General features: G+C 43.6%; 2 protein-coding genes across 3 annotated transcripts; one reads left to right on the top strand and one right to left on the bottom strand.

Annotated features, from left to right (window-relative positions):
- The first annotated feature begins 18,982 nt into the window (after positions 1–18,982).
- On the top strand, positions 18,983–20,859 carry CRH (corticotropin releasing hormone). The gene is made up of 2 exons (XM_083863896.1): positions 18,983–19,211; positions 19,665–20,859. The coding sequence occupies exon 2, from the start codon at positions 19,680–19,682 to the stop codon at positions 20,202–20,204; it is 525 nt and encodes a 174-aa protein (XP_083720022.1). The 5' UTR covers positions 18,983–19,211; positions 19,665–19,679; the 3' UTR covers positions 20,205–20,859.
- A 420-nt stretch (positions 20,860–21,279) lies between these two features.
- On the bottom strand, positions 21,280–56,794 carry TRIM55 (tripartite motif containing 55). 2 transcript variants are annotated; one of them, XM_083864676.1, is made up of 10 exons: positions 56,507–56,794; positions 55,932–56,104; positions 48,526–48,691; positions 46,720–46,815; positions 42,681–42,914; positions 41,585–41,607; positions 41,364–41,488; positions 40,333–40,556; positions 38,196–38,483; positions 21,280–22,849 (listed from the first exon to the last, which is right to left on the bottom strand). In XM_083864676.1, exons 1-10 carry the CDS (start codon positions 56,672–56,674, stop codon positions 22,730–22,732), a joined length of 1,617 nt encoding a protein of 538 aa, XP_083720802.1. In that variant the 5' UTR covers positions 56,675–56,794; the 3' UTR covers positions 21,280–22,729. The 2 variants fall into 2 exon arrangements, with proteins under 2 accessions (XP_083720802.1, XP_083720803.1); XM_083864677.1 differs by lacking the exon at positions 38,196–38,483.
- Between the last annotated feature and the right edge of the window lie 15,100 nt (positions 56,795–71,894).

Below are 71,894 nucleotides of genomic sequence, written 5' to 3'. Positions count from 1 at the left end.
AGAAAACATATAGCTGTCAGGCTCCTACTGCCTCTTAGCCAAAGTACTGGGACGTTGGGATGCAAAAAGTATGAAATCTCCCTTTTCTGCAGAACACAGAGGGAGTTAATCAAGAACAATAGAAGAAACTTGGCTCCAACAGACCTTTAATACTCTCTCAGGGGTGTTTCTCTTAAGCACTGTAGAGGAACTTGGTCTAGTGCAAATTTCTTTCTGGTAGTCTGTGGACTGAAAACCTACCAGAGGTGTGTTGCAAAATGGATGCTAACAACAGTTAAAAAGAAATGTGTACACACTCGTTTGCTGTGAATGTAACATGAGGAAGGACAAAAATGCTTTCACCTAGTTTTCACCACACCTAAATCTCATGTGGTGTCATTGCACAAGATGGCCCATGGATTTTTATTGTATTTTATTTTTCAGATGGGTTGACTGGTTCTTGTTAAATAAGTTTGAAGAAGATTGCTCTAAATGAAAATGCAACACAGACAGTGCAAATCTGGTTTTAAAAATCTTGTCCAGAGAGATGTTATGATTACCTTTCCAAATGAGGAGATGCATTCAAGGACTTATAACTTGGGCTTGATATTAAGCATTTCATTAGTGGTTTGGATGATGGAATAGAGAATATACCTGCTAAACCTGCATATGACTCCTATCTGGGAGGGGCAGCATGAACAACAAAGGACTGAATTGTTCTTAACAAAATTTTAACAAAAGCCCCACACTGGGCCAAAAAGCTACAGCTCAATAAGCAAAATTTTATTTTTAGGAAGAAAAATACACAAACTTAAAATGAGAGTCTTCAGTAGACGTATATCTACTGAAAGAAGCCTAGGAATTACAACAGATCTCTACAGAACTTGTGTGACCTTTTTTTGGATTAAAAAAAAAAAAGCAGGTAACATGCTGGGATATGTGACAGTGTGTTTTACTCACTCATGATAAGTCTTGTGTCCACCATCCTGCAAGAGAGATGTAGAGTCTAGAGAAGAATAATACGGGGGATGCAGTCCTAGCAAACAAAGCGTCTGTGGGTAGATGAAAGCAACCTAGAGGGGTTAATACAAAGAAGTCCAAATGAAACACAGTCACAGTCTGCAGGTAATGTTTTGATAGGAAGAAAACTCATGGGCTGTGTTGATGTTGTGGTTAGGTCTTAGGAAACCTTGGTGATGGTTAGGAAAGATTAATGTGAGAGGCTGCAGAGTTTCTGATCCTTCCTTGATGCAAGACAATGGTGTGGTGTTTCTCTGCCAGGACCATCAGACAGGTGAGGCTGTGTGGATGCACAGCTGCCAGCAGCAGAGGTGTCCTACCCACCTTCTGCTCCACCACAGTCCACAAGAAATAATTTGTGGTGTATTTTGTATATTCTACCCTCCATTTTCACTTGGGTTGAGCTTCCAATATCCAAGGCACTGAGTTTTCCATCTCACACTTCCACTGCTTACCTCTATTTTAACTGCTAATAATTTGTTTAAGAACACTTTTCTTTACAAGTTCTTTACAGTTTCATATCAAATAAGAGTTTTTAACTCAGTTTCTGAGGCTGAATTAGTAGCAGCAGCAAGGAAAAAGAATTCTATCTTTCACCATATGGATTAGAAAGCACAGAAGGAGAAGTCCTCCACCATTCAGATAAGAGAGAGCATAGTAAACACCACTGCGAAAACTGTGGTTCACAGTGCCTGTAATGCAGGTAGGGCTGCTGAGTGTGTAGGAATCAATAATGGAGCCAAGTTGCACTATGCAAAAAGTGGCAGTTAAGAGTAGTCCCTTGAGATAAGGGCATTTATGGTGTAAGCCAGGTCTGGCTGAGGGGAAAAACAGGCCTGAAGAAACTTGACTCACATTATCATAACTGCAGCCCCAATGGTCTTCAGCTTCTCACACTGATATTGATTAAACTCTTGTCACACGAAATATTGATTGCAACTGAATTATTTCTGTTCAGACAATACGAAGGAAGTGATCTGTCTCTATGAGTGTAGAAGGTCTGTGTGTCCTCCAGAAAATATATAGATGTAGCCTGTCCTTCCAGCATTGATTATTGTTTCAATACATGCAGGAACAGGAAAGCATTATGCATGTGCATTTCCCAATGGCTAGTTTCAGCACTAAAGGGAGAAGTAACATTTGCATTCCTTAAAGAACTGATTGAGATTCTAAAAACAGATTGGAAACTTAATGGTAAGAAAGGCACAGCTTGAAAGTCTTTACTTTTTGGCATGAAAGTGTGGACCAGATTGACACAATCTGTGACGTAGTTTCTAATGAAGCATTTGTAATGAGACATTTAAAGCAACTCAAGAGGCCTCTCTATCCTGTTAGGGAAAGAACACAAGGAGCACATATTTGAAATTCATTCAGCAGTGAATACATAAGCTGATCTTGACATGAATTTAGAGTAGTATTCAATCATAGATAGGTGCTTGGGGAAGAAGTTGCATGTAGAAAAAAAAAAGGGGAAGAAAAGAGAGAGAGAGATATAAATTAAGAGCTAAAACAGTTGGAGGAAACTCTTGGGAAAATTACCAAGAAAGAGAGAGAGAGGGGTTTCTGCTTATTGAACTGTTGAATCATGGAAGTGATTTCAGTTGGAAAACTTTGTGCTGAAATTTCATGCAAAGACAAATTTGGTTTTCTTAGTAGGTAGGTGGGAAGGGTGAGACCTTCTGATTTCTGTTTCTCATTCACATCTTGTTTATCCCAGGCAGGGAAGTGTTTTTCATGCTCACTAACACACTGTAACAAGCCCTTTTTAAATTTCTGATATAGCTGGGGTGAGTATGAGATACAGATTTCTTTCCTTGGTGTTTAAATGTTTATTAATTAGGAAACTCAAAGCATCTCCCTAGGTCTGACCTTGACCCACTAACATCTGTTAAAATCATAGCTTACCTTATTTCCCTGCTGAAAAACACCTGTTTCCCTACAGAACATCAAAAGAAATGAATGGCTGTGCTCTAGTGATCTGACCTTGATTCTGTAGCTCTGTTCTCTGATCCTAAAGTATTGTTATTCCTTGCTTCCTCTGCTAATTAGTTAGCAATTAATTTTCCATCTAATCTGCTTCTGTAGCTTTTTGAATATAAAGTGTTTATTAGTGCCTAATATTGCTGTTACTGCTGATCAGGTTATTAGGTAATAATCAGTAGCTGAAATAGGACTTCCCAGAATGAGAAGCAGGCATGGCACTCTTCCATCTCCTCTCCCATCTGCGGAACAGCTGAATCGCTCTGAAGCACCCACACAACACTCTTGTGAACACCTTGCTGAGGTGTCTATGGCTAAGTGACACACATTAATTCACAGATGCATTTTAATACCCCATCACAAAATTAACTTTTGGATGCAGTAGCAGCTCTGGCTTTCAGTGATATGAGTCACATGTGCCACTCCACAGCTGTCCTTTAGGACCATAGTCCAGACACGTAAGAACCCGAAAAGACTAATACTTTGGTTCACATGACCTGACTTTTGACCCAGTTTCTAATATTTCCTCTTGGCTGGCCGTAGGCCTTCAGAGGTGCTAATTGAAAACACCAGGCAGGAGGAATTAGGTGGAAGCTGGGCTGAGTGAACCTGGGCACGGGCTGTCTCCTGCAGCATGTGAACGTCAGAGAAATGTCTAATTACAAAAGCTTCCTCAGAAGTGATGGGCTGACAGCTAGTATGGGCACAAGGGAAATTCTAGTTCTGAATACACTTTTGGATTGATTTTGCTGTCAGGATCTAAGTCAGGAAGGCATTCCCAACTCTACCCTGCAAGACTGGGTCTGCAGTGTCTTTTATGTCTGGGCTGATGTTACTCTGCTGAGCTGTGTGAGAGAAGGAGCTGGCTTTATGTTGTCAAGTGTAATAAACCCAAATGTTAGGATGAATTTGCTAACAAATGAAGGTAATTGGGCTCTTTAGGAGGGAATGAGATGACAGCTTTTACTGTACTTCAAATATCAGTCCCAATTACTGTAAATATGATCATGATGCAAAACATTAATTAGGAAAATCTGAACTGTTTGAAAAGTAGAGTCCCATATGAATGATTAACTACATGCAAAATATTGTGCCTGATTAGAGGCATTCTACTGAGACATCCATCTGTGAGCTCAGAAAAACCTGGTAGAAGGCAAGGAGAGATCACAGTGCTGAGGGACTGGCACAGCTGAGACGACCTGGGAAGGGAGAGTGCCACGTGTATCTCACATGGGGTCATAGGGTTTCTGGGACAGAAACATCTATTTAGCCTCTATTCTTCACTTAAATATCTTCAGAAAGAATATTTCAGGTTTAAATAAGTCAGGCATCAAAACAGTACGTGGCTTGCTCACAGCCACTGAGGGCAACAGGACCAGAGAGGAAATGAGCATGGATATTCTAAGTCTAAGCCTTAATCTAGTTCTTATTCCTTACACAAGAGTGGAAGTGGCTGTCCACAAAAAGGTGGGAAATAAAACTTCTCCAAAAACACAATGGTGAGCAGAAAGCCCAGGAATTACAAAATTTTCCCTAGGTCACCCGAAGTGCTCTTTCTGTAGCTGGTGGTTCTTGTGATCCTGCATTAGCAAGCATGCATTAATTGCTAGGTAAGAACTCACCTAAAAACTCTAGCTCAGGTATTTCTGAGAGAATAAACACATCCACCAGTTGCCTCCACTCAGTCATGGGCGAACCCTAAATGGTAAGGACATTCTACTGTAACAATACCTATTTTTATATATATATATATGTATTTATATGGGTTTTTTTGGCATAACTCAGTAGCAGAATTAATTTAGGCAAAAAAAGAGAAATAAATAAATTCCTAATCCTGTGCCTTAGTTTTATTCATGAGTTCTTTGGCAGAGAGAGGGATCATGAGAGCTCAAAACACTTTATCTGTTGTTTTGTGTCTTATTTGAAATGCACTGGTCTTCTCAGTTAATTAAAAATACTAAATAACTATGCTATTGCTGTTTTATTATGAAACTTGGGTATATGTTGCCAAAGGGGCTATTTTAAGCAAAATATTCTGTTGTAGTCTAAATGTACTATTGTTCCCCATTTGGACAAGTGTCCATAGCAAATGAAAGATAAAAGCTGATAAAATGGTGTTTCTTTTTCAAAACCTTGGTGAAAGAATAAAATGACAAAGGATAATTGTTCGTACTTAGGACTCCTTTTTCAGGCAGTTCTCAGTCTGAAAGCCCCCTCTCTTTTTTTGGTGGTGATGCCACATTCATTGCTGGTAGAACTGCTCACCACCAGATCACCCACTGATCCAGCTGGAGCATGAATATACGCTCCCATTTCTGTCAAATTACTCACATCACGTGCCTTGGTATTTATACTGCCTCCATCTTCCGTGCCAGCTTTTGGGGGAACAGATGATACCCAGAGCAGCACAAACCCCGCTGGTACAAAATTAACTTGCTTTTGAAGAATTTTGATCCAGCAGCACTTTGCACCAGGTGGCTGCAGCACTTTTGATCCAATACTGGCAGGCGCCAGGTCAGATTTGCAGTTCTTGGAGCCGTGTGCCCTGAGCGTGCTCTGATCGTGGCATGAGCTTTTCTGCTTTTCTTTCTGAGCAGCTTTAGTCTTCTCAGCCTCTTTCAGAAAGATAGCCTTCCAAAACCAATGTCCAATAAACCTCCCCTGCTTGTTATACTGGTATATGGCATTATTGGTGAACATTTTGGGGACAGAAAAATGCTTATTGTCTGATTCCCTAGAGTACTACAATTGGTCCTTACATTTATCCCAAAATGGAAGGTGGCCATTTGTCCCAAAGGAAATGGGTCTAGTGCATAACAATGCAATATTGCACAAATGATATAAGACTATAACAATGACAGACTATGTAATGTCTTAGCATTTGAATTTGTTGTCTCAGTATGCTTTTTCAATGATGAAATGAAACCAGGCTTATTCATGACAAGCTTATGGAAATTCTGCTTCAAGTGTTCTATCAGCTAATTGTTTAGGAGCTCTTGAAGAAATTCCCTAACCATTGACCATGGTACTACATTTTATTAGCTACGTCTGGTTGATTCAGAATGAATAGTCTTTCATGGTCTATTTTCATAGATTAAAGTTGATGAAGGAGGTGCAATTGCCCGGACTTTAATGGAGTTTAATATGGAAAACACACTGCAAGCTGCAAGAGGAGTGTTCTTTTGGAGGCCTTTTAAAATCAGTTGCTAAACGGTGGTGCAGGTAACAAGTCATAAGTCGTCTTAGTTGATCATGAAAATGACTATTCATCTGCTCTTGTGGTCTCTCTTCGTTCTTTGATTTGGAGAGGTCTGTGCTGCAAACCTGACAATGAAACTTCATTCTGGGTTTCTCTCAGCCAAGATGTACCTGCTTTTCCTATCATTGCTCAAATTTCCACTGCAGCGTGGAAGTTTCCCTTTGAGGATGGTGCATAGAGGGAACAACACCAAGAGGATTGATTTCTCAGTTCAGCCATTCACCAGCAGGTCAAGAAAAGCCTCAGCTATGGCAGATGCTTCTGTCAGTGGTGCTGTAATTCACTCTGGCATTGTTTTTCCTGTCTTACTCAAGATCCTTAACCTGAAATACAAAGCAACTCACTGTCACTGAAAGAGCCTCTGGTACTTCATCCCTGAAGCAGGACATTGTCACTGATGAAAGGCATGGTGTTAGTTTTAAGCATTATTTGACTCATACGTATTTGGTAGTGTGTGGCTCTAGTGCTCAGCTTAGGGACTGTGAGATGAGATTAACTCATGAATATTTTCACTTGAGGCAGTTGTTCTCATTATATTGATAATGAGTGCTTCTGTATGTACAGTTTCAAGAACTTTAAGAAATGAGCAGGAGGAGTTGAGCATGGTTGCTTTCCAGAATAGCTAGCCCCTAAAACTACAAAACAGGTTTTAGTCTTCCTAAAGGCACAGAGAGCTGAGAGAGAGCAAAGCACAAGGAGTGCAGCCATCTTTTACCTGAAAACCAAATGGAATCGATGTTTGTTGGGTACAAGACAGCTGAGTTCTAGCACCACCTCTTGGCTCCCACCTGTAGGTATGGGAAGATTCCAGCCAAATAAATGAATAATGGGAAATCACAAAGCTTGGCTTTTTTTTTTTTTTTTTTTTTTTTTTTTTTTTTGATAAAAATCTTTCCATTCTTCTCTTTTTGGAGAGATGTTATTTCCTTAGCTAGGGGCACAAAGCAAATAACCTGCCAGCCTTGCAAAACACTGTTGAAATTTCTGGTATTTCCACTGGAAATCTGAGCTGTCGATGACTGCCTGTATTGTTTATGTTGTGGAAGAATCAAGGTTTCTACAGTCAATTATAAAATGAATTCTTTCTTTTTTCAGTGTAAGGGCAGCAATGTCAGATGCAAAGATATCTTTCCTAGGAGAAAAGGGATCTTGCCAGTCTTACAGATGGGTTGTATAGCTGCAGTTCTCTTTTTCCTATCACAGTCATGTACATGTTAGGATCTGTTAAGGGGCTTGTTTATTTTTAATGCAGATGTCATTCACAGACAGAGCACTTCTCAATCAATCTTTGTCCAGACAGGGTCACAAAATAAAATTCCATACTATGCTATTAAAATTCTATTGTATCAATCACAAAACCTGTCTCTGGATTGCCAAGTCCCTAAGCCACAGACTGTTTGCCATCAGAGCCCCTGAGCACAGAGCTGCATGATCAGGCCCTGGGACATGGAGTAGGAGGCAGAGGGAGATGTTTGATGGAAGGCTCTGGCAAGTGAATGACAGACCTGTGCTGTATTTGTGAGATAGGGCAAGCACTGTAGAAGTTGTTGTTTCTTTAGCTCTCAGAAGCATGGTACAATTGAAGGCACATCTAGTTTATGGCTAGTAACTGAAGCATCTGCTAGTTCCTGAGGGAAAATCCAGTTGGGGGAGACAGTCTGAGATTGGTGTCCTTGGTAGCGAGGAGCATGATACTGATGCTGTGCTGGGCAAATTGGAGAAGGTTATTTAGAGTCTAAAATACGTGTGTGCCTCATCTGAAACTGTGCTATCAAAACATTTCTTTATTGCTCGAAAACCACTGGTTTCCTTTATTTCTCGAAAACTACATGTCATGATATCACAGCATTTATTGTCAAAAGGGAAAAGCCACTGGAAGATTTACTTCAGTTTAGATTCTGGAAAACATCTTAGTCTGTCTCAAACTACACCCTAGCCATAACTGGAGGCTGAAGGATAAGTAGACAATTTGTTTTTGTTATTGATCAGAGACAGCTGATCAGCAGGTGTCAATAGGCATGAAGAAATTCACCAGACTGTTGTCTGCAACTCCTCTGCAGTTGGCATCATTGATGTCCAGATCTTGGAGGATTGAAATCAAACTGAACAGAACCTCTGGGATGCTGTGGTGGAAGTTTATGCAGATAGGAAACTTATTTCTTGTGGCTTCAGTCATAATGACAGATAGCGTGTAAAGATATTTAAGCTATGGCATTCATTCTTTGGAGCATGAGGCAGCTCTGCCTCAAGCTCTGTGTGTTATCTCAAGCAGAGTCTTGTAGAGAGACAAGGTTGCACTTCAGGATGGTGTTCAAGATTTAAAATCTGGCCTTGATCCCAAACTGGGACTTCGTTTTCATTCTCTACAAAAGAGAAGTCAGATAACCCCTTGTTTTCCATCAGCAGATTTGACTCTGTTTGGTGTTGACTTTAATGGATTTATTGAGGGATTATCATGTATCTCATTTTTTTGAAATGAAGACCTGTTTTGAGGGCACAAAACTGGGATACCTACACCTTAGCTAGGTATGTAGGACGTTTTTTATTAGAAATTTGTCCCCACATGTCACTAAACAGCTGAAGGAGGGAGGATATGTGTCTGCAGCAAGAGACACAGTACCCAGTTACACCAAAAGCCCCTCATGTGGCACAATTCCTACTGTCTCAGACTGGATAAGCACCTTCTTCCCTTGCTCCCTGGAGGACCTCCTTGAGTGTTTCCTGGGTCTAAATAGAGCTCTGCTGGAAATGTTGGTTGGTTGTGAGTCTTTCCATTTCTTCTTGTTCCTTTCTTTAATTTGAGATTTATTTGTTAATAGAAATAGCAAAAGGATCCAGAGACAAATCCTGCCTTTTAGGCACAGCCACTGTAGTGGTAAAATTGGATGGTATCTTGAGTCACAGATATGTGCCTACTGCATTGTTCCTGCTGACATGATAAAGACATGATGGTGCAGTTCAATCACCTGTTGCCATTTAGAAGAAGCCAGTTCATTTACTGATGTCCTTATTTTCCAGATCACCAGTTTCTTCTTATTGGCATCTCCTTCCCATTGCTATTCTGCACAAGTCAGCCAGCCTCCATCACACAGCTCTGCCAAAAGATCTGCCAAGACAAATAGGAGGAGAGCGTGTGCTTTTCACTTCAAGGCCAAAAAAAGTTTAATTACAGTCAGTGTCAAACCCCTAGATTTCAGGATGCAAAATTTCATCCCCCTCTAAGTCAAAACCAGTACCTTTTCCCATTCAGGATCATGAATACAGATAGGACAAACAAAGAACTGAGATGTACTCCATACACTATACCCAGGGATCCTGTTCCTTCCCTAGCAGCAGAGAGACCCTTCTCACTCTCATACCTTAGAGCAATCCTGACTAAGCTCCAAGTGCTTTTGTGACAAAAATTTGGGTGTGTTTCCAGGTCCCTTGGAGTCCAAGTCTCATGGCAGAGGCATTGCTGAGCCTTTGTCCTGAGGTGGCATCCCTTGGAGATTCACATGAGCTGTTTGGCTGAGCCACAATTTTTTAAAATCTTCCCTAAGGACAAGATACTCGTAGAAAACTGAAGAGAGACAACCTTAGGGAGTTTATTATTATTATTCACACTGCTGTCTTACAGCAACACTCAAAGGTCAATTGCACTCACTGTTAACACCTTAAATTTGGCTCCTCTAAAATTATTTTTCACACAGCTTTCACTGAAGGAACTGGAAAAGCCTTATAGGGACATTCCCAACCTTTGTATGCCTATATATGTGGCTGACTCAAAAGATACACTATCAAATCAAGTATTGCCTAAAATTAGATTTTATTTACTGATTACAGTTCTGATGTTATTTTTTAAGTTTTAAAAAAGCTTTGGCTCCTCTGGTAGCAGCTATCTTCTCCTGTTTGAAAGCATCCTAGGAGGAGCTGTGGACTTGAGGCCAACTGTTGTTGAAGAGGCAACTGTGACTCTCCACTTCAGTAACTAACTCAAATATTTCATCCTTTCTCTGTCCTTTACAATGAACTAGGTTGTATCAAAGATGGATGTTGAAAAGCTCTTGGCATTTACCCAGATAGTTTTAGCCAAGTTTCAGTTTTACTGGTGACCCCAAGGCACGTACAGCAGCGCACAGTGACAGAGTGCTGAGCCTCTGCTGCTCCAAACCCATGTACTTGCTCTTGCACAGAGTTGTGAGGAGCCACCAGCATCCAGCAAGACTCTTATATGAGGTGTAACTGCATTGTCAGAGCAGTGTGAAACAAATTTGGATTGTCCAAGCATCTCTGAGCCCATTACCTGGGCTAGGCTTGCCTGTAACACCCCCATCCTGCAGCCTTGCTCTGATACAGCATTCAAATGTGTCCTGGTGCTGTTTTAGCCCAGTCTGTGGGCCTTGATTCTGGGTAGTGCTGGACTATCTCAGTACAGAAAGCATTTCAGTGCTAAACAAAATCAGTTGTATATGGCTATACATTAACTTCAGTGGTAGTATTTGCAGAGCAGCGTGAGATCTGCCTCATATCAAGTGGCCTGGTATCAAACCTGATGTCAGGCCACTGGCACCACCATATTCTGGTGAAGAAGAAGCCAAAAACATAGTGCTTAGGAATATTAATAATCTATATTATTTGATTTTCATATCCACAAGGATAGAAAAGAAGGGTTTTTCATGACATCCTCAGGCCAAATATACCTGCTTCTAACCTTCTTGGAAAGTACTAGCAGTAAAGAGGCAACTAAAATACCTCATTGCTACATGCCTTTGCTCTTCCAGTATCAGGAGTTAAGAATAAAGTCAGTATTTTCCTTCAGACTAAAATTTTCCTATGATACTGACAAAATAATACAGAGTGATGTGTGTGTGGCAGTGCCATTCATAGCCCCTGTCATGACATCTGTAATGATGAAAAAGCAGAAGAGAGAAGAAGGAAACCACCCAGTCAATCAGCTAATGAAGTGCATGCTTTGCAATTACAGCAACCTACATTGATATAGGGAATGACTGAGAAATATTGGTATTTTGTCTGGTGGAGACTCATAAATTCTTCATTTATGGCAAGATTTGCATTTTTATTCTGTACTTTGATTCCTTCACCCAGTCTTTCATCTTGGCTGTATCAAAACCTACTCCAGACACTGCAGCCCTGAATTAGGAGGACCAGACGAAAAGTCCTGCCAAAATTCTAAGGGTAAACTGTAGTTTTGTATTAGCATTGTCTCCTCACAAAAATGAAGCGTTTTCAAATAAAACGCCATTTGCCTCTGGCTTAGAGAAGTGTTTGTTGATCCTCTACACCAGAGATGCTGATGAACACCAACTTCATGTTCCCAGCTAATTTAACACTACTACTTGAATTGCAGTAGCACTTAGGATTCCTAGTCACAGACTAGGGCATTGCTGTGCTAAACACCAGGCAGGCATGGTACAAAAAAGAAAGTTCCTTCCCTAAAGAATTTGCAGTCCCTGGGATAAGTATGGCCATTACAAAGACAACAATCCTTTTTTCCAAGAAATGTCTCATCTAGTTCATTATCCCTTGCAATTAGTCTCATGGGGGTCCACTTCCAGCAACATGCACCTGTTAAGTGCAGCCTAGTTGGAGCTTAGAGAGATTTTGATTCTTCTATTTTTTAATGAACAACAAATGCTGCATTAGAGATGTTTGCTACTTCAAATATTCAGACATCTGAATTTCTAATTGTTTAGCATTAGTCATAACTTAAGTAGGACAGAGCAGGTTCTATATATAGCTCGTTGCCCAGCCATTCAAGATAGATAGTGTGTTTGTATTTCTTCCCATATTTCCTCACTTGAAAAGAGTGAGAAGGCAGTTGCAACATCTCAAGTCCTCCAAATTGTTCTGCCCTTATCTCCTTTCCCCCCAGATATTGAGACTGTTTTCAAAATCATAAGATTTTTAAATAAGATTATTTCTCAGTTCTTATGGGGGTTTATTTGGGGTTCTCAGTTCTTTATCTGGGGTTTCTCAACTCTGATGATATATCTAGATGATGTCTTTAAGCTTGAAAATTAATTTTATTTTTTTAAGCAACAGTTGAAATCATAACAAGATTCCAGGAGCAGGAGTTGCCCTTGGTATCACAGAAGTCCTTTAATTTCACTGATCACTTTCCCCCTCTAGTCAGTTTTCATTTTTCAGTCTCATTCCCGTGTTGTATATACTCTCATATGTGAATATGTGAATATATCATGTGTTTTACATTACTGCATCTAGCTCTGGGGTCCTCAGCACAGGAAAGACATGGACCTGTTGGAGTGAGTCCAGAGGAGGACCACTAAGATGATCAAGGAGCTGGAGCACCCCTCCTATGAGGAAAGGCTGAGAGAGTTGGGGGTGTTCAGCCTGGAGAAGAGAAGGCTCTGAGGAAACCTCAGGGTGCCTTCCAGTACCTAAAGAGGGCTGGTGAGAAAGATGGGAAAAAACTTCTTAGCAGGGCCTGTTGCAATAGGATGAGGGATAATGGTTTTAAATTAAAAGAGTGTTGATTTAGTTTAGACACAAGGAAGAATTTTTTTTATGATGAGGGTGGTAAAACTGGCACAGGTTTCCCTGAGAGGCAACAGATGCCCCCTCCCTGGAAACCTTCAAGATCAGTTTGGATGGGGCTCTGCTTGCATGAAAGGTGTCCCTGCTTATTGCAAGGGGGTTGAACTAGATGACTTCTAAAGGTCCCTTCCAACCCAAACTAATTCTGTGATTCTATGATTATGAAGGAAATCCTGGCTCACAACAAGCACACATGGTGGATGTATTGCAACTGAATGAGGATTTCACTTCCTGAAAATTCAAACTCCAGCATTTATTCCATCACCTTCTTCTCCAACAGAAAAACAGTGGGTTTGCCATTGAAGAGAACATAGATCCAAAAGTTTGCCCAAATCTCCTCTGCCTGGATGCTGGAAAACGCCAGAACAGCTCAGTTGTGTTCAAATATTTCACTTGAATTTTCTTGTAGTGCTCAGATCCATTACCTGGGCTGCCTGGTTTCCCCATGTTTGTGACATGGCTACAATGTCAGAGCAGAATGCACTAAATCTTGCTGATGGCAGGCCTGGTGCTGCACATGATAAGATCAAGGCAGGGTCCCTGGTGTCAGTGGTTTGTTTGAAGGCTGAAGCCATCACTGGCCCAGTGGTCTTTCCCATGGGGACATCCTAGCTGGGCAGACAGGCTCTCATCTGCTCCTGGCCTTTTGTGGACAGTTCTTCACAGATTTCCTGGAACAATCCTGCCAACAGCCATCCATAATATGGTTACAGCATTGTGGGCTCCCCTCTGTGCCTCTCTCCCAGCCCCAAGTTAAGGGTCAATTCTGGGCTCTAACCTCCTGGGACAGAGATGTTCCTGGGGAGAGGCACTGTGGAATTCCCTCCCTGCCCTTCCCTGAAGGTCCATCCTGGTTTCCTCTGCTTCCCCTTGGCCAGTGGTTGTGGCCAGTGGTGTGCCCAGTGCCTGCCCTCCCCTGTTTTGCTCCCTGCTGTCCCTTGTGTCTGTGCCTGTCCATATCCCTGCCACTCTGAACTGAACCTGGCTATCTTGGTGGCTTGTTCCAGATGCAAACCCACATCCTTGGCCTTGCCTCATCCTGCACCAAGGACAGACAGACAAATTGGGTACTCAGCTAACCGGCAAAATTTCTTTCATGGCCAAAAGCATCCAGACACCAAGACAACCAGGAATATCAGTTGTCTGGCACTCCTGGGTCATGCCTGTTTGATGGACTTCCTTGTTGCTACCAAGAACTGTGAGATTAGTTCCCACAGCATTATCATTAAGAGCATAGAGGGCTCACACATGTGCCTGTGCAGCCTTCTCCAGCCCTTGTTTGAGAACAAGAATAGCAGCTGACAAGTCTTGTGAGGTAAATATAAAGGTCAGCTGTTGTCTCCTTGGATGAGGGCTGTCAGGAGGAGAGAGGGGCAGCACTTTCCTGCCTGAACATTTCTCACAGCGTCTGCAAGTCCTTTCCCTGCTCAGAAGAAGAGAGCAATGCTGTGAGGCCTCCAGAAATGCTTTCTGGTGATGTCCAAGAGGAACAGGAGCAGCTCCTCCCTGTGTTACCCTCTCTGGTGGGAATATCCCCCTGAACAGGCAGGGCTTTGGGCAAAGGGAAGGCTCTGGCTGGGGCAGGAGGCCCATGCTTGGGATTCCTGAGCAGTGCACACTGCCCCTACTCAGCTGGGGGTCAGGCCATCCCTGCAAATCCACCCATGTGTGAGCTGCTGGGAACGGCTGTGCTCCTCCCAGACATGGTGGAACCAAGAGGATATTCCTGAGGAATTTTCCCTTCTGCTGGGATCCCCAAACCCATAATATTGTGTCTTGTGAGCTGACATCTAGGATCAAGAGTATGAATATGAATTCGTGGATGAAAATAGTCCTCTGGTTGAGCTAATGAACTTAGTCTCAGATAATGCAAGATTCACTCCTGCTTTTTACACCATTCCTGGACAGATACCTGATAAATTTCTTCACCCTCTAATGCTGTTTTTCCCACTGGAAATTCTGGGAAATTAAGGTGCTTTCCTCTCTCTCTCACAGGACTGTAGGAAAATCTGATACAAATTATAGGTGGAGCTCTGCTGTAAGATTGAAGTGCACCACAGAAAATCTCTGTGACAGGAGCAGGTGACTTCCTTCCTGGAGCAAGGTGATTGAAAAATGAAAGAAAAATTAAAAGTGAAGGACAGAATTTTGAAGACTTCTGGGGTCAGAAGCAAGGGCAGATAGCTGAAATCCTTATCAGTTTCATTCTTCATCCTGATCTACAGCATACCTCTTTGTATTTAATTAATTTATTTTGATTGATTTTTATAACTCACTTTAATTGAGGTTATTCTAACAAATTCAGTCTGCTGAGGAATAATAGGCAAATGTATTTTGTTCTTAAAGTAACTTACCACCTTCAGGCATAGTAAGATACTCTGAATTTTTCTTTTCTTTTTCTCTCAGTTGTCCTAGAATCCATAATATTTATAACTATCAGATATAGATTTCTTTGTATCAAGACTAGCAAAAGGTGAAATGGAAGTGTGATATATACTCGTGTCAGTGCATGATTGCTGGCATCTCAGAGTGGGTGAGATGAGCTGAGTTCACCTGAAATAGTCAGATCTGTGTCTGATCACAGGGATCAAGAATGATGGGGATCACATGAAGGGGCACTGTGAGATGTGGAAATGTTTGCTGAACTCAGCAATGCAAAAAATCCTCATTGCCTTCTGACAAAGCGGTAATGAAATATTGCACTGTGGTAGAAAGCTGATCTACATCTAGTGGGTGTCCTTCCATGTTTGTAGCTGGACATCTTCAAAAATACCTGGGGTGAGAGCCATACCCTCAGTTTAACATCATCCCCTCTGTATGACCATATTTAGAACTCTGTGGTCTCTCTGCTATGGTCACTCAGTGAGGAGGGATTCTTCTGGCCTCATATTGCTGTCCAAGAATTCAATGACCAGGCAAAGGTGGTTGTCTGCACTCCCTTTATAGACAAGGGAACAAGGTGAATGTCTCCAGAAACTTGAAGGTGCTCTATTGCAGTGGGGTGCATCATGCTCTGGGCATGCTTTTGCTTTCCCTTAGCTACATCAGAGTAGCTGTAATTGCTTTTCAGTAGGTGCCTGAGTTTGAGATCACCAAGGCTAAAGGGAAAGAGCACTCAACCCAAGTCAGAGGAGAGGAAATGGGCCTCAATAGTGCTTTTTATTTCTAGACAATGTTATTTTGTGATTCACTAAAATTTCTGTTTGCTCCTGATGTTTGCAGAGTGAGTCAAATATGAACACTTTTCTTACAAAGGGTATGCTAATCTCAAACTATATCACTAAACAAAAATCTCTAATCCAGTTATACCTGATATCCTCCTTGTCTTGCTTTTTCACCCCTCTGGTGAGAAGCCAAGATTTCTTCTGTTGCAATCTCCTTCAGGAGTGACAGCTGACATTTCACTCAGAAACTAGTGGCTCTGGAGAAAGGACTTTCATATTCCTAGGCAGTCAGCTCTGCATTTGAAGTGCTGAGGGAAGTACTTTTTTGGTTTATGTATCTGTGATATTTTATATTCCTCATTATCAAGGCATCCGACTGTCTCACAGTGTTCCCTGCATTGCTGCAAGCCCTCTCACACATCACTCAGGATCTATGAGGAAAGTGGGGTAATAAGACCATGCTGGCTTAGAAACAAGCTTTTGTGAGATGCTGCAGACCACGCTCAGAGCCAGGGGTGAGGGAAAAAATGGAGGAGAAGGAACTGGCAGGTTGTACAGCTCTTGTGAAACTTGAGGACCCCAGCCTGCTTCTATGTTACATTTGCTATACCTGGATTTTTTCAAGGGACTGTCTGCCTAAAGAGACCTAAGTAATATTGTAAATTATTAAAAATATAACATAACCTGTGCCATTTCTCACTGGATTCAATCTTTTGGAGAAATGCAGCTCTGTCTTATCCAGATCTCACCCCTAACACCAAAGGAATATATTATTTGGATCAAAAACCTTTCTTTACATTTACGATCACATTATTTTAAGAGGTTTTTGTGTTTTTAAAGAGTATGTTAAACCTAAAAATGGAGACACTGTGATAAAACCCACCCCAGAGCGCATCTGATGGGTTTGAGTTTAATAAGTACCTCTTACATTTTCCATCAATTGATTGAGCTTAGCTCCTGTTTCTTTGAACCTCTTGTTATCACTGAATGCTGTGGTGACACGCTTTAAAAGCATACAAATAACTGCTGCTGTGACTTGCTACACAATATATTCTCTTCTGTAATACACATTTCAGTTCATGAATGCCTGAGCAAAAAGTGGTAACGAAGAGCTAAATCTCTGGTACTACTACTTGTTTTTCCATTTGTTTCTTCATAATGCACTTTACTGAGGCTGGAGCTAGGTCTAACTAAAATTGAAGTTTAGAGCATCCCTAAGAAGGTGCTCAGAATTGGGCTGCAGCCAGCCTCATAGATTATGTGGTTTTAACTTTGTTATTTTATTAAGGAAATGGAGTTGAAATTTATCACTTATTTCTCATCAATAGCGTGTGAGCGCCTGTTCTGTCCCAAATCCTCCCCACAATGGGAGACACTCGAGTGAGTTTATTGTCTGGGCAAGATAAAAGCAGTAGGTTTTCTGTAAAGTTCTCCAATTTAAAAGGAAGGATATGACTGATGTTTCAACTGAGGCAGTGGAGAAGGAGCACTGAGAGGCATTGGCAAAGATGATGGGATGCAAGAATGGAAGAACACACATTACACATGGAATGGATGTTGGGCAGAAGCTGTTTCTATAGGCAGCACTTGCTCTTGAAGAGATTAGAGAGCAAGAAACCCTGGTGGAGACATTGATGTAATACGGTCTGGAGCCTGAAGACATACTGGTCATGGGAGAACACTTGGAAAAAACTCCAGGTGGGATTAGGACAGGCTGGAGGGGAGGGTTTAGCTAAGGAGGACAAACAGGGAAAGCACACTGCCATGGATGGGCTTGAAGAGGTGGGGAAGATCAGCTAGTGGAGTCAAGAAGGGGGGAAAAAGAGCAGTTGTTGCCTCCACTGCCTCCACTGCCAGCAGTGGGAAGCAATGGAGCGATGCAGGGGCAGGACTGAAGAGATGCAGGGGCAGGACTGGAGAGATGCAGGGGCAGGAATGGAGAGATGCAGGGGCAGGAATGGAGAGATGCAGGGGCAGGACTGGAGAGATGCAGGGGCAGGAATGGAGAGATGCAGGGGCAGGAATGGAGAGATGCAGGGGCAGGAATGGAGAGATGCAGGGGCAGGAATGGAGAGATGCAGGGGCAGGAATGGAGGGATGCAGGGGCAGGACTGGAGAGATGCAGGGGCAGGACTGGAGAGATGCAGGGGCGGGAATGGAGAGATGCAGGGGCAGGAATGGAGAGATGCAGGGGCAGGACTGGAGAGATGCAGGGGCAGGACTGGAGAGATGCAGGGGCAGGAATGGAGGGATGCAGGGGCAGGACTGGAGAGATGCAGGGGCAGGACTGGAGAGATGCAGGGGCAGGACTGGAGAGATGCAGGGGCAGGAATGGAGGGATGCAGGGGCAGGACTGGAGAGATGCAGGGGCAGGACTGGAGAGATGCAGGGGCAGGAATGGAGAGATGCAGGGGCAGGAATGGAGAGATGCAGGGCGGTGACAGCGCGGGGCCGGGGCCGGGCCGGGCAGAGGGAGCCGAGCGCCCCCCGGGCGACTCTCCCTGCCCCGGCAGAAGCTCCCGGGCGGCCCTGGCGGCTGTCTCGGCCTTCAGCCCCTCTCCCCCCGGCGGGGTCCCTGGCAGCTCCGGCCCCGGCCCCTGCTGTGCCCCTTCCCTTCCCGGCCAGGGGGGCAAAGACGGGATCCCCCAAAGCGCGGAGCCTCCCGCGCCGACCCGCCAGAGCCGCCCCGTGCGGGGCTGGGAGCAGCGGGGCACGGCTGGGATAGACCGGGGATGGAGGAGGAGATTGCCCGGGATGGCAGCCCGGCTCGGGCCCCTTCCCGCGGGCCGGCCCGCCAGTGGAAAGTTTCCCCGGAGTGACCTCTGATAGTACGCGCCCGCGAGGAAATCTCATTCAAGTATTTTTGTCAATGGGGTGGGGGGGGCATCCTGCTCCCCGGCCCCCGGCCCGGCTGACGTCACTGCAGAGGCGATAAATATCTGTTGATATAATTGGACGTGAGATTTGGGGTTGCGATAGCGAAACTCGGCCCATCGCCGCTCCGACGGGCCCCCATGATTTATTCAGCAGTGGATCGGGGCACGCAATCCGGCTGTCAGGAGAGCGTCAGCTTATTAGGCAAGTTCTGCGTGATTCCAGGAGAGGGTCTAAGCTATAAAAATCCCTCGCCCCGGCTCTGATTAGTACCAAATCTGATCCCAAGTTCGCCAGGAGCCGGCTCCGAGGGAGGGAGAGCGAGAGGAAGGGACGCCGGGCACCGCCGAGTCCCCCCGCCGCCGCCGCCGCCCCAGGTAGGTGCGGGGCCCGTGGGATTCGGGGAATGTCCTGGCCGGGCAGGGAGCGGGGAGGTGGGGAACCCCAGAGTTGGTGGGGAGAGCCTCCCCGCCACAGGCACCCCGCGTTTCCCCTGGCCCCGGGGGGATGGAGAGGCGCGGGGCGCGGATACACGGGCACCTTCCGCAGGGCATCAGCCCAGCCCGGCCCCGGAGCTGCGGGATGTTCCGCGGGGCTGTTCTGTGCCGAGCGGCCGCCCCGACGGGCCGGGCTGAGCTCAGCCCGGGGCGGTGTGCGGGGCGCGGAGGGGCGCGGAGAGGCGCCTTTCAGCACCGGGACAGCGGCGGCGGGGACGCCCCTTCCCATCCCGGCCGCCCCTGCCCTCCGCTCCCCGGCCGAGCTCTTCCTCCCCCGGCCGCCTCTGCCCTCCCCGCTTTGTAACCCACCCCCGTCCCCCTCTGCCCCCGCAGGTTTGGGCCCCGATCATGAAGATCCCGCTGCTGGTCTCCACGGGAATCCTGCTGGTGGCCCTCCTGCCCTGCCAGGAGTGCAGAGCTCTCAGCAAGAGCCCGGCGGGCGCCCCCGGGGCTCTGCACCAGCCAGAGTTCTTCCCGCAGCAGCAGCAGCAGCAGCAGCAAACTCTGCCCGTCCTGCTCCGCATGGGAGAAGAGTATTTCCTGCGCCTGGGCAACCTTCACAAGAGACCCGTTGGCTCTTTCTCCGCCTCCTCCGGCAGCAGCAGCCACCTACAGCCCGAAGCCTCCGCCAGCAACTTTTTCCGGGCGGCGGTTCCACAGCTGCAGCAGCTGCCCGAGCGCTCGCCGGGGAACCGAGAGGACGGCCAAGCCCAGGGTGAGGCCGTGGAGAGGGAGAAGCGATCCGAGGAGCCCCCTATTTCTCTGGATCTGACTTTCCACCTCCTGCGAGAAGTGTTGGAGATGGCCCGAGCCGAGCAGTTGGCGCAGCAAGCTCACAGCAACAGGAAACTGATGGAGATAATCGGGAAGTGAAGCGGCCCCTCCCCGCCTTGCCAAAGAGATTCCGCAGTTAGCACAAGAATAATTACACCGTCCGATGTACCATAGTGCTGCTCTGATGTCATCTCTTTATTTTTATATAGCTTTAAACCTAGAAGGGTGTGCTCCGACCAGCCTCTGTCCCTTGACTCGCATGCACAACCGTGTACCAAGTGCAGAAACACCAGTGTCCTTCCTAACCCCCTCTACCTTTATTTATTTCTCCATTCCCCAGTTATTCTAGTGCCATCGCTACGTAGGGATGTGTGAGCATCGGAAGAAATGGTGCCAAGAAGACAGAAAACTTTTCTGCTGGGGGCAGGGAGGTGGGAGGGGGAATCTCTGTAAGCTACTTTCGATCCACTTTTTTTTTTTTTTTTTCCTGTAAACATTTTCACAATAAACCATCTTTTCAGCGCTCGGTCGATTTGGTTGTGTAAGAGAATGTTTAATATTTATATTTTTAATAAAAGCTGCAAAGTAAAGATGACTTGATAGACTTTCTTGCCTGGGACGCCTGGGGGATGCTCCGCCTCGCTCAGCGCGCACCGGGGCGGGGGGACAACACCCTGGGCCGGGGACAACCAGAGCTGTGTGTCCCCCGGGGGTGTTTTCCCCGCTGTCCCGGAGCCCTGTGTGTCCCCCGGGGGTGTTTTCCCCGCCGCCCTGGAGCCCTGTGTGTCCCCCGGGGGTGTTTCCTCTCCCAAGGCGCGCCCCGACGCCGCCGGCCCCGCATCGGGGCGGCTCCCGGGAACGGGGCATCGAGGGCAAATCGCTGCCGAATCCCACCTCTGCCATCCCCCAAAGAGGCTCCCTGGCTCCTGCCGCTGTGGCCGGGATGAGGCAGCCTCCTCCCGCCGGGGAACAGCGATGGGAAAGAGACGAGGCGCTCCCGCATCTCTTTCGCGTTTTGGCATCCTCCCCGCAGCCCAAAAGGTGCATCCTCCCGGGGGCTTATTGGGAGGCGGTACTGGGTGCGGAGAAACTTCCCACGAGGAGCTGGGGGAAATTTCCAGGACGACTGGGAGAGAATAGTAAATCCCTCATCCCGAACTAAACCCCAAAGAAAAGCCGCTCCAGCAGCCGGAGGCGATGCGGTGGCGGTGCTGGGCGGCGCTCATTCTGGGCTCAGCGAGTTCCAAAGCTTTGCGCGGAGCTTTGCCTGTGCAGCCCTCCGAAACTCTTGCAGGAGAAATTTCCAGGGAAAACAGATACCAGCGAGGGTTGGTGTCACTGGGGTCGGTAGCAAGGGGTGTCCAGGACAGGGGCTGATCCCACCCAGCCTGCTAAGCAGTCTGCACTGCCAGCTCACCAGTCCTGCTGGGGCACAGCGCAGCCTTATGGCCCCACACAGGCCCCTGCCAAAACAGTTCACTGAGAGCCTGGCTCGGGGATTTGGGAAAGATCCACACGTAACCCTAGTGCAGAGTTTGACACCTGGTCCCCTATGGCACCAAGCACTCCCGGCAGCCTGCCAAGCTCTGAAACACTGCTGAGTGTTGACACCCTTCTCCCAGTGACAAGAATCACTGAGTGTTGCCTTTGGTACAACTTGTAGAGCCTCTTTTAAGACACAAATTTGGTTTCATTTGATGGCTCAACATCTGCAATGCACACAGAACAGGACAGTCAGCATCTGCCTTTTCCACAGCACAGTACAGGGGCTTTGAATTAAACCTTGAGTGAGTACCTTATTGTACTCTGGTTTTATGTAAGAACATGTCCCCTTTGATACACACACACCGCTGGCTGAGAAGATATGGACACAGGTTATGGCTGGACAGACTGGGCAGCATTTCAGCAACTGCCCCACATACTGAGAGCTGTGTGGGGTCTTGGCAAGTGCTTTTGATGTGTACATCTTCCTCATTCCTGCCACTGGGAATCTTCCTTACAAATAATGAGTTTCTGCAAGCATCATCTGCTGCGGTTTAGTAGGAAGAGCAAGTGCAAAGGAAGAAATGGCAGCTTCCTTCTTCCCTCCCATGTTCAGCCTCCGCAGCCTGGGAGGCATCAGTACTGCCAGACACAACCCTGACATGGGGCTGCCAAGGACATGATAGTGTCACTGAAGTCACCAGCACTGACAAGCAGGGACACAGGAGGATACTGAGGAGAAACACTGTTTTGGCAAAGGATGCTACTAGAGAATATCATACCAGCATTTTAGCTAAGAACATTGGTGAAGTGTTTACACCTACATGGGGACGTGCCACCAAATGAGTTACAAAACTAGCAGTGCTCAGACTAAAGCTGTAGTGATGCTTCTTCCCCCTTGGAAGCAAGACATTATTGGAAAAAACTCTGACTACAACACATATAAGTAATCTGTCCCCATGCTCCGCTCCCTCTCTGTCTGTCAATTCAAGGGTGTGATGTGGAGGTCAGCTGAGTTCCTGGGAATGAAACCTGCTCGGATGCCCCTTCCCAGGCCAGTTTCTTTGCTGGTTGCAGCCTGGCTGCCTGCGCTCATGGTCCTTCTGAGGAGAAGCACACCAGAAGCCAGCCAGAGTGAGTCATCATTCATTCAGTGAGTTCAACCAGGAGAAGGAGAAGACATGACGAGCCGGCTCGTCACCCCTCTCACTGCTCACGGGAGCTTCTTCCACTCGTCCTTGAGGGCATGGCTCAGAACCAGCCTGCAAAGGAAGGAAAGGCTGATAAATGGAAGAGGAAAATATGAATTGCATTCAAATCCATAAGATTTCACAACGTGCAGGGAAAAGAAAAGAAGTGGGAAAGAAGGGAAAAGGCAGGGAGCGTGGAAATTTGGGAAGCTAACACAAGACTTCTAACACCAAAGAAGTCAGAGGGACTGTTGCCATCACCAGCATCTGAGGAAGGATGATGCTGGATGAGCGTGTTGCATCTGTGCAAAGGGCTTAGTCCTGATTTGGACCTCTGGAATACTATTGCACTGAAGGTGATAAATGCCTGTTCAGAAATGATCCTGAGCCAGCTTGGCTTGTGTAGCTGGGCCTCCAGATTGATGTGAACCAGAGCCAAATGTTATTGCCAGTGCATTGCCACTCAAAATGATACTTGTTCTGCTGTTTCTGCTGTTATGAAATCTGCCTTGGAAGTGTATTCTTTTTTTTTTTTTTCTTTTCTTTGAAACCTTCTAATGTTTATTTCACTTCAATTTAACTCAGATGAGGAACAGGAAATAAATAATAGATATAAATACAAATATAAAGATTTAAACTTCAATTTACAGTCTCTTTTATTTGCATAGGTATCCTACACTTACAGTAGAAAAAGGAATCTGGACATGTATACTGTAGCTGCTAATAAAAGGAATTTCTAAGATTAGTTGAATATTTAACAGACCAGTGTAATAGGCAGAAATATTTTACTAGTTCCAGATCCCTTTGGGAACTAATGAAGACTGCTTTGTGATAGTATCAGAAATCCTATTAAAGATAAAATATATAAAAATGGGTGATTTGCTAGCTAAGGAAAGTCTTGTGTCCCCATCATTAAAACCACAATTTAACTTGCAATATACAGGATTTTTTTGCCCTTTGTATTCCTAGATGCACACATATGTTATTGCACATTCCCAAAATTAAACCAGCCATGCTGCCAGTCTTCTCTGTGGTGGGTTTTAGCTTACTTTGGAAACCTTAACATGGTCTCAGATGAACAATTTGATGTCAACATACTACTCAATAGAGGGCAAGTGACAAAGTAGTATCCTCTGAATTCCAACATCTCAGTCATTAATAGAATTGTCCTAAAACAGAAAGTTACTAAAGCAGTGCTGCTCATAGACACATCCAGGAACAAACACTGAAGCAGGGATGCTTGTGAGGAACTGAAGCATGGGATGGATAATTTTCTTAAGCATTTCTGTAAGTACTTACTGTTAAAGTGTACTACAAGAATAAGTAAGAACTTGTGGTGTGTTAAGTACAAATTGGCTATTGGGCTTCATTCCAGTTACTATCTATTTAAATGTCACCAACAAACAAGAGAGTATGAAGGTATGAAAAGAAATACGTCCCTGTTTCTTTCTTTATATCTAATTAGGGTTAACAGTGCCATTTTTATCAAGATCCTTGATTGCTCTAAATTGAAACAGAGAAAATTAATTGCTCTAATAATTTCAATGAAATATTTTCTGAGAAACTGCTTTACTGTTTGAAATGTGGACCAATCTTTGACTTAGATTCATATTTTCAAAGCAAGGCACTCATTGCAACTTACTGCAAAACCCAAACAAGGATCTTGCAGATGAAAACAGCTTTTGCTTGCTAATTTTATAATGTGTTTTATTGAGCCCCCAAGCATGGTGAAAACATGGGAGAAACAGCTGCCTACTTGAATGCAAAAGCCCATTTCCAGTAATGCTGGTGAGAAGGGTGGTCTCCCAGGGTCAGGCAAAAGTATGGTAAAGAATTGGGCCCAGGGGGCCAGACCTTCAGGTGAAAGGCAGGTAGCTAATTGAAGCCTGATTATAGAAGATCTGCCTCTCAGCCCTGGAAAGTGCTGACTGCAAATCTTTCAACCTGATTACACTAAATACATGGCTAGACTTTCTGTGTTATAAGGCATTTGGCACTCTCTTGATCTTGGTAGATGGAGGAGCGTAGGTGGTTTATTAGTCTTCTGTGATGCTGAAAATTTTGCCTTTATTTTTGGAAGGACAGTCAGAGTGCCTGGACTAGCTAAAAGTAATTTTGAAACTGGTTTTACCATATTGTGCACCAAGCCCTCAGCAGTGTGTGTATGCAGGAATGGGACAACCCTCCTCACTTCTCACCCTATAAAGGAACAAGACTGGCAAGAGGTTTAAAACACAATTCCTGGGGTTTTTTTATTTTTATTTTTTTTACTTTAACCCACACTGGTACCTTGCCATTTCTCTTCCTGTGCAAGGAAGGTTTCCTAATTTAGCACTTCCACTTGCTATTCTAACCAGCCGCTATCCAAAAATTTACATTAAATCAAGATTAACTTCAAAGCAAAGAGCTATATATGTGTTTGAAATTGCGCTGACTGTTGCATAGGATTAGAACCCAAAATATAAGAAGAAAGAAAGAAAGAAAGCACAATGCAATGACAGACTGGCAAGCTGACTGCATTACCCTGTTAACCACTGCTGCTGCTACATTTCAAGCAAAACAGTCTTTGTCTGCATCACTGCCAAAACTGTATTTCATAATGTGTTAACTCCTTCATATTTTGCTGTGATGACATCTTCCTGTGTCAGCAAAACAATGTTGGAACTCCAACACATTCCCACTGGGTTTGGCTGGATGAGGCATTTGCTCCCTGTGCCTTGCCGCACTCAGCAGGCTGCTAGTCTGCAATACCTTGATGTGCCTTTCCAAGACCAATCATTTTCCATCACACCCAGCCAGGAGTGAAGCAAGCACAAAACTGACAGTAGGGCCATTACTTGGCTTTTAGGCTTGTGTTTTCACACCTGTGACACTTCAGTGTTTTTCTCTGAATCATACAGTGACTGAGGTATGCTCTCTTCAAGTAAGACAAGAAACCGTCCAAAGGTGCCAGCAGCAACTTTGTCCGTGTAATTAAGTCCATTCTTCCCTACACAACTCAGAGTTATACAGAGTGCTGGGATTGTCCAAGACAAAGATTTCTGCTGTAGATTTTACAGAAAAAGACCTGTTTTGAACCAGGCTGTAATTGTGAAAGACAGAATGCAGAAGCAGGTCACTGGGATTAAGGCATTTGACTGCTCTGTAAATCTTTGTAATCTCATGCTGGATTATCTTGCTTTCCCTGTTACTGCAACCCTACTCTGCTCCCAGAGGAAAGCCCTTGCCACATGCCTTGAAGACAGTCCAGATTCAACACTTCATCGTGTCTATCCATTGCTATTAGGTAACTTGTCAAGCTTCTACCTGAGCTTTATCTTTGCCTTGGAGATCTCATGGGTAAGACTTGTTTTTCACATTACCTAGATTAACAAGTCCCAACCCTTTGGGTCCCTAAAAGTAATAAGGAATAACTGAAGTGTTTACCTCAGATTACATTAATCACATTAGGCCAATGCTGAGAGAGTGCTGAATATTTACACTTTGATTTATGTTTTCCCCTGTGGTGTCGAGTGACATCAGATGGTGCTTTCAATAAGCACCAGGAATTCTCACCAGGCCAGCTCATGAAGTGGGGAGAGAAGTACAGCATGCATGACTGATGGTTGGTTTTGTTCCTCCCATAAGCAAAGTCTAGGCTGGAGTTTACATGCCAGTTCTATGGAGGTGCTGAGCAACCACAACTCCCACTGAGCAGCCATTCAGCACTCCTCAGCATCTGGCACGCTAGAATTTGCATGAATAAACAGTAAAAGGATCTCAGAGTTGAGCCTGATGAGTCATTTCAAAGATGCAAATATTCAGCATCTTTCAGTATTTGCTTCCTTAAGCAGGGCTCTACTTAAATCTATGTAAGGTTCTTGTAAAAGGGTGTGGAGATGAGGAAAGAGGTCAGTGGGATGGTTTGTCATAGCATTTTCATTTATTAGGTCCCAGCATTTATGCTATTTATGCTAGGAAAAAATATGTAGACTAGGCCTTTTAGATACTGAAATACAATGAAGTCTACACATTGTTATCTGCTTTACCAGCCCTAACCTTTGTAGCCTTTAGGTACAAAAGCTGAGATCTGCATTGACAAATTTTAGTCTTCCAGAAACAAGATACTCACTTAAGCAAACTTCATTCATCCCCTCTAATGGGAGTGATTAGAGAAATGCACAACCAGAGGGTGATTTTTCCTATCCTCAAAGAAGTGGTTTGCCCTCTGGAGGTACCTGTTTCTTCCTGCTGACTCTACAGACACTCTGGGTGACTGGGTTAGACTAGATCTGGCTTTTAAGCAATTATACAAGAAAGAATCCAGCCAAGTATTTCGGGATATCAAAAAGCTCTTTGATAGGAATTCAGAACTTTGACTGCAGTATTGTTTTACAAGACCACAAACTCTTAACTTTAGGAAGTGGGGAGGAAAGGCGAAGGGCTGAACATGGCTTCATAATCTATTTTAATGCAGGTGGATGAGGTGGTTGGTTACAACCCATATGAAGGCTTTCTGGAGCAACAATGCTAACCAGAGCAGGTTCTGCCCCTTGGGTCCCCATTCACCTCTTCCTGTTTGAGTTCCATGGTTCACTGCCCATTTGCATTGCCGCAGCTCTTTGAAGGGCTGTGCTAAGAATGGGAATGTCACTGGAACGACATCATTTTTTTTTTTTTTTTGAGATGAAGGAAGATATTTTTAAACCTGGATCATTTGGATGACTTGATTTCAGCACAGCTCAACAAACAGCTGCCTCAATACAAATGCCCTGTAAGTGGTGGCATCTGGGCAGCAATAAGAGGCAGGGCCATTTGGTAAAAAAAGTCCTGAACCACCTTTGCTGCCAGAGGGAAAAATGGATCCACACCCCTAGAGGCACATGAACTATCCAGTGCCGTTGCTGCCTCCTCTTGATCAGCACGAGAGCAAGGGTGTGAATTTGTTAGAAAGTGTGGGTCTTGGAGAGAGTGAAAATACAGGTTTCTTCCAGGGTTTCTGTAACCTCAGAAAATGAGCTAGAAATTAAATTTAATTCCCATTTTTAGCTGGCTTGTTTAGAAACAACCCCTGGTGTTGACAAGAACAGGCATGATTAAAAAATGCTAGCTGGTTGCAAAGCAATCACAGAATCTGTAGGCTATGTTTGTCTGCCTCAAATGTCAAGTGTTACACTTCTGGCACTCAACACTGCCAGGCAGCGGAAACAAAGGGAGCACAACAGGTTATTTTTAAATAGTTTAAACTTTAGTTCAAGTATTTTGTTTTCATATTTTTATGCAGTCTACCTCCTTCAGCATAACACCTGGCAGCTGTCACAACAATATTGTTTCAAAGCTAAGAGGCTGCTTATTTTGCATGGATTTTTTTTATCAGTAGGAATCAACAGAGCATTCTACAAAATATTTGCTACAATTACCTGTCACAGAAATATATAAGGTAGCAGACAAAATTATATGCACAGACAAGCTCCATCAGATACAGTCATATCACTCTCTTAATAGTGGTCAGAAATGAATTTTAAAAGTCCATTGGGAGGGAATGCCTTTCTTCAGCAGATCATCACTATATTACAATTAACATTATGTGGACCATGTCTAATGTAGAATCTCTTACATAATGATCTCAAAGTGATACAATATATTTCAGAGGAAAACAGCCCAACTGGCTTATTTTGGTGTAAGTTCCATGCATCTCCCACAGGACATGGAGGTCCAGACACTTGAACCTGTGGTGGAAACTGCATTAGAGCATGGTGTGGGAGAGCAGTTTTCTTCTCAGCATTAATTGGGACAAATGAAATACAGTTCCCTTACATAAGTCACCTATTTTTTTTTTATGACTCAAAGAAGAAAAGACAGAAATAACATACTTGTGTAATGTTTGACCAATAGCTGCACACCATTGATACAACTTTTTATCAAGAGTAACTAAATACATATTTACATGAAACCTAGTCCTGCTACTGTCCAGGAAAATGAAGGAAACCCAAGAGGAGAATCTTAAAACCATGTGAATATTAAGGCTGCATGATCGGAACAGTCTGTCCTGCATCTATCCACATAATTCTTTGCTCCTCTCGGAGTGAAGGTTTTTCAGGCCCCTCCTGATCAATCAGCCTTTTACCATTTCTGCTCACTTCCAGTGAGTAGTGGTCACGTAGTACATGCTGGTCACCAGTGCCAGGAAACTACTCATCAGTACCAGCTCTTCCCTCTTCCTCCTACTGCTGCTTTGTCACACAAATAGGTATGAGTTCAGATTAACAAGTTAAATATAATGTAAAGACCTTCCAAGAACTTCTCCGTGGCAGTGATCAATCTAATCCACGTTGTCAAAACTTTGCTATTAGCTTTGAAGGAGGGGTAGCAAAAATAGTAATGGTTTAATGTCCTGTCTGTCTCTGTCAGGCAGTCTTTCCTTTGACTAATATGGACTTTTGTATATCAAAGCTTTCTCTTCCTCTGCAAATGGCACTTCTGGAAATCTAATGAATGACACAGAGTGATAGTTCAGACTGTGATTCACCCTGGAGCCCCATTCATGGGATCAGATAACAGAGCCAGCATAGCTTTGAGGTGTGTAGACATACACATCCCATGCTTGGAGGCTCATCTCGTGCTGCTCACATTGTGAGTGACTGACTGACCTGGGCTCTTGTAAGCATGCAGGGGGTGAGAGTGGTGTATGTGAGCTGTGGACACAGCACAGCTTCTCTGAGAGACAAGACCAGTGGAGGTGCAGGACAAAAAGCCACACTGTCAACTAAAGGAACTTGTTGCCATTCCTTAAAGCCACCACATAACAGAAAAAGAAAGTCTTGGCCATAGTTACATTTTTTTCCCTCATCAGCTGTTGCTGCTACCACTTTTTCTTTGTGTGCTCATTTCCTTGTCTCCAGTTGCCTGAATCTGCTCCTTACTGCAACCACAGCAACTGAAGCTGTTATCCAAGCTATGACTCTGCTCCAAAATTGCTCAGTGAGTAGCACTGTGATCACCCAGATGGATGTCTGTCATGTCAAATCTCACACTGTAATCTCTGCTTTCCCGTTAGCAATGCTGACCTGCTTGCACAGCACTCAGCCAAGTGATGAGCAAGATATTAAATCAAGCTTCCTTCTGTCCATCTCCCACTGTTATCAGGGGAAGTCCAAGGAAGCTGAGATAAATTGTGCTCTTAGAGCTTTGGATTCAGTCACAGTTATTGACCAGGTATTGGCAGGGTATATCGAGTACAGATCACAGTCACTGTCACCAAAGGCAAGCTTGGAACTGACCTGCATCTGGGCAGGCACCAGCTCAATTTTTTTAAAAAAAGAAATTTATTTATTTTACAAAATTAAATTTTGAAATTGTGCATAAATATAAAAGTGAATGTATTTTAAAAACAAATCTTTTGCCAGATGTTGAAGAGGCTCATCACCACTAATGTGGGAAATGACAGCTAAATTTTCTCGGTAAGGCATTTTGTAATAGAATAAGTCATACAGCAAGTGTTTCATAATGAACAAAAACCACTTCTGTGTACAGAAGTGCTGAGCTAGGAGTGGTCTGAGTGACTGATCTGTATTTCGATCACCACCTTCAGTGGCTGAGATAGACTCAGGCAGATTTTATAGGGTGCTCTCTAAATTGAAAAGAGCAATGAGAAATTCAGATCACTTATCCTCCAGGACTGTGAGATCCTCATTTTCTGTTCAGTCAAAGGCATGAGGTCTGTGTTTGGCATCTGTAGCATGGTTTGAACATTGCAGCACCTTTTGGCAGGCAGCCAGGGATAACAAGTTTTTTTTAATTAGTCACTGGTCTCTTACTTAATGACCTGAAGATTATTGCAAAGATGCCAGGAATATATATCACCTGAAAAGAAATATATCACCTGAAAAGAGACACCAGACTGAATCATCACTGTTTGATATGTCTGTCTCCCTGTTTTCCATTTATTTTTGGCTGCAGATGCAGCCCCTCCTGGTCTTTATCTCCATTTTGAATGCATGGTAGGTGGGCACTGCAGGGTGCTGCAGTCCAGCCCCTCACCTGCTCAAAAGCTGGGAAACCCTGCAAGTGGAATGATACTCTATCCAAACATTGGGGATTAGGCCAAGGTAACTAATTACTAACAGTGGGCTTTTCAATCACGTAGGCTGATTTAAGGGCATTTAAATATTGATCCATCTCTAATGGTAACAGGACTACCAGCGCTGCTTTCCAGAGGTGAGTGAATGGCTGCACTGAAAGCTTGGGCTGCCTCAAGGCAGTAAGATAACTAACCAAATATTCCACAAGCAGATGGTTTGTGTAGTTGTGACATACATCTACCATAATGTGATGTAAACTAGCAACAGTTCAGCTGTCATTAAGAAACATTTTTTGTTTACATTCTATTTTCCTTTCCAAACTCCTTAACAATGAGCAGAATGACTGATGCTTGGAGGAGGAGGCTGAATGGAGGTAGAATCAGTATTGAAATGAACTAGTCACAGAAAGACAATGTCTACGTGAGCCTGGATTTGTATTAATTTCAACAGGAAAAATTATTTTGTCCAAACTGTCATTGTGGAGATCTTTTACTAGTAATAGACTGAAAAAAAATGAAATATCCATAAATCAGATGGTATCTATGACTCACCAGACAAACAGCAGAGCAGACTACTTGAGGGAAAACTTCAGGTGAAGTATTTGCCACTCATACTAATTATGAGAAACTGTTGTCTGAAATCTGGTCTTAATGCATTGCCCTCACGACTCATCACTGCTGCCTCTGAATCACCCAGATAATTCTCAAAATTAAGGGAGAGGGAGGTGTTAAAAGAGGAACAATCAAGACTTTCCTGATTTCCTCTGCAGGTATTGCCAAACTGAGGGGAAAAAAATTCACCTGAAGCACAAAGTCAAGATACAAAATGGAAATTTACAGGCAAAATTTGCCACCAACTGAACATCAGCCGGAGTTGCCACAGACATAGCTTCTATCACTGAGTCCCAACTCACTGAGTCAAACTACAGGGTAGCAAAGGCAGAATTTCTTGACTGCTGAGTTTCTTGCATCTAGTGTTTGTCCTATAGTTCAGGTAACAGGCTGAACGCTTTTCCTCCTCCCTCCTTACCACCTTCCTGTGTGAAATTAAAGAGATGTTTAGGAAGAAGATTGAAACAGAGTTTGAATTGGGTTTCTATACCAGCTGATTCAAGGTTCTTCTACAAAAATCTCAGCTTCATGGAGGACAGATGACTCATTTTCATTCATTCAAACCTTGCAGATTTTTAATGGTACAGGAATAAACTCATCAATTTTCTACCTAAGGAAAGGTAAAATACAGGTATACCAAGATCTAGATTGCAAATATCAAGTTGATTTTTGCTGTCTGTATTCCTGGATCTTTCATTAGCACAAAACACACTTCTTGCAGGTAGCAGAGAGCCTTTGGAGCAGCAGCTGTTGTCTTGGAAGAGAGCTACCTGGGCTATGTGTGTGACTGATGCTAACAAATTACTTGCTCTGCTCTGGGGGAAACTGTGGGAAGGCTGTGTTGGATGGGCAAGGGGGAATGGAGACCCTTTCTTAGCACCATTCCTGGAAGATCCAGCCTTGCAAGGTTTCTTCTGAGCAAGAAATCCCTCTTGGAACAGCTGGCTTAAAGGAGGCACGTGTCTTCCTTACCTGAGCAGATTGGCAAGACTGAGTTTCCAATTTGGGGAATAGAACATTTATTATTTGTGTGTTTTGCTGCCATGCTTGTGCAAATTTTCCAGAACAGCGCTGTGCTAAAATGTGGGACCTGATGGAAAAGTGGAGGTATGTGAGCAAAGAGTACAGCGTAATCTCTTGGCCATTTTTTGTTTTCAATGATCTTATTTTGTCCATGTTGTCTGCATATTGACATGACAACCAATCAGCTAAAATACTGGCTAAATACTGACCTCTCTGATGTGATTTAAAGCTGTCTCACAGAAAAAAAATTGAAGGATCACTAGCTGAAATTGAAATACTCAGCAGCGGGGCAAAGAGAACTACAGTACATGAATACAGAGAGGACTGTCCTTATGGTAATCCTGGCAGATGGCATAAGGTTGCAAGTAAGTAATAGAAAATTTTAAAACTAATGAAACAAGATTAGCATAGGCCATTCCATTAGTATTTTTTCCTTCCAAACAGTTCAGTCCTGATTATATTTTATATCCTCATGGAATTAAAGCACTGTACTTGCTGGCTGCAAAAGGAAATTAGATCAGGCTACTGTTTGTGGATGATTAACTTAAATTCCTTTCAGATTAAATGTATATGCTGGAGTTCTTTGGAGCCACAGACAGACCCTTTTCTTATGGGGCATTTGAGCAACAGAATGCAGGGTCCAGTACTTCATCTTAGGTGAAATAAACTGGGTAACCACAGACACAGATAAATCAAGATTTTCATGAATGGTTACAAATTTATATGGTTTCACTGCATGAGAAATGTTGCTGACAAAATATGATTGGGGAAAGTTGTGGGACTCTAAGATCTGTTTCACCCGTGCACTGGAAAGGGCTGCTTGCTAATGTCTGTGTCACCTGCCACTAATATATCCCTCCCCATGGTGGCAAGGCAGTTCACTGATGCTATTCCTGTTCCCCATGTTGTAATCATTTGCTGCTGGTTGTCATCTCCAGAGGCTCAGATCCTCCCAGCTTTAGGCACTGATCAGAGGCAGCTGGGTTGGGAGCAATGTCACCTCCTGCTCAGCAGGCAGGTGGAAGAGGTGCCAAGTGAGAGGCAGCAGCTGCTGCTGAACTCTCTCTTACTGGAGATGCCTCTCTTTCTCCGTCAGAGGCAGAAGCAGCCCGTGGTGACCACACTGCTGACTTAGGCACTCCCTGAAGAAGGATAAAGCTGTCTGATGCAGAGTTATCTATTTTGTTCATGCTGAATAATCTTCTTTTGGGCCTTCTTACACCAAGCAATCTGTACACCTGTGGGCTGCAACTCTTGCTGCCTTATTGCTGCTGCTACACTCTCTCACACTCTGGAGGAAATTTATAGACGCATCAATACAATTTCTTAGAGTGAAACAACCCTTAAATAAAGGAAATAAACCCTTAAATGTTGGAAATTAATAGGGGAACTGCTCTCTTTTTGCTGCTGAAAAACAATGAAAACCCTATTGGTGCATTCTTTTAAAAGAACCTGAAAATAAATTATATGCTGCTCTTATGATGATGGTCATGCAGACTTATATTATTATTATAAATAATTATACAGTTATTCAAAGTAATTTTGTTATTTGGCTTTCAGGGGCTTATCACACAAAGGAGCAAGGGCAATGACCTGATCTTTCATATGAAAGATAAAGACACATAAACTGTCTAACCAGCCACTTCACTACGCATGGAGAATAAAACCATTTTTATGCAAATAGAATCTGAGACCAAAATGTCTTTTTCCTTCACCTCCTTTCTACTTCATTATTAAATAAATCATAAAGATGTCACTGGGGACCACACAGAAAGAGGTCTCAAATGGTAGAAATAAGAGCCTTCTGCATTTGTCTGTTTTTAATTTCAAAAGGTATTCTGAATTAAAAAAAGAAAGAGGGGGGAAAGAAAGCATAGTGCTCTTCACATGCCTGATTTCCCAGGAGTAAAAACAACCTTTATGTCTTTTAGTAATAATACAAAAAAATTTCAAAAACAAATGCAAGTAAATGAAGATTAAACTATGATCCATGAACTTAATTGAGATTCGCATTGTCCAATGCTCTTCAATTTCAAATTACTACCAGACAGTGAATCTTTTTGGTTAATTTATGAGACTAAAGTTGGTTACGAAACTAAAGATAATAACTTCTTCCCTCTCCCTTTTTATTTTTTTTAAGGGAGAGAAATTCTTCAGTCATAGTGCTGGAAGTTCTGCTCACAAAAGCTGAATAATAATATGTCATTTTTCATAGACGCTCCATATCATGTACAGTGCTGAGGGAACAGTGCAGAAAGTGAGCAGGGAAAACCAGTCATCTTTGTGTTGAAGAATAGACCAACACTGAATTTTTCTGTCATTTGAGCAAGTACCCAGAAGTAACTATAGTCGTTTTGAGTCAGAGGTTTTTGGTCTTCAGTAAATAACATTAAATATCCCAGTCATAATACAGAATTCTCTGTAGATCAGTCATATCACACTGAAAATTGAACACACATGTATGTCTTACCTAAGAGGGGCATGAATTTGGAGCTGGAAGAAATAAGTCATGGATATTGTCTACCAAAAAAGGGATTACTCCAGAAGAGATGTTACAGAATAGTTAAGGTTAGATTACAGAGTTTGTATTTGGGACAACTTCACTTGGTAGTGAATTCTTAGTCCTTGCTCTTGTGGATATTTCAGCTCCTTATGTGACCTAAGGAAAAAAAGCCTTTGTCTATATTGGGTGGGATTCCTGCAAATGCTGCATTTCAGGGCCATGACTGCTACTCCATGCTCACTGGGAGTGTGGGAGAGATAGCTTTGTACACCTCTGGTGGGACCTGAAGGGAATGTGGGGTGTGCTGTGTGAGCTGGGATGTGAGGGGACCTTTTCCACTATTCCCATGGGGACCTCTGGAGACTGGGGCTCGAGCCATCCACCCAAAGGAGCACAGGTGATTTGCTTGCCATGGTAATCCTGGCAGCAAGATTTTTCTGTGCATTTGTTTTCCTGGCCTTAACCCCTCTGATGGCAATCATTACTCTCCAACTCTTCCTCCCCTATTTGTTGGACTGAACAAGCTTGGTGTTCTTCACATCTGTCAACCAACAGGTTCTCCATCTTGCTGGTCATCTGAACAGCAACTGAAATACAAGCCCATATATCTGCAAGAGCAAGTGTCTCTTTTAATTTTTAACCAGGGAGATGCAATGTTTAACCATGCAGGAGTAAGCTGAAGGGTGGCATTTGTGAGGAGGAAGAAATGATTTAAGCAGCTTGTATTGTGAACTAGCATGATGTTTTTGGATGGGAAGAAAGGGAAAAAAATCCTTTAAAGCTATGTGGGAACATCACCAGATACACTATTTGAACTGTTAGTTAATGGTAAAATGAAATATTTCCTACCCAAGAAAGTACAAATCATGTATTGAATCAGATTCCAAAGACGATGTAGTATGATAAGAAATGCCAAAAGTGTTATGCAGAATGCTAACTCCTGTGAGAAAATAAGAAGAGTGCTTCACCAGTGTTGTCATCACATGAACTAGTCATTATCACTATGTTTCGTGAAAAAGCTCTGTTTCCACAGCACTTTTCCAAGATACATTTTAATTAGAGGAAGGGAGTAAATACAGTGGTGTGAAGAACATCAGCTGGGGTTTTAAAAAAAATAAGGGAATATAGCATTTCAGAGTGGGTTGTGTAAAACCACATGCAGGAAAGATACAAAGTTGAAATTCACATACTTGAAAATTATCACTGCCCCACAACAGCAGTCATTTCCTTTGTAACATAGGCACATCTCAGCTCAGATCCTTGAATCTGACCACAGCATCATCTCATGGCATCACCCTCACTTGATCACTCTGCTTTTTCTATTCTTCTGTGCTTTTCTGCATCTTGTGCTTTCCTATCTGTTGTTCTGTCTCCAGCTCATTGGCAATCCCATCCTCAGCTGTTTCCCCTGCTCCTTTCTCCCACATCACCAGAACCATCAGCTACTCTTCTCAACATCTTCCTCCTTCTTCCAAAATGCCAGTGTCACCTGTAATCTGGGAAAATATCAAGATACAGCACCCCCAAACTCACATGACAGCAGGAACTGACATCTTTCCTATGTCCTGTTTTTGCTCCTGGTACTCAATGAGGGAAATTTGGTACCAGGCTGCTGTTGTTTCTCAGACAGCTGCCCACATCAAACACAAGTTTTGTTCCTTTTCTTGTTGTTGGGGCTGAGGGACACAGACCACACTTAGGCAACCTCCTAGTACAATTCTAGTACAGAATTTACCTACCTATGGTGAGGTTAGGTTGCCTGGTCATCAGTGTAACTGATAGGATGAAACAGCCCCAGTAAATTTCACTGTGAATTTACTTTTTGCCAGCTCATTTCAAATATACTTAAGAAGACAATGTCATAGTAGATTTGATAATTTTAAGGTACTTTTGTTTTTAATTCCACTCAAATATTCTCAAATCAAGCCCTGACTTGAAAAATAGCCACCGAAATTTAGTAGTCAAATATTGCTTTTGTTAAGAAAGTCAGCAAAGTGAGCCACCAAATTCAAGTGCCACCAACTGAAACCTCTAGCAGAAGATAAGTGCCCCTTTTATCAAATCTCTGTGAATTCCTTCTCCTAACTTTTTGCCTGACCGATGATTGTTTATTATTGTCATACAGTCTGTAATTGTTGACAATATAGCTGCTTATGTATGCCATATAGTCATCTCCAGACTTAAGGGAAACAGCATCAAATACTTAATACCCACTTCTGCTTTCTCTCTCTCTCTCACACACACAATCTCCTCTCATCGCACACAGGTAATTGCTTTGTTAAAACAAGCAGCTAGAACCTGTAAATTATGATGGTTTGATTTACAGAGTGCTGCTCATGGGCTGGACAACCAGACACTGGAGCAGACCCGGTGCAGTGTGCAAATCCTTGCACAGCTCCCTCAACTCTGTTCCTTGTATCTTTGGCCCATGTGGAGTTTATATACATGTGCTGATGGAGGATTATTCAAATTCATGTTACACCAACTCCAATATAGCCATTTTAAGGAAAACATCCTCCTGTACTCAACACATCAGTATCTGTTATCCCATCATGCTGCTGAGTGTCTAACACTGAACTGAAATGTATTATCTTCATGCTCTCTTTTAATCAAGTCTCAAGAATCCTTGGAGCAAACCCTCTGCCACAGATCTGAACCCAGGAGATCACACTCTGTACTGAGAGGCAATCAAACACAAGAAGGCTCTGGGTGTTTGCATAGCTTCATGTTCACGTGGGGAAGCACTCCAGGTGCAGCCACAGAGCTGCAGAAGGCAAAGCCAAGCCATAACTACGCAACCAGTCATGGCAGGAAAGCACATACACAGACTGCCAGCAGGTGATGAGACTATTCTCATGCACAGGATTTCTCTGCCACTAACACATGCAAATATCTGATGTGCAGAGGCATCACTGGCCTCTCTGATGGCTCCTGTGTGTGAGTGACTTGGATAACAGCTGGCACAAGCAAGGTGCACTGGCAGGTAAGCACAAGCAACCACCAGCATGCTGCTTTGAAGCTATAGTCGGCCTGTCACATATTGAAACCATCTATAAATCCAGTGGATTTGCTGAAGCAACAATTTATGCTGGTTTCATATTTTTGAGATTGTTCTTATTCTTTAGCATGCAGAGGAAAATGAAGTCACATTTTCCTTAACAATTGCTGTTTCCGCCCCGCTGCACGTCACAGCCCTCTGGGGTGACATCGGAAGCACTGACCTTGGACATCGCTGCAGTGGCATTACTTTCCTTACCACTCCCTGGGGCACTCTCCTCGATTGTTGCTGCTGTCGGGCCTTCTGCCTTCTTTGCACTTGTTTCCAGAGAAACAGGAGTCCCTACTTTCCCCAGCCCACTCACCGGGGTTGAGCTTGGGCTGCTGGGTTGCCGTGACTGGGACTTATACCAGCTAGGGTAAAACAAGGGGTCGGTGGTTTCTGCTGTGGCCGGCACTTGAGTGTCAGACTCAGGAGTCTGCTGAGAACCACTTGGTGTCACAACAACATCCTTAATCAGGACAGATAAAGAGAAGAACAAGCAGAGTGCACCATGTTACCTTCCTGCTGTACTCACGTTGTTCTACATATTGTGTTTGTTAGATATCACTGCAAGGCATAGATTTGTCCTACTAATATGATCTGGAAAAATTGCAGTCAAAATGCGAAGCAAAAGCAACTATATTGAATAACACAGACAAGAGAAAGAAAATAAATGAACCCAAAAATAGAACAGGAGGGTAGAACTACCTGGGAAAAGGGTGCTAACTGAGAATGGAGTAAGAAAGGTGTTCCTTAATTCAGATGAACCCTCAATTAAATTCTAAAAACTTAAGAAATTCTGCATAAGAGCCTCATATATCCACACCAGCCATGAATGACAGGGGTAGGTACTTTCAAATGGCTTGTTGGGTTTCAGGCTAAGACTAACACTTTTGCCAATGAGTCTGTTGATATGAGCAGTCAGAATAAAGGGAATAGTGGAGAGAAGCATTTGCCCATGAGCCTTGCCATCCATGTTGTAAGCCAAGCACTGTTGCTCTGCCAGGAAGAGGAGCAGCCAGATGAACTGCACCTCTCCACCTGCATGAAGCTCTTGGGGCTTCTGCACACACAGTCTGCTATCACCACTGAATTTCTGCTTTGCCTTTTTACACCAGAAGGCAAAAGCTCAAATACAGGTATCCCCCACACCACAACACCCACATACTATGTCTGACTCCACACCTGACTATCTCCTAACAGCATTTTACAATTTCTAGAGCAGCATGCTGTACCCTTCTCACTTTAGCTTAGGAATTAGAGAATTCATGTTTGTGGGCAGAATTGCTTACATCTAATTCTTGTTTGCATAAAACCCTTCATCAGTTACGGAACACAAGTTTCGGGAAGTTAGTGCAAATCTTGAAATTTTGATTAAACCAGTAAAGCCTGATTTAAGGAGCATCTTCACAAGACTGATGAAAACATACATTTTTAGATCAAAGAAAGAATGAATCTATAGTATTTATTTTCACTTGTTTTATGTGGGGAGCTTGATATAATCAAAGATCCTTTGTGTGCTTTCTTATTTTCACATGGGCCTCCTCAAATATATTCACAGTAGCCTTTACCCCCTCAGCAACTTCACAGAGTAAACTGCGTAAGGAGAATTTGCTAAGTTAATGGTATGTAAGGCAAACTAAACTAGCATATGAAGTATATATTTTAATGTACATCTTTTAGAATATGCAGCAATTATGGTCTCAGTCTAATCAAATTCCCTAAGAAAAGTGTTGGCCTAAAATATTCACACCCTGAACCTGTTTGCTGTTAGGTTGTAAGAGGCAGTTTCTTCTCCTGTTTGGTGTATGATATTCCTGCACCTAAACATATCCCAAGGATGATCAGAGCAGAAGGCAGTAAGTGCCGTTCACAGAAAACAGATTAGAATTATAATCTAAAAATTGGTGGCGGAAAGCGTCCTAAATCCAGAGGGAATGCCAAATTCCCTTAGTATAAAAATTTCAACAATCATCTCGTTTATAACAGTTAGTCTGAGTTAAATCACAGCAAGCAGAACATTCGTTTCAATGCACTTAAGTCCCAAATGGAGTCTTTTTTATTTATAACTGATGTATCCCATATATATCTTAATTTATCTAGCAGCTAATTTTTTGCTTATCAAGTGATACATGCACAGGTCAAAGTAAAGTTGCATATATGTGTACAAGGGCCATAAATAATTTTGTCCTCCAGTGCATTGACTCCCTTAGCCCTGCTCCTGACTTATGGTGCCCACAGGACACGGGAGCATTTCCTGGCTGTCCCAAGTGCACTCAGCATAGCTGGCAGGGCAGTGGGGCAGCAGAGACATTTACCTGACCAGCTGGGGCAGCCAGCACTGCTGCTGGAGTGGATTCAGCTAGGGGCTCTCCCACTGCACTCTGTGCTTCAGGGTCCTGCTGAGGTCCCTGTGGTGCTCTCTCCGCCCCTTCCTCTTCCACCTCTTCCTCTTCTTCTTCCTCTCCTGATGACTCTGTGCGGACTTCACCCAAGCCTTCACCATCCTCTGTCTCCTCCTCTTCTTCTTCTCCTTCCTCCTCTGATAGGACACGTGTAAAAGGACAGGTTGAGCACCATGTGAAGATGGCTTCAGTCTAAAAGCCATCTGCAATTGCACAGCAAAGACACTGACAATCTTTTGTCTGGCAGACAGGGTGTTAGTGAGGAGCCTGCTCCCACCAGCCTGGACTGGGCACTGCCATAGAGCTGCCAGCAGGAGTTTTGGGGCAGGGAAGACACTGAACACACATGCTGGTTAATATCTTAAGCTGGCCCTTTCCATGGGAAGGAGGACAGAAATTCCTGTCAATGCAGTTATCCTCATGAGGGACGTGGAGCACAGACTTGCACATTTTGGGGAGAGGCTACCTGGGATCTGGCACAATCTGTCATGAAAAACTTCTTCCAATTCCAGGTATATGTTTGTTTCAATGCCATCGAAGATGTGCTCATAATTCTTTACCAGGTCAGGGCTTTGCAATGCATGCCTGGAGGTTTGAGATACCAACATGCCTAAACTAGACTGTCAAACTTGGTCAAAACATTGCTTTTGTGCCATCTGACATGCCCTGTGGTCTGCAGTCGTGGCTTAGGTTGTTTCCAGGGGGAGGCCTCTAGCACTGGATTTTCTTTAGTATAATCACACTAGCTATCCTAAAAATGTGCAGGGCCATTCTAGCACTTCAGAGAAATAAATCTAGATTTGATTATAATTGATACATAATGCTGTGATTACATTTTGGCCTAGAGAGAAATATCTGATTTGAGGTTTCCTACTCAATATCATCATGTGAATCACACACAGCTGCTATATAAGAAAGAAATTTTGGTGAAATAAATTACATACCTCTGTCAAAATCAATTTCTCGTATGATTTTTTCTTCTCTACTGAGGTTCACTGTGAATTGGTTCATATTTTCATACCCATCCTCTATTTTTTCCATTTGAAATCCTTTAGAAGCTTCAGTAATTCTAAAATAGAGATTGGTTATTGGCATTGGCTTTGAAGAGAAATTTATAAGTTTTAAGTGATTATAAAGAAAAAGCATCTCAAGTTTAAATACTTACTTTTGTAGCAACGTTTTGGCATTCTGTGGAAACAAAAAAGAAATAACTGACTTCTCAAATGATTCAAAATTTTTCAGAGATTTTATACATTGAGAAATAATTCTTACACTGGCAGCTTTTAAAGGCAATAATAAGGATTTCATAACTGACAGCCATGACATCTAGGAGTGAGATGGAATTTGGATGGTAATTAGTATACAGCTGAACAAACCTTTTAGTTCTTCAAAGATGTTTTAATTGAAATGTGAATATGATGGGAAATATGCACAGTTGGTATAAAAATAAAACCTGAATGGAAATATTTTTCCTTTTTTTTTTTGGTTGTGTTTGTGGTGGAAAGCATTTGCTCTGCCATCCCCTTTAATCACAGTAATTACATCCTTGACTACCCATGAGGACATCCTTTTGGAGAGACAACATTCTTTTTGTCTCAGGAGAATATTGTGCTCTTCAAAGGCAATACTTTGATGAAAGTAAGTTGGTTGTTTTATTTTTGTTTGGTTTTGTTCTGTTTGGTAGAAAATGCCCTTCCAGCCTCTAATACAGAGGAATTGTAAACTTGTAAGACAGAAATTCTACACCAATGAATTAATTGGACAGGCTGCTAATGGTTCCCTACTCATCTCTCTTAAGTTTATAGTAAGAAAACAGAAGAAAAAACTTAAGGGGTTAAAAATGTAACTTAGCACATAAATTATTGAAAGATTATTAATTTTCTCAATTTAAATTTAAAAGTGAAACCTGTAATTCTCTGAAGTTCATGTACACATAAGCATATTGTTACACCATGATATTGATGGGAAAATAAAGATTAGCTGAAAAATGTTTAAATTCTGATTTCTTCTATGGGGACCAGAAATGCATACACAGGAATTTCGGTGCAAATAGCAAATACTTGTGTTCTTCATTTGGATACTTTTCACAAGAAGAGGAATTATTTGTCTTAGCTTATTTGTCAGGTGTTTTAAAAATGAGTTTGTATAAATATTCACTTGAAGATATCCAAACTCTGAGTGGGCCTACAATTGAGAAATGCTTAAATACTATATCAATAAACCCATAATTCTTTTTCTATCTCTATTTATAGACTTTATACCTGCAAAAACACAGCCATTTCTGGTTCTTCCATGAACTGGATTCCTGATTCAACCAGTTTTGACACAGCTTCCAAGTGATCCGCATACTTCTTCATCAGGGAGCGGACGTGTTCCAGTTTCTCCTCTTGTGTTCTAGTGATTATTTGTGTCATCTCATTTTTTCTTTCTTCCAGTACAGAATAGAGATAATCAAATTTTTCACACAACTGTTCTTTCTGTCGTTTGCAGCACTCCTGTGAATCATTTGGTTTATGTTAAACATGTTATGTTCTTAAAAGGGTTTCTATTTTTTACAGTTACTTGGAAGCATTTTTATCAAAGAAATTCCTCTTTCAGAACAGTGCAAAGGATTCTGAATGACCCCAGAGACTTTTACAATTTTCAAAGTCCAAGCTGTTGGAATGAAAGTTTAAAAAACTCTTCTCAAACTCTGAGTTTCAAGCCACTGAAGGCCCCCAAACAGGTTATTGTATAACTTGTGAATCTGCTAAAAAAAGTAAAAAGGTATTTATGGTGTCTGTAGTGATACATCAAAGTCAGCAGAAAGAGTAAAAGCTCCCACCGTATTAGCAGCTGGGTCCATTTGCGTGGACAGAATGGTTTTAAAAGGAGCCAGCATCTCAAACAGCTCTGGAGAATTTTCTTTTTCTACCAGAGTACCTGGAACAATCCTGGCTGGGCTTGATTTTCACATATGCCCTCTTAGCCTTTATTTGGACAAGAGGTGTCCATTATATTCCATTTACTGTGCACTGAATGAGGTAGAGGTTCTGCAAAGAAAATGTGTGACAGAAGCACAAAGACAAGAAGGAGGAATCAGATTCCAACTGTATGTTCAGGCACTGATTTTCACATAATTTCTTGAGACATTTCAATTGTCCCTCCAACCAGACAACAGCATCTTTCACTGAGTTAGGAGGATGGATTTGATAACTCCTGCATTGAGCACTCTCTAAAAAGAACAAACTGAACTTGTAAAGGAGGATTTATGGGGAGGAAATGGGGAACAGATTATATATCATGTCTGAGGTCTACCAAATAGAAGTACTTGAGTCATCTGCATGCCTCAGGGCATAACCTTATTGTGGTTAGACCTGGTTGTGGATGGTGGTGATTATTTAAATCTCTTTCCTAGGAACAGAGGCTGAATCAATTCCTCATCTTTGTCCCTTGAGGCATAATGCTGAGATTCTAGCAGCACAGGATTATTAACAGTCCCACAGAACTTTTGGTAGTGATAAGACTTATTATTCACTGCATTTGGCCAGAGAGAATCCCACTTTTTTCTTGGCTTCCAGCCAGAGCTCATTCCTATGAGTGAATAGATGATAGTCTGCTCTGCATCATTCAAAGGAGAAAGCCTTTCAAAGATCTACATTTGGCTAAAAATCACTGTCTACATGAGGGTGGAGAGGGGATTGAATGCACATCTTGATGCACTGACCCAAGTATCCACTTCTGCTTCCCAATGAAGAGGGCTGGGCTAAACAGGAACTCCTTGCAGGGGGTGCAGGCTTGTCCTGCTCTTCTGGGAGTCCTTGTCACTTCCCAGAAATTTCTGATTAATGCAATTAAAGGGTGGGGTTAAGTAAGTTTTCAAACCAAGTGAGTCATGGTTTCTGAGTGTCCTTCTATATTCAGACCTCAAATAATCTTCTCCCACTCCTAACTTTCTCCCCATGAAATGTCAGATCACTTGTAAAACAACTTTTATTTCAAGACAGTTGTGTGCTATCTTTGTCATTTGACACAGAGGACAAGTATTAAGGGAAGAAGAGCAAGCAAGTGATAGCAGGATGCCCTGAGAGATCCTTCCCTGTCTTTAAGCACTAATAGATAATATTTCCTGCCAGCAGATATTACAGAGTTGTGAATCTCAAGAGTGAGAGTGCAAACCAGGCTTCTAACTGCAAATGCTGAAATATTTCTGAAATATTCTCTTTCTGCTTAAAAAGTTCCCATATGAAGTCTATGCCTGATGGAATTACTCTAATCAGATTCTGTGTAATCACAAAGGTTAACAAATACATGACTTTGCATTCTAAAAAGTTCTCAGCCTTTTTGTTTTTTGAAGCACAGCTACATCAAAAAGAAAAGAGTTCTTGCTACTGATCGTGAATCTCACTGCTTGTTCCAAAGGACCTGTATTGACTGGCCTGTGCTCTTAGCATTTGAAAAAACACTGTATTTTTTCCTTTGTTATTAGACTCATTTACAGGACTAAACAGAACTGAATTATTGATATAGTTTTCTGGTATTTACCATTTTATATTATTTTCTCAATTTTCAGTATAATATGTGAATTAGGTCTACTTTTCAACCAGTTAAAAGTTGTACAAGTATTTTTTTGCTTTTCTGGTTATTAAGGTTGGATAGGAGGAGTGGCTAAATGTAGAACTGTGGGCTATTACTTATTCCAGCTAAAAATAAAATGATCATGTATTTTCTGCTAAAGCTGATATTTACTGTTCTCTGCAAAATGTTAAGCAGAAAGAAGAGACAATCCTGGATTGTGTTATTTCCACGTGTAAATATTTCTGACTTCCAGCTATAGTTTCTCGTTTTCAAGGACAAACTGATGTCAATTCAGACAAAGCTCTTGCATAGTAGGGAATGTGATTTGCTTGAAATGTAACATGGAAGTGCCAAGGTAAACTCTAAGATCAGTTTTCTGCAATATTTGACTTTAAAGGTGAAAAGCCTGATAAAACATCTGAAGGTGAAATGGCTGCATTTTCTTTGGGCTTTGACTTTAAAGGTTAGATTTTAAACTGAGTGGATGACTCCAAGGAAACTAGCTTCAGAAACTGTTGTATTTTTTAAGGTATTTTTAGCACAGTGTTTTCTCCATACTTCAGACTAGGTGTTTGAAGATTTGTTTCTGGTTCAGCTAGTTCAACTTAAATGAATGTTTTCTTTTGTATAATTCAAATTTTCTGCAGTTAAGCTACTTGAAAGGCTTGTTTCTGTCTGCAAAGTCCTGATAGCAGCCAATTTCATCCTTGCAGCGTGAAGGCTTCCCAACTGCACAGTTCTGACTGCCATTAATGTGATCTCTCATTTACTTGGGACAATGGTCTTGTGCTCTTTGAAAAAAAACTCAGACATTTTCTGTTCCTTGTTGCTCAGAATGATGTACGTAGATTGTGTAATTGTTTTTTCATACTAATTAGAATCTGTACATCTTGGATTAACTTCTTTTTCCCTACCATTTTTTCTTTTCTGCTCCAGCTCTGAAGGGTCAATACAATTCTAATTGGGCTGAGAGGGATGCTTCATCAAATTCTGATCACAAAATCAATTCATATGAACTCCCTTCATCCTATTGTTCTGTGATGCTCAGATTGGTCAAAATTGATGTTTATATCTGCTTTGCTGATGTAAAGCTCTCACAGGAAGTGAAAGTCACTTCTGCTATTGAATAATACAAAACTAATTCCAACTCTTCCAAAGTGAGGCCTTCACCAGAAAGTCCAGTAAAAACCCAAACTCTTCTCTCCCATGAGCAACAAAACAAGACTCCTTAAAGGACAACTTAATAAAACACTGCTGTCTTTGCAGAAGGCAAAGCAACCAAATACAGAACAAAGACTGACATACCTGTGAACCATGCTGTCTCTACCCTGTGGCTGAGACTAAGGCTCTGCTCCCTGGACCTGTCAGACTTCAGATTAACTGGTTTTTTACATCTGATCCTAGATGTTAAATGAGTTGGGAGTTACTGGCATTTTGGCAGATCTGCTTTTAACTTCGGTGAGATTCTATTCCACTCAGAATATTGAGCAAGACTTGCTGATAAGGATTATCCTTATTCTGTATCCCCCAACATATTGCAAATGTCAGAGGTGCTGAGCAGGGTGTACCCTTTGGTTGAGGCAGTACATCTTGATAATGTACAAAGCCACAAGGAATGGTTTAGTGAAACAGTGTGGGAATGCATTTGGGTCAAGTGGGGTCTGTTAAAGAATGATCATTACCAGAAATTTAAAATATGCAACGTCACACCGAAATAACAGCATTTAAAGAGGGAGTACCTACCTCAACTGTCTTGCAGGTCTCCTCCAGCTGCGTGATGATCCCTTGCATTCTGTCATTGCTCCCCACCAGGACTGCAATGCCATCACTCAGCTCAGACTAGGCAGTAAGGGGAGAGCAAGCAGAAGGGTGTTAGGCGCTGTCACACTTCAGGGTTAGATGTTGCACATCTAACAGTGGGGAGCAGGAGATGAATTAGCCATACCCAGGATATTACCTCATCTTTCCACCAGAACTGAGAAAAACTGGAGGTTTATGTGCCCACAAGATACCTGCTTGTATTTTGACATTTGTTTCCTCCCTCAACACACTATGAAAACATTGACATTTTTAAGTTTTTAATGGAGAAGAAACCGTGGTTTGGAAAGAGGAAAGCACTCTGTTCTAAGAAGTTCTTCTAGATGCTTTTGTCTGAAGTGCTGTTTCAACAAACCCCAAATTTCCTTTGGGTTTGTTGAGAGAAAAGACTCTTGAGGGTTGTTTTGTTGGTTTTTTTTGCAGTGTCTGGGTCTAGCCACACCACTGTGGTATTTCCCTGTAGCTCTTGGCCTTCGACTAGAGAAGGAATGGCCCATGGACCTGGAGGGGCCAAGGTATTACAGAGTCCCTGGCATGCAGGCAGTGGGGTTGGGGTTGTAGTGAGAGGGAACAGGAGAAAAGGAAGAGGAGAAGGTAGAGGCTGAGCCACTGGCACAAGGAAAACGAGTGGAGGAAGAAAATAACCTGTACGGGGATGGAGATGATTGTGAGGTATCTCTAAGAGAGATAAAGAAACCAGTCCTAGGGAACCTGGGGAGGGTGCTAGGGAGTGCAAGGTGCCCTTGGCACACCACTGTAGTAACAGAGAAAACTCTGCTCATGGCCTCCACAGCTCTGTACAAGATCCTTTGAAGCATGCATCCTGCAGCCTCCAGGTTACGCTTCTCATCTTGGGTATGACAGCCCCATTCCATGGACACTCCAGAAAGGAAGACAGAGCTTGCAAATCTCCATGCAAAATGAGTGACTAGGGGCATGGATTCAGTCCAATAAACTTATCCTTCTTCTCCCACCTTTTTTTGATTGAAAAGGATGTTTTTAACTCCTTTCCTAAAGCAATTCTTCATTTGTAGTTTACACACACACACACACACACACACACACACAGACACACATCTGTATGACAAAGTTGGAGGCTGGGATTGCAAACTTGGCCTGTCTGATTACTTGTCCCACTGGGGCCCTCCAGAAAAATGAGCTGTTTATCTCAGGAGGATAACCCAGTGAGTCAGGTTTTAAATTAACACTGTATTAAAAATAAACAAGTCTTTTACTGGTGACAGCAAGGGCAGAAGATGTTAGGTACATCCTGTGCTGCCAACTATTGAATATTCCTTCATTCACTTGCAGGAGGAGGTTTTTCACTTAACTTTTCTTTAAAATGGCATACTTAAATGAAAAAGTGTCTGATAGATAACTCTTTGATTTGAAATGGTCTGTTCTCTTTCCAGTTCTTAGTGTTGGAAATACACTTGTTTGTCTGATCTAAAAGGGCTGCAGAAAAGGGATTAGGAACTCAAAGGAGTGATCCTCAGCTCCTCATCAAAATTTGGACAGATTTTAACATCTTTTTGTGTGATCTCTCATAATTTTATTTTCCTGTGTTTCTAAACAGTTTCTACAGCTTTGTAAGAGCCTTTCAGCCACACACAACATGGCAAAGGCAACCCCAGACTCTTTTGGAAGCTCGCAGGAAGCTCACAGGAATACTTTCCTGTTAATGGTTCTGTCAGTTTATTCAAGGACTTTGGGAAACACAAAGATATTTACCTTCTGTTGCTGGTAAACATTTGTGAGAGGAGCAACCTGACAGTCTTTGTGGGCACCAAAGATCTTACACAAGGAGCAGGTGGGCATTTCACAGTTCAAACAATAAATATTAATTCTCTCATCTTCATGCTCTTCACACATTGGCTGGTCACACTTCCTGTCAGGTCTGCAAAAGAAAACATTTTTTTAAAACAAAGATGGTGCTCACAAGTTTCTGATAAGAGCACTTAGAGTTTTAGCATGAAATATGGTACATTTGAATAGCAAGAGTTTTAGCATGAAATATGGTACATTTGAATAGCAGTATCTAAGGTTGACTGAGTACACATCTTAAACTTAAACCTGCCACATGAGATGATTAAAGAGACAATGGTACAGCTTAATGTCCTGACACAATATGATGTGATGACAATACAGCAACATGACTTCCTATGAGGATTCCCATGTCAATGAGGAATGTGACTAGGAGTGTGACAGAACACTTGCTCATATTTAAAAATTTAAATAACCTCAGTAAGCCTGGACTCAGACTACTCATGTATTTTAATTAGCATGTTATCTAACATCTGTCTGAAATATGAAACATATGTAATTTCTTTCTGGTTCATCATGTAAATTGTTGTGCACTTGGCTCAAAGCAGCAAAGCTGTTATGGCCAAGACTGATTTTAAGCAAGAGTTGTAGATACTGATGAACCTTTATGCCCATAATTCTAAATCTCTGATTATGAGCTTTGTGAGGCCCAAGTCAGGACTGTCAATATCAAACAGCACTGGGTCCTTACAGCCTTTACATTAGGCCAGCAACCAAAACAAGGTGTCACACAAATTAATTTCAGCCAGGTGGCACAAAACAAAATTTCTCACACATTCATAGTTTGGGGTTTTGTTTGTTTGTTTGTTTGTTTGTTTTTTTAAATTCAGGAGTGCCCTGGGATTTAAAGGGTTCATAAGGAAAATCTGTAATCTCCCATATAATGTGATGTACCAGAATAAAACAAGACAAACACTTTTGAAGAAAGCCTGTATTATTTGGGTCAGATTTCCAGCATTCGTTGAGATAAGGCACTTTGTCAAATCCAGTATTGTTTCAATGCTAGTCAAAAGAGGTGTGTCTCCTCTATAAAAAATGCTTTACATTGTTTGTGGATTACTGCAAACAGCCTCTAATATATTCATGTCATAGTGCACCAGTGCCAGTGCAATACAATGAATTTCAAAGTGATTAATTAAGCCTGAGATAGCAGCTCTTCCTGCAAATATTTACAATATCAGAGTCAGAAACTACTAGAATTTTATTGGACACTGGAATGTGTCCAATACCACTTGCATGAAAGACACATTACACAGAGCAAGAAGGTGACGGTGTCAAGCAAGTTCAGCCAGGAGCAGCCAACCTTCAAAGGTGCCGCAAAGAGCTGGAAGCAACCTGGCAGAACTCCCTGAACTACTGGGGCCCTGAATACAGTGTCAGAAGACTAGAAATAAACAGATTTACAGTCTCCTCCCCAGGCAGTGCAAAAGCAGAGATTTTTAGCACACCACTCCCTGACCTCAGATGGAATCCTCTAGATCTGTGTTGGGGTAGGAAAGGCCAAACCACAACCTCTAAGTTTAAAATGGAGATTGCTTCTGAAACAGGAGATTAAAGAGTAGCTGATAAGAAAATTGCTGCATGGCTTCAGTAACAGAAAAGATTCACCACAGCTGTGCTGGTGACCAGAGAAATGTTGGGTTGCTGAAATGTCCTGATAACTTAGTGGTCTCATTCTTGGACTCCTCTTTTTGAGATGCTAAGCCTGTGTTTGACTGCCACAGGCTTATTCTTTCCCATGGAAATTGTGTTTGGACCACACCTGAAGAACTGACTGGGTCCTGTTCTGTACTGCCCAGTACATGAAGACATTGACATGCTGAAAGGAGTTCAGTTTCCATCCTTGAAGATACTCATTAGCCATCTGGACATAGTCCTGGGCAACTGGCTCCAGGTGGTTGGACCAGACAACCTCCAGAGGTTCCTTCCAATCTCAGTCATCTGAGATTTGGTGAGGCAGTGCAAAGTTGCTGGGCACATAAAGAAGTGAAGCACGCTTTAATTAAGAACATAGCAAGATCTTAGGAAAACTGCTGTTAGAAAGCATGTTTTCTGTAGGATTTTTTGAATCCAACAAGGCCTCTACTGAAATCCTGAATCCAATTTTGATAGTGTTTTTATTGAGGATCCTAAGGCAGCTGTAGCCCTTCCTGTGGCATCACATCACCTAGTATCTGCACCTGGTCAGGGCATGGAGAGAATCTGCATGACTCTATGAGGCACAGTCAGGTCATTAGTGAAGATATGAAACTGCATTTGCAACAGTGTCAGTCTTGGGCATACAGTGCTAATGACTGGCCTCCAGTTGACCTTATGCTGCTCACCACGACCCTTTGAGTCTGGTAGTACAGCCAGTTTTTGGTCCAGTTCACTTTCCACTGTTCACTCTAGGCCTTATTTCCACAGTTTTTCAATAAAGATGTCACAGGAGACAGTGTCTAAAATCTAGATAAACAGTATCTACTGCTCTCCTCTCATGCCCTGAGTTAGTCATCTCAATATAAAAGGCTATCAGATTGGTCATGCTGATTTCCTCTTCATAAATCCATGCTGACTATTCCTAATCACCCTCATGCCATTTATATATGGAAATGGTTTCCAGGAGGGTTTGCCTGAGATACTTCCTAGGGACCAGTGTGAATGACTAGCCTGTAGTTCCCTTGATTCTCCTCCTTGCATTCCTTGAAGATTGGAGGAACAGTTTCTTTCTTCCAGCCCAGTCCACAGGAGACTGTTCCAATCACCACAGCCTCCCAAAGATTATTGAGAGTGATCTTGCAATATTGTAAGTCAGCTCCCTCACCACTTATAGATGCCTCCCATTACCATGTCCAATTTATTTTTAATATTCTCTAACCTAATCCCCCTCCACCAAAGGTGAGTCTTCCTTGCTCTAGACTTTCCCACTGGTCTCAGGGTACTGTGATTCCATAAAACTCAATAGTAAAGTCTGAGGTGAAGGTGGCATTGACTACATTGGCCTTTTCTATGTCCTGTGTGGCATGAGGCCCACATCTGTTTGGTAGTGAACTCACACTTTGCCTAACCTTCCTTCTGCTGCTGATGCAGCTATAAAAACTCTCATTAGTCTCCATGTCCGGCATCATGATCACTTCCAGGTGGACTTTGGCTTTTTTAAATTCACCTGCATGCACTGCTTGGGGAGTGTCTCAAAATCTTGCTGAATCACCTGTCCATTTTCTTTTTGCTTATTTTTTAATGTTTTATTTTTATCAGGAGCTCCCTCTTAATAAACACAGGTATTTTGTCACCATTGCTTCAGTTACTGTATATGGGGATAGACCATTTTTGACCTTGGAGGAAGGTGGTCCTTGAAAATCTGCCACAATGATGGACCCTCCCAAAAGCAATGAAAAGCCCACCAATACCCAGGGTAGAAATGGGGCTTGAAAAATGAGAAGGCTATAGAAGTTCATGTGGACATAAGGATTCCTGTAGCTCTGTTACGCTACTATCATGAATGCCCATCCCAAGAAAGCTAGTGATGCAGGTGATCTTGGGGGTTTGTCTCCTGGGGAGTTGGAGAAAATCCAGATGATCTCACTCCTCATCTCTTTCACTGCACAGCTTGTGGGGCTCCTCCTCTCTTGGTGACCTGTGATCAGGGAGCACATTTCCCTGGCCCATCCTGTCTGAGATCCCCAGATGGCCCTGCACCTGTGCCTAGAGAGACACATCTTGCCTTGGGACTTTGGGCTAAGACCTCAGAGGTCTGACCTCAGGGTCAGAAACTTCTGGCAGTGCTGGCTATGGGGCCCTGCAGGACATCAGCCCATCAGAGAGCCCATGTAGGCTGCTCTCAGCACAGCCTGGTCCCTGTTGCACACTCTGCTCCATCTATGCTCAGGGCTGCAGGGACAGCCTGTTCCTCAGGCTCTCCGTGGTAAGTGCAAGGCAGAAAGAGTTCTTGACCCTCCCTGATCAGGATTCAGCTGGTAACAAAGCCCAAAGCACCTTTTCATCTGGAATAGCCAGCTGAGATCATTAGAACCTGCCAGATTTCACAAAAAGTCACAGCCTCCTGTTGCTATCCTTTCCTGGGGACAGCAGGGATCCTGATGTTCCTCAGATAGTTTAGGTGATCAGTGGCCTACAGATTTTCAAAGAACGGTTTAATTTTTAGTCAGCTCTATTTCCACTGTTTTTAGTCCTTTGCTGTCTTTTAAAGCTTTTTACAAGCTGCCTCCTGCTTGAAGAATTCTTCCCTTGTGTTGCTAACACATTCTAAATTGGGCAACAGGCTATGCTGCCATCAGCTGGAATTTGATGAGCAATGGGATAAAAGACCATATGATGTGATACTTAGTAATAGGAGGGGCTGCATATGAGGGCTCAGGTGGAATCTCCCAACCTCACTCCAGCTCCTGCTGGAGTTTTTTATTAAAAAACCCTGCAATTCCTAAATTCAAATAGAAAATCCAATTACAAAAAAAAACCCCAAAAGCAAAAACCAAACCAACCAAAAAAACAACAAAGCTTTGAAATAAGCTATTTTTGCTGAAGCAGGAGTCAAAGTTGCTCTCCTGCTCCCTTTACTCTAAGTTCATGTGAAATGCAGATGGGATCTGGCCTCATTCTGGCATATACATTTATAGTGAATTATACCCACGGAGAGAACTCCACGGAGAACTCCACGGGAAGAGGTTCCTTTCTAGAAATCACACATGCTGCCAGTTTGAAGGGTTGTCTTGGGAAGAACAAGGAGGCAAAGATCACATCTCACCCTTCTTCCTACGTATCTCTGCCAGACCTCAGTTGTCAGGATGGAAGAGACTGGTACAAAAGAAAGAAGTAGAAGACTTGATTTCTCTTGACTTTTTGCTTTCAGTGGGACAGCACGGCAAAAAGCCATGAAAGATCTGCTCACACTCTTGGAGGAGCCCAAGGAATGTCGGGCAGAGGGAGATAAGCAGCAGAGGCCCACAAAGGGCCAAAGAGTTTAGATAATGCCGCTATGCATTTCTGCTACTACATAACCCTGACAATAACTTTCATTCTAAGGATGTACATGAAGGTTAAATAAGCACCTTAACAGATTAAATGAACAAATCTTTTGGACAAATATAGAAGCGAATCTGTGGGGGCTTTTTGTTTGGGTTTGGTGTTTTTGGGGTGGTTTTTTTCCCCCTATTCTCCCATTTTATTCATCATGTGTTTTGCTTTAGTGGAATTTTAAAAAAAATCTACTAAATGTATTCTTACATTTCTACTTAACTCTACTAATTTCTACTTAATTCTCCATGAACTACACAGGAAAGAGGGCCTGCCTTTTTTTTAAAATTTTTTTTAATTTTTGTTTTTTTTTTTTGAGTTAAATAAGTCTGTGAGCTGAAAAAAAAAGTAAAACCAACGAAGACATGAGGCCACACATGTCCAGCTTATTTGCTCAAAAGCAAAGTCCACCATTGCAGCTTTGTTGATTCATTTCCTCTGAGATTTTCCTGACTAAAATAATATTTGAGTATCAATGACACACACAAGGGTAGCTGACCTTTACTTGGCACGGAGCGCAAAGGGCAGCAGAAAGGACAATTTTAAGCCAACTTCGTGCTTTGGAGCTGCAAACTATGCCCAGCTGCAAGAGTCCTCAGAGAGATTCAAACAGCTGAGAATAGCCAAAGCCACTGTCAGGCTCCAAAACGTTCTCTCTGCTGGTGACTGTTCTCCTCTGATGGAGGAAGTGTCCCCAGCCATCCCAGGGACTGGGTTCTGTTGGTTGTGTCCACCTGCACCAGTGATGCCATCTCTCTGTCCCTGGGAAACCCAGCTCCTTGTTGCATTGGGATCAGAAGACTGTCAGGGAGCATGGCCAGGATTACATTTTCCAGGTGAACAGAACACCTCGCCATACAGAACCAACTCTAAGGATCCATCCTGCTGACAAGAACCAGCTTCCCTGAGTGAGAGCTCCTTGCTTGGTGGCCTGGGGCCAGGTTAACTTTACCATGGAATCACAGAATTATAGAATTATATTGGGTTAGAGAGGACCTGAGAGATCATGTAGTTCCAACACCTCCACCTTGGGCAGGGACACCTTTCACTAGCCCAGGTTCTGTGAAGCCCCATACCTCCTGGCCTTGAACATTACCAGGGATGAAGCATCCACAACCTCTCTGGGTAACCTGTGCCAGTGCCTCACCACCCTCATAGTGAAGAATTTCTTTCTATATCTAATCTAAACCTATCCTATTTCAGTTTAAAGTCTTTTCCTATCACTTCATGCCCTTGTCAAAAGTCCCTCTCCAGCTCTCTTGCGGGCCTCTTTTAGCTACTGGAAGGTGCTCTAAGGTTTCCCCAGAGCCTTCTCTTCTCCAGGCCGAAAAACTCCAACTTATTCAGAGGAGAGATGCTCCAGCCCTCTGAGCATCTTTGAGCCCCTCCTCTAGACTCTCCAGCAGGTCCATGTCTTTCTTGTGCTAAGGACTCCAGAGCTGGATGCAGTACTCCAGGTGGGGTCTCATAAGAGAGGGAGAGGATAATAGAGGGAGAGGATTATCTCCTTTACCTTCCCTCCTACTAAGTTCTCCACAGTGCTACCATGAATCCCAACTATCCCAAGGAAATAAAGATGAGAAAACATTTTTTCTGTTTCTGGATCCTTTACACATCAAATGCAAGAAATTACCATTCAAGAGTAATCTTACTTTTTAGAATTAACCCATTCCTCTGCCCTGAGGTCTTGTTTCTTGTGCACAACCACACAGCTCTGATACATATTGTTTACCACTCTTCCTTCTCTTTTATGGACTCCTAAATAAGAATTGATTTCATAGGTTCACATCCCAAACTGACAGGAATGGAGATATTTTTAACAGAATTTTCATTTGACATTATGGTGCAGGCTACCTTCTGTGTGAAATTCAGTTTCCTTCTTGTTTGGACTGTCTGTACCTCAGGATTTTCTAATAAGATTTGAAATCCTTTCCCTTCTTTTAGCATGAGAACGTGCAGGTTAAAGACAAAAAAGAATCGTCTGAACTGCTTTTGCAATAAATTATGTCAACCAAGATACTTTTCCCTTAATTATGCGAGTGAGTAGCTGTGCTGACCTCAAGGGCCTTGCTTGCACAGGTAAGCGTTGCTCATGTAAATAAATATGGCCAATGCTGTAAGTGGAAATAGGGAAGCTCAGCATCTATTTGGATACAGTTCTCTGTCCCCAGTGAGAGCAGACTTCACGATGCAGCAGACAGTCAGGCATGGCAGCACAATCCCTTTCTGCTTTTCCAAGAGGCAAAACAACTAAATCAACCTCATGTGTGTCCTCTGAAGGACACGCAGTCCTGTGTTACCTTGTGGACTCCTGCTTGTAGATGTCGATGATGTTCTCCACCAGCAGGTTTCTCTGCAGCCCGTAGACACCGTGCCGGTCCAGGACCACCTCGTGCCTGCAGGAGGGGCAGCGGAAGCGACCTCCCGACGCCACAGTTGTTCCTCCCCTGGTCGGCAGGTAGGGGTTGGAGGCCTGTTCTTGCCAAGCAGCACAAGGAGAGCAGAGTACGGCCATGAAAAACCATGAAAGCCTCTTCCAAAAGCACCAAATGGTAGGAAACCATTTGTCATGATCCCCAGTGAGAGGGTATTTCCCACATGTCACCCCTGGGAAAGCACCTGGTGACCACTGGGCAAGGGGCCAGTTCCCCAGCTCACGCTCGACCGTGTCACCACAGCCAACAGGTGGCACTTTCACCTGCTCTGAGCTCAGGCCTGGCCCCCTGATACATCAACTTTGGCCTTAAATCACTCCCCCCACCCTGTCTCACCAACTGTTAAAATTGATCAACCAAAATATGTAAAAAATATTCTTTCCCATTCATTCCAGCCAGTCCTGCTTGGGAAGCAGAGCTGTCTGTGGGAAGAAACCTACCTGGAAGATGTCACTGGCACACTTCCGACAGAGGTTGTGTTGGCAGGGCAGGATGACCACTGGCTTGGTGAACATCTCCAAACAGATGGGGCAGATCAGCTGCTTCTCCAGGTTATCCATAGTTTGCTGCTCTTTGGAGAACGACTTGTAGCTCAGGGAGGTGCTCATCCCTAGCTCTTCCTGGGGCACACACTCACGGCCACGGCCTTGTGGAGAGCTGTTGGAGTTAATTTCCCTTGAAATAAGTCCAAGGCTGTGCTGGATCAGAGGCTGTCTGTGTTGCTGGGGCTGGAGGACATTGTTTGAACGAGGGGCCGAGCAGAGCCAGGCTGTTTTTAGCAGCGCTGCGTCACGAGCCGCCGTCCCGCCGTGCCCATATATGCGCGTGAGAGCAGGACAGGCTGGGACAGGTGACAGCTGCCAGGGGAGGGGGGAGGCCAGAGGGGCCCTGGCTTTCCTCACTCACACATGGCAGCCTTCACCCCTTGAGGAGTTGTGGGAGTGATAAGCAAAGGCCATTCGCTCCCTTTCCTTATCTTTGCAGGTCAATGGAGACTGAAGGGCTTGCCCCAGCCTATGCAGCCACAGACATTCTGTTGTGCGCGAGCAGCCGTGGCCACAAGAAGCAGGATGTCATTTTGCCTATGTGTTTTGGCAGGGTCCAGGATCCTACCTTTCCAAGGTGTGAAGTACATGTGGTTACTGGAGAAGACAATAGGAGCAATGGCTGCTCTGCAGCTTGAACACTTCAGGATGTAAACATCTCACCACCTTGAAATCCAGACAAACAAAATTGCCTGCCTATAACTGTGCTTAAGTTTGTTCTGGTAAGATTTTGGTCCTAGGAGATGTAATATAAAAATCCAACATGACTATTTATGCCATTAACTCTATGGGCAGGTTAAATATGAGTGAAAAACATTATTTGGATCTCCTGATCAGAAAAAAAACCAGAAGAAATACAGTGTGAAAGGCTTTCACTTGTGCTGCTAGAGAATAGGTACTAATTGTATATGCTCTCTCTCTGATAGTTTAATTCAAATATATTTTAGTTTTGGGAACTGCTGTGTTTATATCTGTTTATTAGACACTGATATCCCTTTCAGCTTGGCATTTGTTCCAGAGTTATTTTTAAAATGACAATTTCCCAGATAATTTGTGACATGTGATGCCTGATCTTAAGGGAAAGCCATCTGTGCTTCTACTTGCCAATAATTTATCACACAACTGTACAAGCAATAAATATCTCATCCTCAAATTTAAGCCAAAGTCCCTGCAGTACTGTATAATATCACTTTGTCACCACACTGTACATGTAATCAGAATATTTTCTTCTCTTTTAGTCAATAACTACAGTAGTTTCTCAGTTCAGTGTCTTGTAGAAAGCTTTAATGTTTATTCTGCCTTATGACCCTATAGGGCTTGCATCTGAAAAATGCAGTAGAGCAGCTGAGTGAGTGCCCTACGCATTCAGGGGCAGACCCCAATTCTAAAGCCAGCCCCTCAGTCTGCATGCAACATCAGTCTGGAAACTGTGCACTTGAGGAAAATATAAAAGTGAAGGTTTTCATGGATTTCTGCATGAAAATGAATACTATCCTCTGCATGCAATTATAATAAATAACATTAAATTAAATGTATTATTGACTTACTTTATTTTCAGTGCCTCACATGCTTCTTAAGTGTTTGAGTGAACTCCTATACTCATTTGCAGATAACCAAGCTGAAAATTCCCCTGTGTAAACTTACACACACTTGTCAGCAGTCCCATAGAAACAAATCGATTTTTCTAACTCTTGCATTCAGGGGAAATTAGTCATAGCTTAGTTAAACCCACTTGAAATCACACCTTTGTTTCGACTGCCCGGTGTGGACCAGAGCCTGGAGTCCAGTGGGAGAAGCTGCTCCAGCAGCTGAGCTGCAGACAGCTGGGGCTTTAGGCAGGGCTGGCAGGGAGCCTTCCCTGGCAGCAGCAAGAAGATATTTCTCTTCTTTCCCTCCCCTCCATAGCTGGGTCAGAGGTGACTTTTGCATCGGGAGGAATCTGAATGCCTCATTCTTGCCCTCCTAACTTTGAGTCAGCCACTCCTTGCACAGCAAAACCTGCTTCAATAAGGGGCTCTGAATTAGATGATGAAAGCCATCCTCATCTAGCAGGGCAGGAACTTCCACCTTACTGCACAGGCAGAAACAGAGGAATTCTGGAGGGAAAAGCTGAAGTCTAGAAATGTCAGCACACAAAAGTACCTGTATATGGTGATGTAGGAAAGGGGGTGTTTATGGCATGCCAAATAGCCATGCTGGCCCTTTGGAGAATGAACTGAGGCACCTCTCAGGGTGTAATGTGCCTCTGGGATGTGATTCTGGTGAGTTTATACCTACCCACAGTAACCCCAGAAACCATCTGTTAACTGGCTGAGTGGGACATCTGATGCTTCTGCAGAGGACATCTGGTGGCAACAAGGTGAGGGACAGTGTGCTGCTGGTTTTCCCCTTTCTGTGTGCTGAAGCATGCTAACATGGAACAGATAACAAACAGCACAACCGAAATGAGGACTCAACAAAACAAAGATAAACCCACCTTTTAAAACCAGGCCTGAGCTGGAATATTTTTTTGGCAGGAACATGTAGTCCAGACAGGTGAAAAATTAGTACAAGTTTTTCTGTCAAGGTACTATGAACCACAGCAATAAATTATAGGTAAAGAAATGCAGAGGCTTGACCACACTTGCAAAGGCAGGGTGAGAAGTGCCAGGAAAGCCACACATTGTATGACCACTCTGCAACAAGGAGGAAGAGGAGAGCCAAGTTCAAGACACTGAGGAGAAACAGGAAGATCCTGCAGCTGGTCTTCAGCAGAGACTACTTAGGATAAGCTTCAAAGAACTTGCCCTGAGAAACAGCCTGGCACCCTCCTGTCTTTTCCTGGCAGCCCTGTCCCCCTCCTCTTCCTCCCCTTCCACTCCTGCAGGAGAAGACCATCAGCACACATAGCTGTCAACCTCTTAAAAATCACCAAGTCAAGCCACCTCTCAAGGGACAAACAAAGGGCAAGAGGACTTTCTTTAACACTCCTCCTGGACAGAAAATCTGGATATCTGCCGCCATCAACAAGAAGAAATCTTTTTTTTTTAATCTCAGTATTGCTTGTCTAGGGTGTTACCTGGCTTTGTTGACATAACTAGAACACTAATTCCTAAATATAGGCTTGCTTTTACAGACATTACTTCTAACTCCTCTATTTTGCAGCTGAATAACAGCTTGCAGCCTGTGGACTGATGGCCTGGAACCCGGAGAGCTGGCTGCAAAGCATTGGGTTTAGGAGAGGGATTTGGAGGAGGAAAGAGAGGTTGAGTGATGTCCAGGTTCAGATTTCAATGTCATAATGGCATCTCTGGGTTTTGCATTCACAGAATTCCCCTCTGCAACCTCTTATCTTGTACCAGAGTTGTGAAGCTCTTGTGTGTCACTCAGAAAATCAGCCCTGTGGCTCTCTCGCGTGACTGGAAAACAAAGAGAAAAATCATATTTTGGCCAGAGGATGCTGTCAAAAATATGTTCTCACATGACTTGCTTCCCCAATGAGCCTGCAGAGACAAAGAACACTCTGCAAGGAGCAGGCTCCTTGTCCAGGCACCCTGCCCTGGACATGGTGGGTGGTAAGAAGCATCCTGGTCCATGGGGTGACAGGGCCCTGGCCTGCTGCCACCCCACCTTCTGCCTGTCCTGGGGCGTGAGCAAGCACCCCACCACCCAGCCCAAGAGTGGGCAGACCTCTACACTGGCAGCTGCCCAAACCAGATGGGAGCTGCCCATCATTCCTTGGGCAGGGATCAACACCCACCCCCACCCTGCTGCCTCCAGCAGCTCCTCACACTCCTGAGGCTGGTGGGACTCACCTGCAGACTTTCCACAACAGCCCAGCTGCTGGAAGAGGACAGAGCTGGTGGGTGCCTGAGCAATACAACATCCTAACAAAAATGAGGTTGCCATCTCCAATTCTGCTCACCCAAATGTGAGACTTAGGGCAAAATGATGATGCATCCTTCCCCTCTTCCCATACTGCTAAATCTGCTTCTTGTTCTGGCTGAAAAGAGTTGCAATTTTAGCCAAGCATCCCTCAGGGAGGCTAGGGGAGGTTCTCAATCAATCCCACCTTTTGTCTGTGCCCATTTACTGTGCCCAGGTGGCAAGCACCGGCATTCCCTCCTACAAGCCAGCAAGTTGCAGAGGCTCAGATTTCACTTACATTGGCAACAATTTACTGAGCCGACAAGCCAGCTATAAGATGAAGCCCTCCTACCTAAACAAGTGCAAACTGCAAATTATATTTTGCATTTCATGATTTTATTGTGATTGATATACACTCCATGCTAAATACTGAGACTACCCTTGTGTATGACTCAATTTATGCAGCCAAAGAGAGCCTTTGCAACAGCGAAAAGTGCTTTCAAAAACAGTTGCCTTTTGAGACTGACATTTTTTCCACTCAACACATATCTATCTATCTATATATATATATACTTGTCTTTGTGTACCTCATATGTGATGACAGGCCATATGCGGTCAGTATTTGGAGACCTTCTAAAAACAGTCTGAGGATTGATTTCAGATCTCCAGGAAAACAAAGACCAGCACAGGAGATAATGACATCTTCAGAAAGTTTCTTTTGCACATATGAAATCCCAGCAGAAGAGGAAAGCTCAAAGCATTTCCAAGTGAGTCACTGGGAGCACATCAAATGTATGGGACATGAGATTTCAGGGACAAGCTACAAAGACCAGACAGAGGGAGGATGTCTGCCCTTTTTTTTTTAATAGAGGATGGACACTGCCCTGAGCTGAACTGCGCTCAAAAGCAGCCTTCTCTGAGCTTATCCACTCTCAAGGAGCTTTCACAATTTGCAGGAAACTGGGAGAAACATGGGATAAAAGGGCATATGAATTAGATAACAACTTCTGTCCCAAGTTAATCAGTGGTACCAACAAGAATCATAGCAGACAAACTTCAGAGATTTGGATTAAAAGACCCCGAAACAGGGAGAGTCTGTGGACGAACTGCATCAAAGACTCATTCCTGCATGCTGTGGTTCTGCCATCATTGTGACAACAAGACATGAGGTCACTGCCCCACCTGTCTGCTTGGAAAAAAGAAGATCCTTTGGCTTCTTTCTGCCCTCCAGCAGCGCCAGCAAGCCAGCATGAACCTGTCACCCAGCTTTAGGGGACATAGAAACAAAGCCCTCCCAAAGGGAGTCCTGCTTTCCTCAGAGTCCTCAAGATCAGGATGTGAAATGTGTTCAGGCCATACCCTTCAGGAAAACAGGGTGACCCTGCAAGGTGATTAACATGAGGCATTTTTCATGTTCCTTGCAGCTATCTGTATTGTCTAAAGTCTCAAAATCAGTGAGTCTGCAAAGACCGGATGCAGGATAACAAACATGAGATGAAGAGTTAAGCATCTCCCCAAACCACATGCAACTTTACAAACCCGGAGATTCCCCAAACCCTTATCCCCTCCACACATCACTGCTAGAAAGAGATCCATATTTCACAGCCAAGGCATACAAGTATGTCCAAAGGACTGGATAAAGTATTGCATGTGGGAAAGGAATAGTGCTGCACTACTGTCTACCTAAAAATAGGACCTTTCCAGGGCTAGGGACAAGTTTCACAGATAACAGGAACAGGCTTGCTTTTCCACACCCCAAACAAACCCTGCAGTGCAAATGAGACATGAATGAAGAAAGGATATAAGGAAAACAAAAGCAGTTAGAAAAAGGAGAGAGCACACCAGTTAGAAAAGTGGGAAAATCCCATTTCCTTTTGCAGAGTAAGCAACCAAGTACTTTACTATTTTAACACAACCCTCTGCTTTTCAAATGCAGCCCTGACCCTTTCCTCTCCACTTTGCTATTACAGCATCCCATGAGAGCCTGTTTGCAAATCATGGCTCGATGTCTCCCCTACTAGCAGAAAAGTAGGAATGGTGAATCCTGCATTTTGTGGAATAACAGGGATGTTTGATTCTGGAGTGCAGGAGTTGGTACTATGGCAGTGGAGAGGAACAGAGGTGCCATCGCAGGGGCAGTGTTAGGGGGGCTCCTAAGCATACCAGAATTTTTTGAAAAGGGTAGTGCAGAGCTTTAAGAATTTTGACTGGATGACAGATTTGTTTTCTGCTCTGGACTTAACAGGCCATAGCATTCCAAACTCCACTGCTGCGGCCCCAGCTCCATCAGTAGGAAGGGAGAGGGATGTTCAGTAGAGAGGGACTTGTGTTTCACAGCACAGATCCAGCTCAGGCTTCCCAGCTGGCAGCAGCTCATCACTTCACAGGGATGCAGCCCTATCCCAGTGTCAGGTTTCTCCCTAGCCTTGGTCTGCTTGACATAAGCCACTCTTGATGCTATTTCAGTATGCTCTCCACTGCTCAGCTGGCAGAGCAGAGAACTGTGGATTTTTTTTTTTTCCAGGACAATGCTCAGGTCCATAGCTCAAAGGAGAGACTGATTTTAAGTTTGTACCCAGCACAAACTTTATACCACATCAGAGACCTACAGAGACTCTGTCCCAGCTCCCCAGGATGGTCTAGGTAATGTTCTCATCCACTCCCATCTTGAGGGTCATTCTTTCAGGATGGAATAGAGATTCAGTGCTTGAAGATAAAGGGTCAAGTATTTCCATAGTACAGCTAAAGAAAAATACTGTGTGTGGGGGCAGGAAGGTTTTCACACAGTAAGTTGCTACCAGAACCAAGGAAGTGTCTGTTTATCAAGTGACTGGTGTCAGAGGTAACAAATGTTCTTAGGTTTTTTTTGTTGTTTTTTTTTTTTTTTTCAAATTCTTCTGTTTCCCTTTTATTTCCTTTTGCTACATGCCCTGCAAATGCTTTCAAGGCATATAGCAAAACCAGCATGACTCTTCATTCCTGAGTACTAGTGCCTTTTTTTTTTCCTTTGGAAAGTCAGATAAGAAGAGAAAGTTTCCCTTTTGGCCATTTTCCAGTCAGGTTCTTTCACCCACTCCTTCATGATATTTTTGTGAGCATAGGAGAGCACAGCATTTGAGAGTGAGATGCAGGCATTTGCAACGAAGACAACTGGAAAAGCCTTCAAGACAGGCATTTTAGCTACGATCAGGAATGCCATCCACTGTGACATTGTGCTCATTGTACCAAGCAGCAGTTTATTGCATTAACGTCCTTTTGAATTATCACTTCAGGAAGAATCTCAAGCACGTCGGCCCATGTCCACACACGTGGTGTTGCATCACTCTCTCCCCACACCAGGCTGTTCTCTGGGAGTCAGCCCTTTTGATTCTGGCAGAGTTTAGGGAGTGCAAGGGAAAAAAAGCAAGTCCTTTCACCATAGAATAACTCAGATTTTGTGTGTCTCCTAAAAAGCCTTGACCTTGCCATGGAGGGGGCAGCTTTGCAGTAAGATTTGTGTTTAGAATATGCTGACTGAGGATGCACATCTCTCACTTCACAGTTCTACACTTTGCAGTCAGGATTGGGCAATACAAACCAATAGTTCATGGCAATAGACAGCACCATAATAGTCTGATACAGTGATCTGGGTGGAAGACAGAGAGTTGGGGCTGTCTGTCTTTCTCTTTTTCCAAAATTCTCCCCCTGATGCAGCTAACAGAGCTTGTCATCAGCCTGGAGGGTGACCCTACTGTGACCCCAGCCACCAACACTGAGGGAGGCTGCTCCAGCCCTGGATGTAAGGTGAGCTGAACGTGCTTCTTTATCTCACCACTGTGGTCAAGAAGCTGTGAAAACAGGGCACCACTGACCCCACATCCCGTCACTGCCACCCTTTGGATCAGGAGAAGGCAAGTGGGGGAGAGAACAGGCATCTCAGGGAGGGCTGGGGTGTGGTGTGGTGGCAAAGCAGAGCATAGGATCAGTGCCAGAGCTGCTGTGCATTTCCACTGTCACAGCATTTAGAGCTACACTGCTAATGAAGCCTGCAAACAAGGAGAGGTGATGTAAAGACAGAGCCTCTGATGGATCTGCTTCCTCATGTCACTCGTGTTGCTCTTTTTATAATGCTGTGGGGTCAGCTCCCTTCATCTCTATCCTGTTGTAGGTGTGCAGACAATCTTACTTCAGATAATCCTTCGGTAAGAGGTGACAAGCTGGAGCAGTACACGGCCTTGTTCTGATGCTTCTGATAATTCTAAAGCCTATAATGCAAACATGAAGTGGATGATAATAGATTTATGTAAGAGTAGACTACAAATCACATCTCTTCCAGTAACCCACGTAGTATGGCCTTGGTGCTATTTCCATCCCTAATCAGTGCTATGAAGCACTTCACAACAAGCTGACAGCTTTGCAGCAGCATTGTTTTGTGCAGAAATTTGTATTCAAGGAGCCTTTTAGGCCTTGGTTCCCCTTATCCCACAGTGATGCATCTGCTACTTGCCATTGTGCTGCTGGGACTGGGGCTCCTGTGAGATCCTGCTGGGAGTTTCTCTCAAGACTGCATCTCTCATCTTTTGATAGATCAGCTCCCAAGGTAGAAGGCTGCAGTGCTTTCAGAGTAATCCTCAGTCACTGGTTCTAATTACAGCTCAAAGGACAGGGGATTTTGGCAGGGGGAGGAAGATTTCTACTCATCACTAAACTTCTTACTGGACCCCTGACAGACACATTGAGGAACCTCAGGAGTCATGCCCAGAGCCTTTGTCCCATTCCACACCAGTGTCCACAGCTGCTTTTGTCAGCAGAGGATGCCTCTGCCATCCCTAACCTTCATCAGAGGTACTCACCAGGGACCTCATTCCTGCAGCCAAAATGGGCTATCACTAACCTTTAGCATGCCAGAGAACATGGCAAGGAGCCTGACGTGAGCAAGGTGGCCACAGGGTAACAGTTCACTGTCACCTTCAGCTAGCAATGTCAGCAGGCAATCAGTAACACTGAAATCCCACTTAATCCAGAAGAGATGAAGTAAGAATGGAAATAAAATAATAATATAATCTATTTTGGATGGATATTAATGCATTTGTCATGGAAATAAAATAATTCATGACAAATCCATTAATATCCATCCAAAACATTATATTTATGTAATACTTAAAAAGACTATACAGCTTCCTATCCTTGCTGATCTAAATTGGCAAGACCCATCATCAGGTATTCAGGTGATATTCCTGAGAAGGGGCAATGCTTCCTTAGAAGCCTCCTCTGCATGCAATGTCTCAGGTTGCATTCACTGGGGAAGTCCTGATACGTCAGGTCTCATAGCTAGTTCCTTGAGCTCCTGGAATGTGTCCAGACAGGATGCTCATTCTCAGAACTAAAGCCATCCATCGTACCCTTTCAGGGAAATATGTTTCTTTAACAACCCAGGTGTCATCCAGTCAGGCAGGAAGAAGGTGCCAACTCTTTCATCCTTTCTCTGGTGACTTGTTAACATGTTCCCATATGAAATATTCTTTACACCGGACCTCACAAGATACATGGAGATGGAAATTGAAAAACAGAGCTTCTCAAGGAGCCAATGGGGAGAGCAGAAAACTCCACCTTTCTTCATCCTGGTGTTCTCATTTTCAGCCTTTCCCTCGTTTTACAGCTTTCTTGGGGAAGAGTGTCCAGCATGTGGGAGACAGGAGAGCTTCTTGTCTCTGATCCAAGCCTGGTGTTGTCCCCACTCCTCCCTCCACCCCAAATGCTGCAGGAGCCATGCAGAAGGGCAGAAAGGTGCTGAACCATTTCCTTCCAGTTTAGGGAGGAAACTGTGCTGCCACCTGGCCCTGTGTGGTCCCTGTGTGAGGCCACTTTGTAAGACTGGCAGAAGAATGTTTGCTGAGGGAAATGGAAGATGCAAAGAGAAAAAGACACAAGAGGATAAGGAAGGAGACTGTGTGTGCATAAGTCCCAGGATGTCATCTGCATTGAACAAATCCTTTAAAAATTATTTCTTAAGCCCAGCACAATGCTTCCACCTCCTCTGCTACTTTGCAGCACCACAGCAACCTGCTTCTCATCCTTCCCACATCAATCTTCATCTCCTTTATTGTCTTCCATGAAGAGGTGAACTGTCTGGCCCTCTCTCTGAAAAGACAAGTCTTATCAGCCAGGGAACAGCCTCTGCTTGAGCAGGCAGGGACTGCTCCCCTTCTATTCCCAGCACTAGCTTGAAGCAACACATCCCCTCCAAACCAAGGCTGACTAGACTCACACACTTTGCTGTATGCCCACCAGAATAAGGATAGCAGGCAGGGAAAAGAAGAGATGCTTACATTATTACAGAAGAAAAAAATAAAAGGAGAAAAAGAAAATAAAAAATAAATAAAAAAAGATGGCATTGAGACATCAAGTCAGTGCCTTTCCCATGACAAGCACTCAGGCTTAGCACTGGAGCCAAGGTATTGTTAGCTGGCCAGGTAATGCTAAAAGAATGAAATCATTCTTATTTTTGCCAAGAGGAAAGGCCATCCTGTCACTTGAATAGGGAAGAAATAGGAAGACCTCTATACCAAATTAGTGAAATTTGCAGGATTGGAAGAATTTGGGGGTTTAGCGGAAAATTTTTTAGAACATGAGAAGTGCTTTGTGCCCCCACAAGGAAAAGTTTCTTGGTCAGCACAGCCTGAGGCATAAGGTGTGGAGGAAGGTAGGCTGTCTGCTCCTTTCTATGTCAGGAGGGCCTGCAGCAAAATGCCTGGATATGAGGGAATAGTCACGCTGATTTAATCTTCAAAGCCAGTAACTGAAGCCTGGTTTTCTCTCATTTCCCCACCTACCTCTTTTATAAGTTTATCTGTCTTGGCAACTGTGAGTATATGTTTTTATTGTCTTTTTGTCTTAACCTGTCTTGCATTAAGCATGATTTCAGTGTAATTGGATACTAATGACTTGTTCCTTGCCAAAGGATGTGGTAAAACTCCACGTAGAGCTTGGGGCATCTTACCAGCACTCTGGGTTGCCAGCTTGTTCTCCATGATATCCACAGCATTATGTGCAAATATCTAAAGCAATGTCCCTTCCTTCAGCTGCAGCCCCCATGCTCTCCCCCAGACAATAGAGAGGCAAGAAGTGTCTTCTAGAGATGTATTACCCATTCTCATTTCTAACTCTTATATGTATTCACTCCCTTATTGGTCCACTAGCCTGAATTCCCAGCTCTGGCTCCTGATTTCTCCAGGCATTTGGATTGTTTGCTACTTGACCAAGGCTTTGTCTCAAACCATTAATCTTGGTTGCAGCTCTCTCTATGGTTCAAGCAGGGCCCATCTCACTGGGTCCTGCTTTCTGAATTGCCAGACACCACAAATGCAGCTGTTTTGGAATGCAGTACATGCTGCTCTAGGCAAAACAGAGCAGCCTTGTTTGCTCAGAGAAATTCTGTTGGAACTAAGCAGAAATCCGAGAGGCTATCCTTCTCTAACATAATTCTTCATCCCACCACAGGGAGGGGTAGCATCCCTGGGATCTCTGAGCTCTTACATGGAAGCCCTCTATCCTGCCTGGCCTGGGCATGCAGTGGATCATCCCTCTGGCTGCCAACTGGAGGAATAGGTGTGAGTCCAAGATGCCCAAGCAGAAAAAGGCACTACCTCCACCCCTGCAAACTCTTGTTTGCAGTTACACCCTTCCTGTTGTTATACACCCACCACCCATTTGGACGTGCTCACCTCCTTTCATTCACTTTTTGTTTTTTCTGGTTCATTCAGGGGAAAAACATCCATTTCCAAGACAGAAGCTATTTGCAAGTCTCTGCTTATGAAGGATCTGCTCCTCCCAGTTTATCCCCCTGCACCAGCCTGATGCAGTCAGGAAGGTTTTGGCCTCATCTTCATTACCCACCTTATTTGCACCTGCACAAAGTAAAGTGAGCAAAGATAAAAATGGAGAGAGATTGGAAATAACAGGTCTAAAGGTCTCTCTGTGGACACAGACAGTGGCTCTACCTCTCACCTACTGAGTACGTTCCCCACTTCTCACTCCTTGCTCGCACTCCACGCCATTTTCTTCATTACCTCATCACAACACTCCTCCTCCATGCTGCAGTTTGGCAAGCACCTCCAAGAGGCTGAGCTGCCCTGGCCAGCAGGATAGGGCAGCCTGGGCCTCTCAACTACCTTGTGATGCCCCTGACTGCAAGGTCTGCCCCCCCTCCCATTAGCACCATCTGAGCTAATTCACTTCACTGACCATTGGAAAATTACCCACCTTGTTGGATTATCAAGCTGATTCAGTTGTCTGGGGTGCCCACAGACAGCTATAACTAGGACAAGGGAAGCTATGTACTTGAGAGCAGTGCAGAGGAGAGGAGGAGAAGTGGGACCTCCTTAATTTAGACCAAAGAGCTGTCAAACTGGCTCACCCTCCTTTCAAACTTTATCCTCAACTTCCTTATTACTATCCAGAACATAATACCTTCAGTTCTATCTCTACCCACAAGATAGTCCATGACTTGAAGGAGCACTCACAAGCAAATCAAGCCAAAAGCCATCACTTATCTCAGGAGTCAGGCAAAATCACTGCTGCCAGGAAGGTACAGTACCAATGCATGTTCAAATAGGGTTGTGGTAATTAATGTCTGACTCCAACAGCTCCCAGAATTTTCCATGGCAGCAGGTTGCATGAATCCCATCCTGCCTCTAAGGAATGGAAAAAAGCACCATTCATGTTCTTTCCCAAGTTCCCTAATGTACAGCACTGGTTAACTGTTTTGGTTTGGTTTTCATTGGCTTAATCAAACTGGAGCTGAATATGCAGAGTTTTTTCCAGTATCCTGGCTCTCTCTGGTACAGACCTGTTCATAAAAGCCTGAATGGACAACTGTCATGCCAGAACTCAAACTTCAAAGGCTACCATGGGAAGGAAGCTTGCAGCTCACTGACATCAAGTTACTATCAGCAATGGATCAACACATTTGACTGCTACAAGGTAAGCAAAATGATCAGAAAAGCAGGCAGCAAGTGTCAGTAAGAGGTCCTGAAGCTGAATCCAAAATGTCATAAATCCCCGTCTCTTCTTGGAAAAGCAAAATCTATTTTGCATGTGACTGATAAGTAAAAACTGGAAAACATGTTCTGTGACCTCGTGGCCTTTGAGGAACATATCAAATGACCAAGACCACAGTCACTGAGACAACAGTTGCCTTTGCTGAAGCACCAACGTGATGCTCTGTATGAATTCAGAGGGAAAGCCTGTTTGGACAGTTCAAAGAGCATCATCTCTGGCAGCTGAGCTGTAAGAAAAAAATATGGGGTAGAGACCAAGAGCAATTCAGAGGTTGAGGCAGGGACCAGCGTACTGACGTGAGTCAGGTGTGCTGTCATGGGAGTGTATTGATGTGACAGTGGCGTGAGGCTGCCTGGAAGATGAGGGGCTGATGCTGTCTGCCTGCCTTCAGAGATGTCCTTATCCCTCAGAGCAGATCAGCTCTGTGCCAGTCCCAGTCCTGCAGGCCCTGTCTGTCTGATCTGGGGTCCTTCCCGGAGGTAGGACCAGGCAAGGCTTGTCTGCTACAGAACCATGGAAGCAGCAGATTCTGCCTCCTTCTCCCACTGGCTGGGATTCCTCTTCCAGATACCAGGGGAACAGGCAGGCTCTGCTGGCACAAATGGCTGCTAGGGGCAGGGAGACAACAGGGTTTATGAGTGAAGGGGCATGACACATCTGCCACAATTTGGGAACTGGATTATATTGTGATGTTTTTCCCATTTTCCTTTCAGCATAGATATTGCAGCAGCGACACAAAGGGACTTATTCTCAGCTTGCACTTGCAAAGCTCTTCATCACAGTGAAGCAATATCAGATATGGAGCTTCGACACACATATTGGGGTTTCCACTGTGCAACCTCTGCATTTTGGTGGTGCTGAACACAGAAGGAATATCTCTGGGGGGTCTCTAGGGAAAGACACAGGACCATCTGCATATGGCCCTATCAACCGCTGGGGGCCAGTGGCGCAATGGATAACGCGTCTGACTACGGATCAGAAGATTGTAGGTTCGACTCCTACCTGGCTCGTTCTTTTCAGTTTTAATATTCTTTGCCTTCCTAACTCTGATCTTTCCCGAGGTTCCCACTCACCCCCCCGTGCAAAGGTGGGTGGAAAACTGGGAAGCTTGGGTAATTAAAAACAAAGAAACAAACGGTCCAGAAGCTGGAGATGTGGATTTGTGTTCCCTTATGTCGTTATGCACACATCCTGCTCAGCATCCTTGAGAGTTTTCAATTGTCAACTCCACCTCTGAACATACTTATTTTTGAAAAGATTTTATAATATGGGTCTTTCCCAACCCCACTGGGAACTTCAAATATTCAAGTCTTTTCCCAGCATCTTTCAGTTTTCCACTGTCATGCTCCAGCTTGGGACTGATCCTGGAGGATGCTCATTTATCCAACTCTTCCTGCTGAAATGGGACAGGGGAATGTCCCGAGGAGATAAAAATCATGTCTAAGTGCCCATGATGTGTGCTGAGAGAGCTGCTGATGGCTGAGTGATAGCTGTGTGACCCTAAAATCCCACTTAGGTCAGATGAAGAGTAGATACAAAAGGAAGCATGTGTTTAGAATATTCAAAATAGATACACTGGCAAAGAGTACCTCAGTAAAGGAACAATAAAGTTTGAGGTACTAACAAAATCAGGAAAGTGCTCTCTTGTTTCCAGTGGTTTTCCACCTTTGCAATCAGCAGAACATCTTGCCTATGCATGTGCCACATATCTCAAACTGTGTCCATCAGGAAGCACCTTGTTGTGCAGGAATATTTTCACCATCTCTCCTTTAAAATCCTTCAGGCAGACTGAAACTTTTTACTCTCATACTCCCATGAGATTTATTCTGTTTTCCCTTTCTCCAGCAAAAGGGACAGCTTTTGTTTGAAATACAAACAAATATTTTCTTACAAGACAGGGCCTGAAAATTTCATTTCTGTTGCAGCAGGTGTCCCCCCTGTACTCCTGTATTTAAAAGCCCTTCATCCCTTGTTTGCCTGAAGTACCCTTCTCTGGTAACCAACTCTGTGTATCAGGGTGAAATATTGTATGATTGGGGTTTTTATAATCTCTGGCATCTTTCATTATTAAGTGATACAAACAACTGAATAGACTGTACACACTACTCGTTATTGGCCCTTGCTGGAGACCAGATACAAAAATAATTATACACTTGCAGGTGACTTGCACCAATATGAAGTATTTCACAAGTTACACTATCAAGCAAGCAATGAATAGTTTGCTACTGTAGTGAAAAACATTTAGTACCTTTAGGTCCATGAACATGTCCTAGAAGAATGGGAAGCTGAGCCAAGCAGTCACATGAATGTAACAGGCCATAGCTCAAGAGGCAGAATAGTTGCTTAGCATAAAGTAAGTCCTGAGACCAGGACATTTTGTTTTTGAGGTTTTGTTTTT

This window comes from Zosterops lateralis, assembly GCF_965231275.1.
Source record: "Zosterops lateralis genome assembly, chromosome: 1".
Lineage (NCBI taxonomy): Eukaryota > Metazoa > Chordata > Aves > Passeriformes > Zosteropidae > Zosterops > Zosterops lateralis.
The sequence above is the reverse complement of the archived record's forward strand: the minus strand, read 5'-3'. Positions and strand labels throughout refer to the sequence as shown.

Bases quoted from the DNA above. Each gene is read 5' to 3' on its own strand.
- TRIM55 (XM_083864676.1), bottom strand. From the start codon at position 56,674: ATGAGCACCTCCCTGAGCTACAAGTCGTTCTCCAAAGAGCAGCAAACT. The intron at 40,557-41,363 runs GTATGTAATTTA...GTGTCCTATCAG, and splicing joins AGAAATTGATTTTGACAGAG to AGGAGGAAGGAGAAGAAGAA. The intron at 22,850-38,195 runs GTCAGTGCTTCC...CTTCCTTTGCAG, and splicing joins CCACTGCAGCGATGTCCAAG to GCTGGTTCTGAGCCATGCCC.
- CRH (XM_083863896.1), top strand. From the start codon at position 19,680: ATGAAGATCCCGCTGCTGGTCTCCACGGGAATCCTGCTGGTGGCCCTC.